Below are 72,089 nucleotides of genomic sequence, written 5' to 3' on the forward strand. Positions count from 1 at the left end.
TACATTGACTAATGAAATAGATACAGAAATCTGAGGGCCAGACTTAAAAAGATTGTAGCACCACTAATATTTAGTAGACCTATATATTTTTAATTTTATAATTCTTAAAAAAAAATAATAGTAACTTATCTAGCTTTATAACTATTATATACCAGCTACAGGCCCATAGAAGCCTCCGATAGTCAACGAAATATTTAAAATGAAGGATAAAAATGTAGATTCTCGATTGAAAAGTCAAGTAGCGAAGGTGTGTATTGAAACTGGCTTCATTTCGGAACTGTATAAAAGATGGCAGATTGCAGACTCGACTATCGGTGTTAAGGGGTAGCTTAGAACTTAATCGAAAATATTTTTAATTTATACGTGTATTTAGATAATTTAGTTAATTTTGGACTGTGGGGTTCAAGTGCATAGGCGCTAAGTAAAGATTTCAAAAAGCGCCTAGTACTGGTGACCCAAGAGCTGTTGCTGTCCTTGCGACGAATGAGTGTAGCAATACAGCGAGGAAATGCTGCAAGTATTACAGGTACCCTGGCACAGGGACAATTTTTTTTTTACTGTGTCTTTGTCTATTAATGCACTTGATTGTTTTCTGTTTTATATACATATATTGGTTAACTATATAATCTGTTTGGCTTTCTGTATTGTCTTAGTGTTTTGTCTTATAATATGTATAAGTATAAGCTGTTAGATTACTTATAATAAAATAAATAAATTTGTACTTAAAAATAAATATAATTTTCTACTTAAAAATGTGATTATTTTCTAATAATTATTACTGTGTAGGTTAAGAATATTGTAAATACTGTGTGTTAGTAATAAATATTAATAAATCTTTTAATATAAATTAATTGGCTCTTACGTTCCCGGACAAGAAGGAGGACGTTCTTCTATAAGGACAGATCGGTATTATGGTCTCGTAAGGCGAATGATAATATGAGTGTGCAAAAATTAAAATGTATGTCAGGATAGCTGCTGTCTTTGGCATTATTTTATTTACTAAGTCCAAAGATACATGTAAACTTCTGACTAAGAATGACTGAGAATGTTGCAATTATATCAAATTAGTCTTGACTTACCTAAGAAACCGGCGTGAAAAATTAATATAAATATAAGATTATTTACTTTATGGGATATTATTAACACATAACACTTTAGTGATAGGCAAATTGTGGTAACAGTATAATTAAGTAAGGCAACATTATGGTTAACAGTAAGCCTTGAATTGCGTAGTATAACGAAAAAAGGGAGGAAAAATACACCTTCCCCTTAATAGAGAAGACGTCCAGGGGGCAGGTAAGGAGGTCAAACGTCATCGATCGCTCGCTCGGACGCTTATCCTTGCAGTGCATCTGACACGAGAGAGGAGTGCAACCTCTTGTCAGATATTCATATTGTCATTGTTGCATTTTCCGGATATTTTTTACGCTTTAAAGCTCGCTTTAACTAAGCCATAAATAAATTTATTAGAGATTTTATTATGCATTTATTTGTATTAGAGAATTACTGTAAAACAAACAGAAATATTTTAACCAAATCGCCAGGCTTGATCCATCATATGTTCATTAATTATAAGTATATACAAACGCGATAAATTGTGTGAAAATGGTCACATTTTATCTAAAGTGGCGAGATATTTTACAATTTTACTTAGTACTTAGGGGCTTAGTACAAATTCAGTATGAAATTTTCAAATATAGAATCTATTTGCAGTATATTCGCACTCTCGGAAACTTGGCGACCATACCTTGTTTAAATCACGTACGTATTCCCTTATCAATTTGCATCATTACCCAAACCTGAGAGCACTCAAAGACTATCAAATTCTCTATCTCACGTGCTTTAAATGCATCTAGAAGACTGAACCAGCTAATATTTCAAGCGCGACCGCGACTGCTATCTACATAATTATGAAACGCGGTTGAAATTCTCCATATATGTCGTATGTGAGTGGAAATAAGGTTGATATTGGTCCGAATAAGGCGAAGGAATAAGTTGGGGGGTCAACGTAAAGATAGCGTTTAGAGCTAGCTGTGGTCGCGGTGGGTGAAATATGCAGAGATGGTATTGAGTGTGACCCTTACAAAGGAGCTACGTAAGACAGTATGGAGACGTTTCGTACTTGTGAGACTGTTTCCATTGGTTTAAAATATTTTGTATTAAGTGGCGAATATAGCTGCATATATCTGCTGTCGTTGATTACACTAAGAAACGTTTCCTCTTATACGAGAAGATACTCACAATTGCTTCATGTACCTCGTACGAACACGAATTACCTGGTTTCATCTACCTATGACACTTATTATGAGGATGTGAGGGAATACTTTGACTTTGTATTACTTTTCTTTGAAATATTAAATTATACTTCGTTTGTTAACTGTTGAATTTCAGTTTTCTTTATTTTTTTGTGTTGTTGTGTATTAATGTACTATGTTATCTGTTTTATATATATTATATTGTTTATCTATGTAATCTGTTTTGGCGTTGTATATTATCTAAGTATTTTCTAAATGTTAGCTGTAACTAGTAATTAACAGATGATAGCCGCTATTTATTACAAACAACTCCAACCACTTGTCTGAACGGAAAAACTATAAATAACTTAATTTTTAGTTTTTAAGAACATCAAAAATTCGTCTTTTTACGAAGCCAACAAATGGACACAAATATGGTATAGGTAAAATAAAATTCATTAAATACATACATTACATATTTGTAAACATAAAGTGACAGTAGGAATTGCTTTAATAATGTGTAAAATTACATTTAAACTTTACTCTTTAGCTTTAATAGATAGAATTCATTGTTAACGATACCAAAAATGTTATCTTCTTTTAAAATAGCTTCGGTGACCCTTTAGAATTACATACTTCTTACTGAAGACTCGAATCACACTAAGACTTTTCAAGCACGAAAAATCAACACAACTTCTTAGTTCATAGAAGTAATATTGCTCTTGTATTTTTTAGCGTAGGTAGCTTCCGACTGTTGCACGATGGAAACGCGCACTCTTCGAAAGGCTCTCCTCAGGGAGCGACGTGTCCTCACAAAGTGACCGCCATTAAACTTGCATTGCTACACACGAGTGTTAACACCTTGCACCAAATGTATCAAACAAATAACTTCAAGCTATATATTGACTTATTTCATATATTTTCCAAAATCCTTTTATAAGTAAATGCTTTGAAGCATTTCGTCAATAACTATAGGTAAATTAATATAAAATTCGCCAATAAGGGTGATATAAACGCGAAAAAAAAATGTCTTTGTTTTACATAGTTAAACCGCACTCAGGCATTGAGATTGTCTATGGCTAGCGGTATCACTTAACACCTGTGAGCCTCCTGCCTGGAGGCCTACGTTCTATAAAAAAAGTGTACCTCTACTCAACATATTGCAGTAAAGCCCAAGAATAATTGCCATGGAATTTTTTTTATCATTCGTTTCGCTTTGCAACATTAAGTAACAATTAACAATATTATAATCTTAACCTTAAAAATCCTTATACTATCTACTGAAATCTAATGATTTGAAGTGCAAATTGACTTACCATTATACTATTAGTATTATGTTTTATTACTATTTAAAGTTTAACTGAGACAGGATTCGTATGTAAAATAATATCATGCTGCCATACATTGTAGTACTATTAATATGCGTTTTTTTCATACAGAACTGGACAAACGTTTATCCACAATCCCACCTTATGTTAAGTAAGATACGATCTATTGGAAGGAACGTCTAGAAGAAAAAAGTAAATTTAACAATCTTTAATAAAAAAATATTGTATGGGACAATGAGTTTCTATCCATCTCGGATTTAACAAGAAACGACGATAAAAATCGTTTAGCACTTGTGGATGACAAGAACACAGTGATGAAACTCCAGTGTGCTTCTAGATGAGGTTTCAAAGGGGATGACGGAATCAAGTCGTGTGTTCCAAGGAGTATTAAGATTAGGAGTTTTATATATCACTGGGCAGACCCGTTTGAGTATGTCAGTCTTGTCTGACATTTACCCTCGTTTTGGCTCGGAGTCTCTTGTTATAACAGAAAGCTAAATCTTTAAAAAAATATCAAGGAAATATACGTAGAAATGTGTCTACGATGACGTGCGATACAAATGTACTTTTTGACACTTGTCTTCAAAATATATTTACAAAAAGTACCCCCGAAGCGTCCTAATTACACCCAACTATCACCGCGTCACAAACCTAGCCGTTTTTATAAATCAAAAGTGCATCCAAACATGCTTCAAAATAAAAGTCTAAAATGAGCTTCATATTTTTTTGTTAAACCAACGCCCAGTCATATTACAGCTCATATGAAAAACTACTAAAATGAAAACACTATTGTTCTTACTGAAGCCACTGGCAACAGTGTTCGTATCACATTGTCTGTCAAAAATAAGGGTGAAATGCTCGCTATATTCACAAAATATAGTTAAACAAATTTTATCATCAAGTTTATTGTTCTTATGACGAGAATTCTTAATGACCAACAGCTTTGACGAAGTTCTACCGCTTTAAACCACTGACCAACCTTGCTACGGCGTACCTTAAGTACTTTCGTGCCTCACAAACATAGGTATATAGTGCTAGTGCGCATCTACGCAGAGATTTAGTAACTTGATTGAGTATACGCTAATAAAAATATACATAAATATAAAAATATATATAAACAATTAGCAAAGTTCTATGTGCCACAGAACAATGGCACGTGTTTGAGTAGCACGGATTACCGATTATAATCGGTAATCCGTGCTACTTGTTCAGTAGAATCAGTCGGAGTATGAGTAGAATGTAAGTATTATATAATATTGAAAGCGTTATTTATGAGGTAAAATAATGACTGCTCGATTATCTCTCTATTCATTGGCCATTCGCACAGAGTTATGTTAGACGTACTGTAAGATAGAAATCAACACAGTCCTCTATTAAACAAATTGCAGAGTAATAACTATATATTACAATCAATGCAACCCAACCCCACGCCAGGTGCCCCACTGCCGAAACTTTATCTTCAAGACCGTACCAATTCTTAAAAGGCCGGCACGCACTCGCGCGCCCTCCGGCATTGAGAGTATACATGGGTGGTATCACTTAATATCAGGTGAGCCTCCTCCCCGTTTGCCTCCCCTTCTTCATAAAAAACTTATTTAAATGATCTAGAAAAGCTTTGGGTTCGATTAAACCTATGGCGATCTTTTTTTTAGCTTCTGGTAACAATTAACTCGTAATGAACGACTTTGAGTAGAGCTTAAGCAATTAATTTTTATTCAAAAGACTGTATGACATTTCAGCCTCTTTGAGCCTATTAAAATCAGAACAATACCGTATTTTAATGAAAACTTTTCGACAGTGAAATGAGTGAGCATGGAAAATGTAACGATCCTCTTGATACATTTACATAAATAGAAGAAAAATTATTTTAATCATTGGTAGAGGCGGACATCACGCGTCGCTGATAATCCACCACTGGGCTCACAATGAGCTGTGTATCACAGTTTCTATCATTATACAGGATGATACTATGTTAATAATTTATATGCGAAGAACTATCTGTGATGAATAATGATAATTTCAAAATTCAGAAATAGGTCTCCTATTCAGTTATATAAAGAAAATATATATGTATTTTTTGTCTATATTTATCTCGACGATACTCGGATCTACTTAGCTGCTATGACGACATTTATCAGTTCATACAAAAAATTACCATTTGTAGACGCTGCTATCTTTCAACATAGATCTTTTTGTGGACAATATAATCAATAAACTAAAAAGTTCTTGCGTAAATCTAACTTACGGAGTATAAATTTACTTAAAATATAAATATACGTGCTATAAATGTTTAAATCAAGTATAGGGAATATATATATTATGTCCAGCTATTTTAGCTGAACCTCCAATTAAAAGTCTGGTTTTCAAAAGTATAACTGTACACGACACATCATTTAACTGTAGGTACAATGAGTTGACCAAACGCGATGCAATTCTATTTTATTTATTTATTTATTTTGTTTTCCAAAAAGTGCATTCAAATATTTGAAATTCGAATTCTCGAACATCCTATACCAATCTCCTTAGTAGCATCTAGACGTCCGCCATGCAAAAATTAAAATAAACAAAGCGAGCATTCGTCCCACACCCCGAGGCTAGTCGTAATAACGCTTTTGTCTTAGATTAGCTTTTAAGAAAGCCATTGCGCCTGTGTCGTGTGCACAGCAGAATTACTTTTTTTTTAAGACTAGATTGAAAGTTGAAACTATTCTCTGTTTTGTGATGTGATTGTGTCTTGATTAAAAGTTTTTTTATGCTTATTGGCAGTAGGTTGAGTTTTAATCATGTACGGATGGAGACTTGTGTACTAAGTTGTACACCTAAGTTATTACGAGCCGGATATTAAATTGCTTATTTCATTGATGTAAAAAAACGGAGTGGTGCAATATGATTTTTTTCTTATAATATACAAGTTAGTTCATCAATCATCTGGGCCTGAAACGCGCCGTAGGCTTTGTGTTTAAAACATGCAGTTTGCAGATTTCCTCACGACGATTTCCTTCAGCATACGAGCGTGCTATATGAAAGACCAATGGTGCAAAGTTGGTTGGTGGAGTTCTTACATTCCACATGCTTTAGCCAAACAGCGCTATTTTTTATAATACCTATGATGTTGAAATATACTACATATTACCTGATTTGCTACACGGTTGTTTAAATTTTTTACAATAGTTTTACAGTAAGCGACGACTGGACTCTACGGGTTAAAAATAAAAAATAAAAAATAAAATACGTTTATTTTGGAAAATAAGATCATCTAGATATCACTTATTCCACGTCAATCAATTCGAACTTGTAGGCATCCCTACTCATCGGCAAAGAAGACAGAGGGTGTAGGCCGAGAGAAAAAGCCGGCGTAAAAAACTCTCGGTACTCTTTTAAAAAAGCAAATCATCAAACAATATTTAAAACAAAGTAACAATCACAAACAACAAATATCAAGTACAATGTGCCCATAATTACAATATTTACTTGCTCTATTAAATAGTGTATGTTAGCTAAGATTTTTCGCATTAAACAATTTACTTGACTATTTAAATACAGGTTTATTAGAAAATACATTTTAGTATAAAAGCTTAATTTTAAAATTGATTGCTAAATCTTTAAATAAACTTAAAGGAAACATATTTTTTAATACAGTTGCTCAAAAAGTGGCATATTGCAGGGAGGTATAGCGTTCGGAAAGTGGGCTATTACACACTCGTGCTTTTTTTTTGCCATTCCCGCACTCGTGCGTTTTCTTTGCCAACTGTCAAAACAATGTGTACTAAAAAGAAAAAACCAACCACGAAGGTTTTATTAAAAAACATTCATAGAAGTTTTTATGATATATGATTTCTAAATATTATAATAATTGGATTCAATAAGTTCGGTTAGGTTTCTTTTCATTTCATATCAATGAAAAAAATATTAAAAAGAATTTTATAATATATGCAAATACGTATTTTTAAAAAGTTTACTAATAATTGGATTCAATAAGTTAGGTTAGGTTTATTATATTTCATATCAAAAGAAAGAAAATATTAAAAAGAAAAAACTAACCATGAAGTTTTTACTAAAAAAATCACAGAAGATTTTATGATTCATGCAAATATTTTAAAAAGAAGCTACTATTTGTTTAAATATCAGATTTAATGATTGGACTCAATGAGTTAGATTTGGTTTTCTTTCAATAAAAATAGTCTACTGAAGAATTGGCTGTATGGGCCAAGTTCCCTTTGCCTACCCAGAATGGCGCCATTTTCCAAAAATGTTCTTTCGAGTTGAGTTATTTGTTGCACAAAATGAGTAATTTTGTCGATATTTTATTTGAATGAATACCACCCGAACGCAGTATAATTGCATAAAATGCTTCGGAGAACAATTTACCGGAAACATATCTACGTGCAATGAATTTATTCCGTAGATAGAAGAGAAAAAAAGTAAATAGTTTAATTAAATTGTTTAATTTTTTCGCAACTGTATTAAAAATAGTCGTTCAGTACACGTGCGGTACCGTCATTGCAACTTGTTCCGACTGTCAACCCTCACCTTCGGCTGCGCCTCGGCTCGGGTAGACATTCGTCGGAACTCGTTGCAATGACAGGCTTTCCGCACTTGTAATGAAATATACTATTTATTGCACCTTAGCAATCGGTTAATGCTACGCTACAAAGCTTGTATTAAACAAAACTAAATTAATAATGTTAAGAAGTAGTTGAATAGACTCAACAAACGGAGACGACAATTTTAAAAATGGAACTAAGGGAAAATCGGTTAAAGAAAATTTCTAAATACGTGGAAAACCTTGACGGTAATCTTAGCCACCCCGCGCCTTTACGACATAAGCCCCAATAGAAATTAGCAAACAAGAGAAAAATACGAAAGACGGATAAGAGTGTTACATTTTCGTCGCGAAGGCTAACGATTCCGAAGCACGCTGTCCCATAAATCTGCCGCTGATTGATACATGGCGGTGGGGTGACGCCCATCTCGTAATTTACTGCCAGCGACGCCCACAGATAGAACACTTTTGTTTTGCATTAATTCCCTTTACTTCCTTAGAACTCGATTTTATCATTTTAGAAATCTCCACTAGCTTGTAACTTTGTGATCGTCACTATCTTCCATCAAAGTTCTTCGGCACAAGAGGTCCTCTGAAATAAAATCAGAGGCAAAATAAACTGTAAGGATAGGTTTAATTTTTGTGGAGATTTCATCTGATTTAGTATGTTATGACGTCATTTTTGTGTCACCGGAAATCAAATTAAGAATCTACATGTTATTTCATGTCAGCCACGCTGGCAAACGGTAGATGATCAGTTTTTTTAGTAATACTACAGTTACAAAAAAGGTTTTGTATAATAAAGTTCATGTCTATTCAATATTGACCACACGAAAAGGAAACAGTACTAAAAATTTGATTTAAAATATAAATTTTATCGCCAGCTCTTATTTCCTCATTCACATCCAAACATCATTCATTCCCATTCACCCTTAAAGCGATTGCTCGCTTTGTCCTTTTGTGAATGGAAAAATACAGACTCGTCAGTTCTGCCAATTTCCTGGCCGTGTCAGCGTTTCGCGCTTGTCAGCTGTCAACTGTCAACGAGACAAGTGTCATGTCCTGTGACGTCATATATAGGCGGTTAATTAGAAAGGGTATGTATTTATTACTATATATATTAGTAAATATATATGATTTTTTAATGTTAAAAATTTGTCCGTTTCTTTCTTATTCGGCAGGCGTTTCAGTATTACCAATTTTCCGGATTAAAACGTATTTAATTCTCACAAATATTTGTTATTTTTAAATGTGTCCTATGTTAAATAAATAATATATGGTATACTAGGTGCATATTAAAGTGAAAAAAAACGAAGTTCTTTTGTTATTTCCGATATAGCAGTTATAGCTGTACCTACTAAGACATTTTTCCATTATTAAAAATTAACTTGAACTCTCTAGCAAAATTTTTTAAAGTTTTAAGGACTCTAGGTTGAATTCTCTCGTCAAGTCTCGAGTAAGCGAATTTTCGTCAAGTCAGCTCTATGTGGCTGATATTTACGTACAGTACAGTCGTGTACACATTAATTTCTATTCAAATATGCTCGATTAGCCGTCTTGAGGTACAGTGACGGAGATAAGAGGTACAGTGGCGCAGATAAGCGGATTTCATTAGTGTTGTGTCGCCGCGGCGATGTATGGCGACAACAAATCTCGCGGGTGAGTTATTTGTTGGCGAGGACTCTTGTAATCTGTTGCTTGGTCACACAGTACTGTGTTCACAATCATGAATAACTACGTATAGTATTTTTGCTGGAGAAACGAACACTAAGATAATCTAATAATAACAATCAGTATATAAGGCTTACTGTAGTTATTTAATTAATATATGTGCAATACAACCTTATTGTTCAAATTTATTTATAATAGTATAGGATTTATTATATGAGTGTAGTAAGCTTGTGTTACGAGAAGAGCAAATTCAGCCGGGATTTAATGATATTTTTTGTATGCACAAAAAATTATGTAAGTATAAATTAACATTTTTTATAGTCTTAGAAAGAATAACAGTTATATTACATATATAGGTAATTGTGACCAACAGGTGTAGGTCGGAGGTTCGATCCTGTCTTGGACTTTCTGTCTCTGTGCGTTTCTTAAATTCGCACGGTGAAGGAAACGTAAGGTCAACGTGATGTCTCAAATCCAAAAACGACAGACAAAAGGTTGATCCTACCTTTTGTAATGAAAATCATCAAATAATTGAATGCAGTCTGAGATCCATATAGTGTGGTAGCGCCACTTAAAAATAAATGTCATGATATATGGCGTTTTCTAACCTAACATTACTTAAGTTACATATGTATTAGTTAATAATTAGAAGCATAAAATATCATCGAACACTTAAAGACAATATGAGCCCTTTATATTTTACCACACTTAAATTGTAATTTTCTCGTTTCCGATAATGTCGAATAACTTACGTGTCAATAAGATTTACGTTCTGTTCAATAAGTAAAGTTCGTTTTTTTGTTATCCAGTACCGCAACCCCCCTCTACCTGCCTCTAATGTTAATAGCATATTATAACTTAATAAGCTTAAGTATTAAACAATTAAAGCCTTTTACCCAGCTTTAAACAAAGTGTTTTATTTGAACATATCCATACAAAAACCGCAACCAATCTTAACCATGGCTAAGATTTTTATACAATTTTTATACAAATTCTAATGCAACCGTGTATGTCACTGAACTCCTCTAAAGCGGGTTAAATCGTTAAATGATTTTTTTATCCTTTTGAGTGGTTTGACTCATATGCCCGGAAGATGGCGCTGCAGTCTGTACCTTCATTCTTTGTGTAATATCCTAATCGCTTGACAACGTCTGTCAGGTTTTGCTAGTATCTTGATTTTATGATTGTTTCAAGCATATTCTTGAATATTATATTCTAGACAATTTGAAATATGTACATAACAAAATTGAATATTCCTGAATAACTTGTGAAACATAACATAAGTACATTATGTCTAAAATGTCCAAGTTAATAATTGCAAAACTCGACGCTTAACGTGGCACTAAGGAAAATTCTAAGCTCAGCATATTGGGAGATGTCCAGGGGTCAAGGAGGGTTAATTAAGGCCCAGTAAATTGGCCGGTTGTGCTGACTCAGCGTTTACGTACTGATGTGCACGGAATAAGAATCGGCACAGTGTGTTTTGAACAGTAGAATGAGCAGTCCTATAGGTTTTTTAAATATATTAAAATTAGTAATGAACGATGTGCGCTACAGAAAAATGATCACCCATGTGTTAGTGGCAGATATCTGAATACGATACGTATAAACTATAGCACCACTGATGTTCTATGATCTGTCTTGTGGTCCTGTCCCTCTTCAGTTGCTGATGGTGGACAGTCTCCGAAATCTCTTCCTGTAAGCACACAATAATGAAGTAATTAACAGATAAATAGTACGATATGTTTATTAAAGGATAAATTTGTTAATTTAAAGGTATCCAAAGACATACAAGTCGTAAAGAATTATACTAAAAAAATGGATTGGTTTTAAGGTGGAGCTGTGATTTGACAAATTAATCAAACACAGAAGTAAACATAGATATTCAAATTATTTAATTAGCTTACATTACATTAACATTACAAATTAAATACATAAATATAAGAAGAAAAGGTTATCAGTAAAATATAATCAACCTAAATATCGGTATATGTAATAGATAATCAAAAAAATATAATTAAATCATCTTTAATTAATTACTAGCACTGACAATAGAAACATAAATTTAAAAATAAATAAATACATTTTTTTAAAGTGATAATGAACAATATATTAAGGTCGCATAGTGGGCGCATCACAACTCCTCCACTCTCCCCTGTCTTCGGCAAGCCTCTACGCCTGGGTAACGCTAAGACCCGTAAGGGTTTTTACGTGATCAGTCCAGTGAGTAGGGGATCAGCCTCGAGGTCTGGTGCCCTCCACCATCTCAGCATGATGAGTGTTTTTATATAGGCTTTCTGGTTCTCTGTGTCTTGTTAGTTAGTACTCGTTTTATGCGATTCGTAATTCTCATCTTAAACTTGCAATAGACGTTACGTTACAAATAAATACACGTTGTATGTATTCGGTTAATAACAATCCAATAATATCAACCAGCTAAGATTTAGATTTATTGTTAAATATTTGAATATCTAAGAATCTATTACTGTTACTGGTGCCCAAAGTTCCCCAACGGATGTGATCTCATATGTTCCACAAACACGTCCAATGATCGACTCTTGTCCGGGTTTTTATTATTATTATTGTACAAACCAAGGTACATTTTACCAATCAGGTTTTCTTAATTATATATATAAGAGCGGCTATTTCCTTAATCATCGGTGTTACACCCCGAGAGTGATGCAAGACGTAGGTAGTTTAGCATAACAAGCACAGCATACATATAGTTTTTTCATTACAAAAAATACTTTTTCACTTTGTTCAACACTGGTTCAACAAAAAAAAAATATTTTTACATTATTTAAAACATACAACCTTTAACATTTTTATATTGTCAAATTATTATCTGTGTAAGAATAACTCTATTTATATTTTGGTTTAATAAAAACGATACTTTTAAAATGCTGCCGTCAATCTTAATATGAGCGTGAATAAAAAATTATGTATTCAGCCAGATGCTGTCAACGGACGATAGTGGCTCGTCAATGCAACAGATTTCGGCTTTTATTTATTTTTGCAAAAAAAATCAACCACTCCTCTAACTGTATCGATAAAGCTATTAAAATGTGACATGTTCCATATTTTTGGAAATGAATTTTTCGATCTGTACAATTTACATTGCGCGTGCTGAATAAGTTTTTTGTGTAACCTTCGGTGCATAAGCGTAATGGAAAAGGGGTGTGCAGGGATGTGTTGTTTTTTAAATGACGGATATTTTTACACCGTTTAGTAATTCTCGATTTTTATATATTACAAAAACATTATTTTCAGGTTCTAATTTAGCTTCTTTTTAAACAGGTTCTTGTTGACCAAAAATGTACAGATCAACTTCAAAACCTTACTAAATCTTAAGTAAGAATAATAATCTTAAAAATTATTGCGTATGCACCGCTTGCCAGTCAAAGGACTATGAAATGCGTCTTTAAATTTAAATGTAATATTTGTCAGGAGTATCTGTATATAGTTATAAAACTATAGATGAATTTCATTAATTAATTTAAAATACAATAATTTATTTAATTTACAGATACAGTAATCGCACCAGTTTATGTGCGGATAGGAATTAAGGATTCAAGTTATTTAAGGATTTTTAAATACACAAATATTATAGTTTGAACAGCTATGTACGAATATGTTACAATATTTGGAGATAAACCTTTCATTTGTTAATAGGTACTTGAGTTACTAACACGCATTTATGTCCGATATATGACTGATAATTGTTTTTTAAAATTCTCCGTAATAAAATTATTACGTTATGGTGTAAGAGGCGGTTTGTGTGCATCGCGTGAATTGTCAGAATTAATCCCAAAAAAAACGAGTGGGTTTAGTCGCAATAAAAGTGCATTCAGTCAGTTATGTTTTAATATGTCAACTTCATGTCTATACAGAGTATTCTTTTATTGTCTGTGCTACTTAGATAAACTTTACTAAACGTTGTTTCTTTGATTTCTTTGTTTGTGTTGTGTAACTGTTAATAATTAGTACAAATAAATAATAACAGGTATTTCAATGATTCTGTGTATTTTTATGTTGTAAGAAAAATACAGATTCTATAATCATAACGATTATCTACTAATCGACAACTTTTCTACCGAAGTGAGTTCATGTTTTTGTTTAAGTTCAAATACGGTGCATTCCTTAAGTATTCCATACAAATATACATTATTACCATTCTGTTACATTAAATATCTATTCTTGCTATGGATTCAGGTAAACCTTTTAAAGCATTAGGTACAGCGATGGTGTGTTTAATGTTAGAAAACTAAATTCCCGTGATTCTGGCGTTTTGAGAGACGTCAATCTTAGAACAACAACGCGCGTAAACTTAGGCTTCATCTCGGCGCTGCAACGACAACGTCTGCAACTTACTTAGTTCGTCATTTAATAATAGTATTTAATTTAACGAAACCGAATAACGTGTATATATACATAATATATAATTTATATACTTAAAATAATAATGCGTATGTACAGTGAGCTGCCGGTGTATCGCGCGTTGTTAAAACGATGCAAATTATTTTCACATTCAAGTAATATTGCATAATAAAATTCATAGGAATTCACAAAAAATAACGTCTAAAACAGCTCTTGTTAAAGCATATGATAATGTACTCCATAATCCATAAGCTTATAAGAATGTTTTCCTCACAGGTATCTGGGTTATGCCCTAGGCGAGGGATAATTATTATTTTACTTTGTGTTCTTCTCTCCTTTGTTCTTTTCTTTGGCTTATAAATTGTAAACGTCATACGTTTGGGACGCGGGTACGGATATAGAGATTAGATTCTGATATAAATGACTTTGTTGTTTTTTTTTGGTGATTCTAAGATTAATTTTAATGTGTCTCTGAGTATCTCGGTTCAATAAATTAAGTATTAAATCACTACATTGTATAAAACAAAGTCGCTTTTATCTGTCCCTATGTCCCTTTGTATGCTTAAATCTTTGTAACTACGCAACGGATTTTGACGCGGTTTTTTTTAAATAGATAGAATGATTCAAGAGGAAGGATTATATGTATAATAACATCCATTAAATAGTGGAGAAGTACTGTTATTTTTGAGGTTTCTAATGTGATGTCGTAAATAATTACATTTTTTCCGCTTACATTGCAAACGCAGGCTGAACCCTACGAGTTTTATCAAAATAATGTACCTACTAAGTATTGTACACATTGAAAAGTCCGTGATGGTATGTCTATCTCTTATGAATAACCCACATTTTTATATACAACGTTCACAGTTTTTCTGTAGTGTATTTAGTATCAGCATTGCACCCGTGCGAAGCCGGGGCGGGTCGCTAGTATAGTTTATAAATGTCGGTTAAAAGGCTAATGTCGTGTTTCTTGAATTTAACGACGAAAATATTACTATTCTAAATTTAAGTAAACGTGAAAATTATTTTACTAAACATGATACTTCTATCGTTTGCATTTTTTTATCGATCAGTACAAAAAACATTTCATTTTTCTCACAAAACGTATACTGAATTTTACTATACAAAACTTACTTATTAAAACTATATTCGTAAACATCTTATTGATTTGATGGTTTAATTAATATTAGAATAAAGACGGGCCAAAAACCTGGTCGTGCGAGGTTTAAGCACAAATGATTGTACTGACATCTCATTAGCTTAGCGAGTACGATACGCCTCAGGCACTACTTGCCTGGTACAAGTTTTAAGTTATTGGCGATAAGCGATCCGCTACACGGACAGTGTAAATATATTTAGTGATGTCTTAAAACATCTGTGCCTCGTGTGGCTTGTAATCAGTTTGAAGAGTCAGTACAGGTATTATTTGTGAACCCTACTTTTCTTTTCCCGAACTCCGGACTTGTCTCACTGTGAACTACAAAACCGAACATTTTATGCAAATTAATAAATATTTGATACAATGATAGATATTATCAAAGCATAGATTAATTGAAATTCTCAGATTGTAAATTTGCGACTGTTTACACGGATGAAGCAAACGTCAAAGTAGATGGATTGATTATTGACACGCACAAACTGCCTTTTTCGAACAGAGGTGGCTTTAATCTGTAATCCGCACTCCCAAAGATGGATTGCTATTTAGGATACCTAACTCAATCCGAAGATAGTTTATTGGCAAGCTTAATCCATAAATCGGATTGTAATACTAATCTTAGATGGAAGAAATTGGATCAGGATTGGTTATTAATTTCGGCCGTTAAAGTGTGGCGAAGACTTTATTGACATCTTGAGATTTACTACTAGGAAATTTAGAATTTTTTGACGTTTATAAGTGTGTATTGTGTTGTTACGTAAATAAAAAAGTGATATTTTATTCAAAAACTTGAAAATTTTTTCGATAAATGCAAAATATTAATGGACTATGCCTCGAATTTTATAAATTACTATAATTTTTATAAATAAAAATTGTGATTGCCAAAGGGCTCGCGAGTACGTTGACGGCCTTTTAAGGATTTGTACGCTCTCTTCTTGACGTTATTCGAATCACAAAATAATACAATTCCTTATATAATTTAAATCCTTATCGTTAACAAGCTTATAACTTATGGCATGCGTCAATTTGAGTAGAGCACATATTTGTATTTTTGCCGATCAAAGGATCGTTGCGTATGACGGCCTTTTGAACTGATAATCAAATTAGCAATGCTTCCTTTTTGCACAAAAATGTGTCTATCACCGCCGTGTAATATTGTTTTGTTTTGATTTAAACACTAGCTTACTCTTTGCGAACATTTTAAAAGAACCTTTGAATTAAATTTATATTAATAAATCATTAGTTTTAAATGGTATTCTGTGAAGATTTTTTTATTAATCACAAGTTATTTTTTTCTTTCTTCGCCTTTGTCACCTAAATACTAGTAAATACTGATAGTATTTGTAAGTATTAGTGCTATGACTAAAGAGGCAATTTTGTAGGGAATTTAAGTATATTAATTCATGTTGTATGATAATAAGTTATTTAAATTATTTATTTATTATTTATATCATGACTTGAGGGTTTAATAAAAAAACAATTGTAAAGCGACATCTGGACTAGAAAAATAGAGTTACTACTCTCATGCTTCGACCTGTCGGCACTAGCCTTGCAATTATCGAAAGAAATTACGTAGGTAAGCTTTAAGAGGTAAAAGCGGAAATTTTTACTTGTTACTAATATATACTGTAGGTGGTTACTAATATATACTTAAAAATTTAAATATATATATATTTAAATTTTTAAGATTAATATATATATATTTCTTGTGTGCGTGTGTATGTGACTGAACTCCTCCTAAACGACTGGACCGATTTAGACGAAATTTTTTGTGTGTGTTCAAGAGGATCTGGGAATGGTTTAGATTCACAATTTTGTCCGCTGGACAATGTTTTTTTAATTAATTTTCAATTTATTAGTTGTTGTTGATTTTGGAATGTTTTACATTGGATCCGACAGACGGCGCTACCATCGCAGTGTCAAATTTTAAATAATATTCGAATTTTAATTTTAGTCTGTCCCGAAATTTAAAAAAAGTTTTGTTATCATTGTGTTATATCGTGTGTGACCATGTGCTGGATCGTTAGATATTGTCATAACATTTGAATAATAATTTTTATCAAAATGGCTTATTAAAATTTGAAATTTTGAAATTAAAGACGTGTAGACAGGACAACGTCTGTCGGATCCGCTAGTAATATATAAATATTTTTTCGTTTTTCTATTAATTTTTTTCTAAAAAGTAACACTAACATACATTTACGGAGACCTATACGTCTATGACATCAATCGATAGAGATCAAATGTGCCTAACATAGTAAAAATAATATAGAAGAAAACGTAGTTTATACATATGTTAATTTGGATAAATCAAAAGCGATAATTTATGAGTATCAACAAATAAACCACGTACAAAGCTAGAGCCGTAGCAATCTCAGCCCTCGCTTAACCCCTAAATTTTGTTACTTTACTGATTTAATGACGTCACAGCCCTATCGAATGTCAACTCATTTGAATAACGAATTTAAACATCCAAAATTAAAACTTGGTTATTGAAAAACAGACTTTAAACCAATGTCATGAAGCACTTAATTCTGTGAGCCGTAATGCAGTTGTGTTGTTTCTGTCTGTACGGGCCTTGCATAGGTTACATATTTGAGTCACGCATACCTTTTATGACTAATTCCATAACTTTGTATGTGAATTCGGGATCAGGTAGTGTTTACTGTCGTATCTCCTCATCTTGGGCCTGAAGGGATTTTCGGTAATGGTACTATTTATGCACGAAAAGAGTTCAATATAATTCTTTATATTATCGTCATATATACGATATATTACACAAAATTATAATAAACGTTGCTAAATTGTGGCATTTTAACATAATACTGAATTATAGCAAAATTAAAGTGGTCTTGTGCTTTCACTTGCAATTTTGAATGGATTACGTTGCATATTTATGGAGTTGTTACAACCATATTATTTAATTGAGCAGTGCTGATCACGCTGATCACGTACTTGCCTATTATATTGATAAAAGATTGTGGAACAGATTCAGAAATATGAGGTCCAGACCTAAAAAGGTTGTAGCGCCAGTTATTTATTTTTATATCTCATTAACTTATCATATTTTTTTATTTTCCTTTATTTGATGAGGTACTCTTAATATTTATTTATTTCTATGTGTAAGATTTGGGAACCCTTTTAAGTAAAAAATACCTGTGTCAGTGTTCCCAGCTCTCCCATAGGAGACACTGTTTATTATAAACTTAATTCTAAATTCCTTAAAATAATTACATCTTTTATTTTATTTTCATATGTTTTAATATATTATTATAAATCACATAAAGTATCAGTTTTATGCAAAATTATTATTATTAATCAAAAATAAAAATTATATTTGTGTATTATCAGCTCTTATAGTTCCGGCAAGTATTAACAAATACATAAGAATGTCGACGCAACCGCAGCTCTACTTACAATCTCCTGTCATTTGCCTCCACTTTTGACCTTTAAGACCTCACAGGAAATTAGCGTAACTGTGCTATCTATATAATTTTAAGATATAATAATATTCTTGTTTGACGCTATTTAGATTTTTATATCATAATACGATTAAATTTTACTTTCAGTTATTTATATGACTATATAACGTCAATAAATAGGATCAATTTGTCGATGGTTTGTTTAGATTCTATCCAATAAAGGAAGAATTAGTTAGGGCTCCATCGTTTGACAACTGTGTGTTTGATGAGGCAGTTTTTGCCGCGCACCACTATGTGGAACCAGCTGCCCACTGAAGTATGTCCCAACAAATTTTACTTAGCGTCCTTTAAGAAAAAAGTCATACAATATCTTAAAGGCCTGCAATGGACTTGGGATCCTTCTGGCGGCGGTAGCACTTAACATTAGATGAGCCCGTTAATAAAGGGCTAAATTCAAGATTATTCATAAAAACAGTTGCAAAATCTTTCGTTCTTTTCGGTCAAATTGTGTTTACGCTACGAGTAAAAGAGACCGATACATTTAGTTAACAAAATAAGGTTGTTGATATTGTATTGGGGTACAATAACACTGTTTGATGATATAACTTTTCGGAACCTTAAACAAAATTACTACAGTAATTCGTATTGGAACTAAAAGGAGGAATTAAAAGTAAATATTTTGATGAAAAACTAGATAAATAACTTATTTATTAGTTTTACGAGTATAGTTATTGGTTTCTCAGCTTTAAAATATACTTTCAATGTAGCGACCTGTTATATAACTGAGGCTTTCGGTAGTGACTTTTTATAATATTCCCTTTTAAAAAAATTAATTGCAATAAACGGTAATTATGACATGTACGAGAAATTATGATGATCATATAAAGCTATTTTGAAAGGAAGTTAGTGCTGACTGACGAGTCCAAAGTAGCTAAGTAAAAATGAATAAATTTAGACATTCTAAATTCATTCTTTTAAAATGAATTCAGAATGTCTGATTTTTCAGACAAATTTTAAGTATTTTGGTCATTAGTCCTATGCCAGCGCATGCACGCATTTAATTGTATTATTACATATGGATGTAAAACTTAAAACCACGCAAATTGTGTAAACAAAATAAGGTTTATTAAAGAACTAATTACATTTTCAACCTGATATTCAACCTTTATGATAAACATTCATAAATAATTTTTTTTTTTAAATTATAAAGTTTGATCTGGTTGGAAAAATGGTTGTAGCCCCGCCGAGTTTATTTACTTTACCTCGAAATTTAAACCAAGGACAAAAAAGCTGTAAATCTCGGGTAACTTACATGTTAGGTATAATTTCGAAAGTGAACATTACCCTCTTTATTGTCTTACCCAACCCCGCATGACTACGTGTTCTAACTGGCGCACTTATGTAACGTTAAAATCACTTTATTGTCACATATGTGGTACAAAGTATATGATGCAAGCGAGTTTAAATAAATTCACTAAACCGTATTATATAATAGTATTTCTTATATTGTCTGTTTGTTGTGGTCTGGTAGGGAAAAGTTAGAGGTGATTTTGTGTTCTAAATAAAATAATGAGAGGAATTTGTAGGATCTTATTTTACTTTCTATCAATACATATTTATTGAATTCAAACATCACATACTAAGATAAAACTAAATCTACAATAGTGATTTTGGCTAGTGCCTGCTTTTAACGAAATAAATGTATAAAGCGGTAATTAATATATATTCAAAACAAAAGTGGAGCGACAAAGTATTGGTGGAAATGGCGGTATTTGGATGAGGATTTTGCCAATAACGGGTACTATTGATGTATTGTGTGACGATCGCTGAATATCCGAATCATTTGATATCTTGATCATCCAGATCGGTCTGATTCTTGCATCTCCATGGGTGGAGATGGAGATGCTTGAGAATACAAAGAGAATACATGTTGAATTGATAGATCTACTTTGGCCGGTCCAAAAATTTCCAACTCAGGTCTTCGGCAGAAAATAAATATTGGGTGCATTATTCTATTTCTCTAATTTAGTGTGCTTAGACCATATTTAGACCTTATTAATGGTAAATGTTTTAAAAAACTAACGTTACATGAGAATATTGTGTAAAACGGGAAATTTGGTATTTTAAATTTTGAAATAAATGTCATTTTTGCATCACACTATAGCCAGTATCATTCTGATACGTAAATGCAACTCCAATAAAACTTGTTCATTGCGTCAATAAACTTAATTTTTTTCGGATAAAAATTTCAAAATTTTCCGTCGCGTGCAACTTAAATTATAAGACACTTCTCGCGTGTGTCTTGTGCCACAATGTTATTATTTGTACTACGCGCTTTGGGTTTTAACGCACAATCATTAACAATGGCCTGCTATTGACACCGTTACCTCTTTGTGACCGATCTGTTTTGGAGCATTCTTATGACATATTTATGTTAATTATCTTTTAACTTCTCTATGACGCCTTCTGCGGCGAAAAAAAACCAACAAAATTTAAGAGATTGTATTTATTCAAATGTCATTCATAATAATTGTATGAGTAATAAATGAAAATGTGTTTATACATTATCAGTAGGAAGATTTGGCAATTTTCAGTAAAAAATACTTGTATTTTTACTTCACAGCTCTTCCATAAACAAAACTTAATAGTTAATTCCATAACGTTTTTATTTAAATTACAATTTGTTTTTTTTTTTGTTTTTTAAACTGTTACAACTTCTTCTGACTGCATGTTAGGTTTCAGGAGCATCTCCAACAAAGTGTTCATAAGCCGGTCCTTTAACCATTTTTTTAAATACATATTTCAGAATAAAATTAATAAAGTATTACGCATGACTATCAAACAAAAGTACTAGGTCATCATGATCATATCAGAGTTATAGCCATTGTACATTCAGACCGCACAATGCTTTCTCAAGATGTAATAAAACGGACTTATAGGTAACTATCGGGATATGCACTGAATAATTTTAAACTCATTGCGAAAGGTGAATAGAACTTATTTATCATTTAATGTGAACGTTTACTTGACCATGAGAGTGTTACTCAAATGTTGAAATAAGTTTTTTATGTAAGTTTAATCATCTTATTTTCAGTTCAAAATTAACATTTTTCATAAAAAGCAAATCAGCTCACCAATTCAAGAATAGCAATCCTCTGTCTCTTTTCGTTTAAGCGAAAATAAAATTTGACTGAAGGGGATGAAAGTGTACTCTAGGTATAACAGTACTTGTAATCCTGCATGTGGTAACTCTTTATGTATGGGAAACTCTTTGGATTCGGTAATGTATATCAAACCTTTGAATAATGCGAACAATTGTGTAACATGATTATTAAATTGTAATAACTGGGTTTGTAAGCGAATCTGTAATACACATAATACACATTACTCAACAACTTTAGTATCATTCGGAGAAAGGGCTTTTAACGCATCGCGCAACCGTTTAGCAGATATTGCTCACCTTTGGTAACACTTAAGAATTAACAGCAACGACAAAAAAATAGTATTTTAACTATTACACATTTTAAAATTAAAATTGGAACACGACTTACGAAATTTGAATTATAAATCTATAACGGATCTTTTTATAAATTTAAAGCTTTTGGAGCTAAACTTTTCTACTAATTAATCGATTTCAAGTTCGATTCTTAATAGTGAGATGTTCCAGTAATATTATCAAGATATAGTGAGACTATACAAATACAAAAGCAATAAATCTATGTTTTTGGCTTAGAAGTCTGATTTTATTGTCTATGAAGATATGCCATCGAGGAATTAGATACAGGAATGTTTGTATTTCGACTTTATTAAAATCGCAATTATATCAAATGGTTGGTTACTTAAGCAACTAGCCAACTAACCTCAGTGATATAATATCCGTATTGGAATAATCGATTTTACAGACGTTCATACGCCCACCAGTTATTTATGTTGTGATTCTATAACGCATCCATTGGTTTCTATTTTAAATTTATATCTATTCGTGATACAAATAGGTTTCATGTCTGAAATTTGTTTTTTTCGAATGTTGGTATTAAACTTCTGTAAGATGAGGTACCAATTGCCAAAAGGCCGGCAACACACTTGTGAGCCTTCAGGCAGTTGCTTCCGTGGGTGGTGGTTTCCGCCTGTATCAGAAACACCTGCTGAAATCTGTTAATGGATCATCATTGCCTGTTGGAGTTACCCAAATTAATTCATTAATAAAGCTAGAATATATACTAACGGTGATACTTAAGCTAGTGTTAGACTAGCAAAGTGTATATGCATATATAGAGCGAGACAATTCTGACAGCTGAGATTTTAATCATTCGCATTTTTAGGTAGAGATTCTATTTTATATTATTAAATCTGTGTAACAAAGATTTTTGACACTTCATATTTGGATACGATTCAAAACGACAATAGATATTTAATATATAAAAATTCATAATAGCACAAGATCGGTGGGAAATTGTATTTTATGGCGTTGCAAACATTTTAGTTAGCACAATCCGTCATGGCTGTCATTACAGGCAGCTCTTGATTGAGATAACATCTGTTACAAAACGCTTATATCACTTATACAAGGCCGTTGCGTATGGTTTAAGTTTTGGCTATTTACCTATGTATTTATACGATCTATTTCCTAATTTTTGTTGTGAAAAACATGTTCCAATACAAATTTCAGATCCCGTGGACATTTAGTGAGTGATTCATGTGAAAAACATTGGCCGCAATTCTGCTATCCAGGAGATTTGTCCGGCCCTTGAAGGAACCCGTGATGAGCTCTTTGGGGAAGATTGCATGATCCCTCCTTAGCTGTCATGTCAGCCATAAAAGGGCTAAACTCCAGCGCTGTTTGAAATAATGTTTGTGGTCGCATAGAAAAGCAATCATACCAGCGCTTTAGCTTTCAATTACTGCCGGAGTCATTAGCATTCGAACATCTAGAAAGTAAAAAGATTTAATTAGATTTGTCTAAATCCTATGAACAGGATTGTATGCCTTTCTAACTAACAATCACCCCTGTAGCATCCGATATTCGATCTGTAGACAGAGGGCAATTCTTAATAGATATTAGCTATGGCTCTGTAATTTGAAACAGTTTTATTTGTTATTTACTCTTTGTCAAGTATAAATTAGTAAAGCTATTCCAACTTTACTCAATTCAAAATTACTTAGTTTATTTAGTTAATTTTTCTAAATTGGTGTCATATGTCTTTAAAAGACGCTTCTGTCAGTTCTACACAATAACTGCTGAACCTGACAGAGAGCGTGTGCCTCTCAAGTCTGAGGGCATGCATTCAAATCACCAATTGATTTGTTGAGTGCACATTTAATACTCGCCACTTGCTAAGACCATACTTTCCTGACTTATTACGAAACGGACATATAAAACATAGGCCAGACCAGTTCTTGTCAACTTTTTTAATATCACAAACAATTCTCTTTTCTATATAGTTTATCGATAATGAAATATAAATAAGTCTCACGACCTTATAACTTAATATAGTATTCGAAAACGTTCACTTTAGTAAATTATAACAATCGCTATTACGAAATTTTAAGCCGCACCTTCAGACTTAAAATACACTTTACATAATGATCGGTGAATGTGCTCTGCGTATGAGTGTATCACTTCGATTGAGTGTTTCCATTATATACCGGTTATGGTAGTGTTTAATATTACATACATTTCATTATAGTTATCATTGTATTCTTTTTTTATAGAACAGGGGGCAAACGGGCAGGAGGCCATCTGATGTTAAATGATATCTAAAATATAAAATTTACCTTATTTTATATTCTTACAGTATTAATATAAAAATCAAACTCAGAAGATAATATATATCACAGCAGTGATGGCCTAGTGGCTTCAGAGTGCGACTCTCATCCCTTAGGTCGTAGGTGCGATCCCCGGCTATGTACTAATGGACAAAATTTAACCTATGAGTAATTGAAAGATACATTATGCATAAACATCTCCCTGATTGTTCGCTATAATAGCCAAATGCAAAAATATCCAGATATTTTCAAGAACTTTCATAAAGGTTAGTCGAAATCACAGGTGACCGAAAAGCTGGCAGCAACCTCGGACAAAGAATTCGCCTTGTTTGAACCTTGCCTAAAGACTGCAGTTGTGTTCTGCTTGTTATAGAACATATATTTTAATGTTTTTATCAATAAGTACAATTTTAATGTTTTCATTTGTTGGTACTGACAACCCTTTAATTCTTCCTATGAATACTAACATTTTTAATGATTGTTTCAAAAGCTTGAATTCGTATAATGGAACTAGCGTCCTTCCCGGTTGAGATGATCTCAGCGTGCGAATGAAAGTTATTAGAGCGATACCGAATACACGCGTCACTCAAACGTAATTACTGAAGATTATACTGAAAAGCAATAACTTCAATAATTATTTCAAAAAATAAAATAGTATTGTCTAATATATTTTTATACGCCGTTAGCTTAGCTTTGCCTCGTCTGTATAATGGATTTGTCCTCATTAAATAATAAACCCCGTTCCATATTAGACTATTGCCTAATTTATTTGTTTTTTTTTTATATAATTCAGTCATATAATTGCCAATATCTATGAAATAAAACAAATAATTTTGAAAGTGAAATTTCTTTAGGCGCATTTATTATTTTTTACGGAACGTCACGAAGATGTGCAGCGTTTCTGTTGTAAAAAGGGAGAAAGCGATTGAGACTGATTGAGAGGGAGTGAGAAAGGGAGATCAAGAAAAATTACACGCTATTGGTTGATGTATTCATTTAGTAGTTACATATTAGAACTTTAGATGGAAATTCTGTCGCAAAAAGTCCAGTGCAGTAAAAGCAGATTTTATATTTATTAATACTATCATTAGCACGTATACAGTGTAAATATAGATATACAAATACCTGGAGTGATAATATACTGGTACATAATCATCTATAGGGGCTCTTACTTTAATAATAACTAGATATGTGTACTTTGTAAGCACGTACTTAATTTTAAATGAATGGGGTTTCATTAAGCTCTCTTAAACCATAAACAGAAATTCATGGAAATATCGCAAACGTTGATACTGAACTTCTAAAACGATCAAATCTACGATAAAACAAACTAAACCGGCCGTGTTATACTGCACGACAGAGCAGCTTAACCAATTGATAAATATATCCTTTCACTGATACATACGTAACCTGGGGTTTTGTAAACAGATTTATAGATAGATCTATGAATATCACAAATATAAATATTGTAGTCTGTAGCCTCTAGTATCTACTTCCTTATATTATGTTTCATCGCTAGTGGTAAAAAATTGAAACATATCAAATAGCGATATTAAGAGGAGAGCGTTATCGATAGACCTGAATAGTTTTAATACTAGTATTAAACTTGTAAAATAATTTCAACTAAAAAAATCTCTTGAATAAGTAATAATAAATTATTGTGTTTATTTAATTGATTTTAGATGCGTGATCGTTGCGTTAAGGTTTACTGGGTCTTACCTAAAAATACCTATATTTAAAACACTTAATACGGCGGCTTCTATGACACCCAAATGCCAATTTTTTTCTTAAAAAAAAATACCTATAAATTTTTGAAAATGCAATTGTCGTGATAACTATTTTTCTTTACTTTACGTTTCCCATCGTTTATACTTTCCTCGAACTTCCACAAATATTTCAAGATAACCAAGTCGGTCCAGTTATTCTCGAATTCACGGAGATAAACAAGCAGCAATTGGTTTTTATATTATATGTAGATATATTGTAATAACACTGCAACAGGACAAAGTAGATGCAGTTTTTCTTTTCCGTCTTTACGAAGCGTTAACTTTAAAGCGTACATGGAAAAAATAATAAAACTAGTGGCTGGGGTTCGAACTCACGACCTGAGGGTTTTTTTTTTATTACTATAATTTATTCATTTTTTAATTAGAAAAATAATTGTATTTCATCTCGGAGAATTGTATAAAACTTCGCAAATTACCGTCATAAATATATTTGAGAATTTATATAGTGATAGTAAAAATTTAATTGCCACTTTTAAGAGGTCATACTTGTAACTATTTAGCAATTTGAAAGTCATGATTAATTTGCATAAAACTTTGACGGATAGTGGAGATGAATCACACTTTTTTCTCACGTTAATATAGCAGTACGAAGAAATAATATAATTTTCAATATAATTTATATAATAATTATGATTCATGGAATGCGATTGATATTAATGCAGCTGTCCTGGTCGTGTTAAAAGTATTCGAGGTGGTTTTATTGCTCCACCGGAATTCTCACTAGTAGAGTTTCTGATGATTCTAAGTTAAAGTCACATCCCCAGTTATCTATTAGTTAGTTATTTTGTTTTGGGGATAGGGAATGTTCACCTCGCAGAGAGAGAAATGATGACGATCGAGAAGAAGAAAGTAATGCGAAAACATTTCTAAGATGTGTACAAGACAATTTGCTTATTAGAATAAATAAGTTAGAAAATACGACTGAATGATCGCATGATTGAGATGATCGTGCCATTGACCTCTGACACAATAGAGCCTCCGGACGCGTGTCGTTTGCCTCTGCGCATAGAGTAATAAGCATTTAGATGCATCCATACTTTTGTTCCAAGTGGTAAAGTACGTAAATTAACATAGTAGTTTCAATTTTTATATACCTACATGAAAAGCGATGTGGTTGGAATGTAATCCGCAAGCAACGCAACGAATTTTATTAAGAACAACCAAGTCTTTACAGTGAATATGTTGTATCAACATATTATATGGTAGCACTGATATTCCCGCCTTCTACATTAAAAAGAAATAAACCATAATTTTTACATATTTTAATATCAATATAGCCGAACAAAAAGAGCGCTTAAGTAAAGTGATCAAAAATAATGTAAAGTGCTGTGGTCAGTATTTCAAGACACAAAAGTAACATATATTTGACGTTAAATAGTATTTGAAATTTCTTAAATAATATAAAGTTGGTTACACTCACACAACTTGTGTCACATGACATTCATTTATTTGCAGTACCTAAAATTAATACAGAAATAACACTTGCCAAATAAAAACAAGTACCCAAAATTATTAAATAGCTACATATATGATATGCCTCCGTTAAACATTACTCTGAGTAACTGGTGACATGACACGAAGTCATGTTAACTACAATGTTATGATCTTAATTTATTTTGCTATAACTGACAGATATAATATTTAAATGTAGAAAATCGTTTATCTTTGCACAACATATCTCTTGTATAAAAACGAATGACCAACAGAACAGACTGAAATTGATCTTCACCTAAGATGTGAAATGTCTGTCAGAAGAACTGGAGTCCTGGCCATGTTAGTACATAGTCTCTTTCAGTCTATAATTAATCCTCAGCGACTGGGAGGGCTTGTAAATCGCTGATTGATACGCTGGTCCGATCAAACGCAGCCTGCGTATTAGAGCATCGGTTTCGAGTTCAGGTATGTATGTGATTTACCTATATAATAAGCCGTTATATATATAACGGCTAATTTACAAATTTTGTCAAAATTAAAAATATATTTGTGACCGGCAATATGCCGGTCACAAATATATTTAATAATATAAGCCTTTCGCTTTTATATCACATATAAAGTAGTACATGAAAAAATTATACAATATTAAACAGTCATAGATAACAATAGTTATAAAAAGACTAGCTATTTCATACAGTATTGGAAATGTTATGAAGCCCACCGAAAATTAAAAACTTTATTAATTATTTTCATACATCCACGTATCCCCTTTCGGGAGGATAGATTCCGCTAAGGACTCGAATAGTAATGGCAGATAATTACCATCAGGTACTGACCTACCTACCCAACCTGAGGCTGGGAGAAAGAATGTATCAAATAGCATCAACTCCCAGCCCCCTAAAGGCAAATTTGTAAACACCTAAGCTACTGTAAATAAAAAATGTGTATTTTTTATTTAGAGCATGAATGAAAGAAAAGAAGGATGATTAGCTTAGTCGTCGCCCCGGTGATAAAGTAGCCGGGGAAGGTAGGCTTATTAGGACCAAAAAAAAAAACCTACCTAACCTACCCACCGCCTGCGGGAGCCCTGCCGGATTGTTTTCCTTCAGTTGTTATTATTTACATTAGAATATAGAACTTTGATCCATTAAAAACAAACAGGGTATTTTCCTTGCAACTTTTTTAGGGTTAATACATTGACAGCCTTCCATTTATTTAAAATCAATATTACAATTGTATAAAAAAAAGATTTTATTACGTTTTAACAAAAGGCTGATAAATGTTATACGGAAGTATAGGCACATAGAGAATATTCACAATATCATAATTAACATTAATATATTTTCAAGGATAAGAAGTCGTGAAGAATTCTAGAGGACCACACCACAGCCTTAATTATATAAAGCCATTTAGAACATAATTAATAGATAATATCCGATTGCAGCATCCGATAGGATGGACAAAGTATGTCAAGGCACTTTGTGTAACTAGATTACTCCAATGCAATTACTCATATGCTTTTTAATTGTAATTAAAAGTTATGTCATAGCGTATTGCGTTTTTCTTTTTTTTCCGAGGTTCAATATAAGTAATTTAGTTGTAAGTGCAGGGTGATTTAATTGAGGATATCTAGATATATATAGATAGACAGTTGTCATTTTGTCGCTCCGTTTTGGGGGCATTCGATGCAACAAAATTGTGAGTCCATAAATTCTTGTAGAACTTAAATCTGTTTTTTTGTTATTGGCAATTTTTGCGTTTCTTGATTTCATATATACTACAGTAATTTTATTTGTTAGTCTTTTGACGGATTACGATGACTTAAAGACAATTGTCTAATATCTACATAGGTCAGTCAAAACGTATTGAATCTGACAACCGGGAGTAATGGTTAGCACTAAGACTACACCTCTATGTATCTGAAGCTTTAAGGAATAGAGTCTATATAATATATAATTGTGTCTGTGGACATATGAGGCTTGTCTCAATTAGAACATAATTATAAAAAAAATACAGCAGTTTTCTACCGTTGTTCTTTGATATTATTTTTAAGGTTGGCCTAATCTAATCAACTACACCAGTACACCAGTACACCAGTTACCTTGAGAATAAATTAAGCGTTCTGTATTTAACTACATAACGCATTTACGGTTGCCTTGATAACCAAACAAACTTTTTTACCTTCGGAAAAACTTTTAATTGCTTTTAATTTGAAATATTGACGCATGAGATGTATAGCAATCATTTATAGAAATCATTTTTACAAACTTTATTTAAACTTAAAGTTTCTATAGTTTTAATACCGCCCACTACATTTATTGTCTACCTACTGTTATTATGTCCTAGTTATTTTATATGTGATCAAAATAAATTGTTTTTATTATGATTTTTAACCCATTTAACGTTGCTAGTAATTATTATTATGAATAAAAATATTAAAGTAGTCTTACTCGTATTTTCTTTGTGTGCATTGGGAGTGTTTAATTTTTATCAAAACAGTATGGCAGACAAGTGCGTAGACGGCTGATCACTTACTTGCCTATTAATAACAAAAAATGATCATGAAACTGATACAGAAATCTGAGTTCCAGATCTAAAACGGTTGTACCGCGTTATTGTTTGTTGCATGCTTATTTTCTATTAGTCTTGTTACGCCTTTAACAAAAAATCTGATTTTAGTTCAAATTTATTTTAAATTGTGATTGCGCCGTGGTAAATTTATCAGTAAGAGTGATTATTTTTTCATACATCAGGTGTTGTTTTTAAAAAAATATCACACTCTTGGTTCTCAGTATGATTTTGAAGGTCCAAAAAATCCAACTTCAAAACACCCCGTTTTATGGACTGGAATACAGGCTAGATTTAATTACACTCAAAATAAAACAAAAATTACACATTACTATATATAAAAACTACTCAGCAATTATGTAAAAATAAACAATTACACCTGTTTATGTAAGATTAAACTTGTGTAGATTTTAACGCAATATGCAAATTTTTTCATGTTTATAGAACCATTAATTATCCTATTAGCTTAACGTCTTTAGACTGAATTTAAATGCACCGTTACAAACGTTAATCAGTTAACTCCAAAGTATAGTAGTCCATAAATACAAGTCCAATCCGAAATTTGAACCCAGGTTATGATATCTGCTGTAGAACATCGAAAGAAATTGACCCTATACAAATCAATTATATTACAAATAAATGGTATGACCCAGTTATCACATTTATAGTTGCTGCAAGTCATTATGGAGAAAAACACAGCCGTTAGCCTTCAGTCCTTTTGCTTATATTTTAATTTTTTGTTCCAAAATATATTCTGTAACGAACTCCAATACAATTATGGACATTTTGGGCAGCAGCACCGAGCAACTAGAGGTTATATATCTAGTATCTAGTGTCTTCTTGTCTCTCAGCTACGTGCTAATCAGGTTTCAAATGAGGCCCTCTCTTTCTGCCAATTTTTATCTGGGGACAGAGTACGAAATGCCTCATAGTTTCTGAACTTTTTTTAAGCACCACAGTTTGTAGAAGCTACCCATCAAAGTATATAATATGTATGTATGTATACAGAGCGTAACACCCCATAAAAGGATAGCAAACTAATGGGCTCTCCATTGAACTACTTTCCTTTTTCTTCTGTCTATCACTGACCATTAGTATTACTTGAGATCAGATCTCGCCCTTTTTTATCTAAGAATTTGACTTAAAATTTCCTTGTTAGTTTTTATGTAGGTGACTGCATGGATACAATCATCACGGGTTCACCCGACCGTGTATTAAAGAAGCAACGCTTGCTCAATATATATCGTATGATCTACAACTAGTTTTGATTTAATATTATATATACATATTAAAGTATATGTGAGACTGCGTAATTGTGTTACTCAAAACTCCTTTCTAGTACAATCGCTGAGAATATACATTTTTAATCTTTTTGGTACACTTTCGCACAAATTGACTTTTGGATCTTATTACACAATTTGATAATTTATTTAATTAATTAATGTATGTGCATTCTTCGTTGAAATAAAGCTATATATGCAATTGGAAGATTTATTGTGATTTCCTAATGTTTAAACACAAAATATAGAATTGACCTTGAATTAATTATAAATTTATTAATTTGTTAAAATAAATAATTTGTTTGAATAATTTAGAATGTAACATACACTATATGTGTTTAAAGGATTAATATTATATACATGAGCTTTATACAACTTAATAAAACTTAATTACTAATAAAACACTGAAACATATGTGTACAACAAAAAATTAAATTTAAAGGAGATTACAATTTTGATTGAGTCACCCAAATCGTAAAAAATAACATCTGTGTGGTCCTTAAAATACCCGTTTACTATTTTATTCGTACACAGAGTTCGTTTTCATCTGCGCGGATGTAAGTAAAAGTTAAGGCAGAATACTTGCTATATAAGCGCTGACCATTCTTGGAGGCATCATACACCTACGAGCAACAGATCCGGTCACATCATGGCTCAGTGGACAATCGTAAGTGGACTGCAGTGTAGTGATAAGTGTCAGTGTTCAGTGTCTGTGTCGTTGTGGAATATCCTAGTATCCTTTAAGGATCGGGGGTTAAGGCCTTCGGAATTTTAGCGTTCGAATTTTAAATTTTAGTTTTCGATTCATTTCAATCAATTCATTTTATAATCAAGTCAAAAATTATTGAATCAGATATATTAAATATTATTTCGCTAAAATCATAAGCAAATGTTATAATTAATCCTTTGTCAACAGGTCGCCTTGGCATTAATCGGCTGTGCCGTTGCCGAACCCCCAGTTGGGTACAGTTACTCCGCCCCAGGGCTCAGCCATGGCAGCTCTGGATCCGTCCTAAGCAGTGGTGGGCACTACAGCTCCGTCCCAGTTGGTCACCAGACCTCAGAAGGCTACCACATTGACCCCCATCTATTGGAGAAGATCCGTCACGTCATCCTCAAGGACGAGATCCACAACCAGGCTTACCAGTCTTCCGCTTCCGGCCATGGAATCTCATCTCACTACGGCGCTCCCGTTTACGGAGTACCCCATGACAGAATCGTTGGTGTGGAATTAGAATCCCTTCAACAAGGTATCCAAGTTGCTCAATATCACCAGGCCGTTGAAGACCATTCCGGTTACTCCAACGGATACTCCGGCGGATACACCGGCGGTTACTCCGGTGGATACTCCGGTGGTTCCTCCGGCGGTTACTCCAGCGGTTACTCCAGCGGCTACCCAAGCGGTTACTCCAGCGGTCACGGTTACTCAACCATCAACGCCCCCTCTGGGTCATACGGCATCCCTTCCCCATCATCATCATACGGCGTGCCCCACTGAACGAATTAGTCAATTGTGATCGAATTGTTTTAAGTTTCTGTAAATAAATTCTATCTATTTTTGTATTAAAGATTTTTACATATGTCCCCATTATAAATAATCAAAATATTCTCAAGATCACATGCTACTTACATGGTATCGAAAACAGTAAGTCAATAATGATCCAATTCACATATCAAATGTGGCATTGCGCATTTCACTTTTGTTTTAAACCTACTTTTACTTTCATACAACCGGTTTATACGTTTTAATCCTTGATTCATCTAATTATTATATCTTAATTTATTCGATACACTTATGTTAATTATGTTAATTACATTTATCTAGACACATACAGCTTCATCGCATTAAATTCGCATCAAAGATTTATAACACTTTCAGCGTTTCGCTCTAATAAAATTCTTATTAATAAAAGTCCATACGATCCGTAAGTACACACAACATTAAAATAGTCAGCTAACGCGAAAAATATAAGGTAATAAAACACTTAATTACTTCTGGTGTAACACACATTGGCACCAACGTGACTAAGCATACATCTTTGGGCCTAAGATATCGCAAAATGAATGTTCTAAGTATCAAATTTTATATGGAATTATCAAAACAGTCTTGCAGCTAATTATATAACTAGAAACATCACATGCGTAAATGCACTTAACATTACCTATATATAAACCAGTTAGGTTTTACGTCATTGATAGGTTACCTAGGTTAACGCACTTTCTCCAGCAAATATAGGGTTATATAACCAGTTATGACCCTGCAAGTTCGAAGAGCTTTCGAAAGTGTAACGAGCCTTCTTGCGTAAAATGGTGCTAAAAAGCCGATATTTGGGGCAATGTAATTTTATGTGCTAACAATTTTTTATTTGTAGTAATTTTTTTAGTAAAAGTTTACAGTGAATATATATTTAAAAGTTACATGTCTAGAACGAAAAGAAAACAAATTATTTTAAAATAAGTACACCACTTGTAAATTTTAATCTCATTTATATTTCTACGCCGATGGATATGGTTCAAAAGTCATATATAATTTCATATATAATTATATTTTATTTATATTTACTAGCCTTATCCAGCGAATAATAAAATAAGTTTTAATACAAAATAAAATTCAAATTGTATAAATAACTTCATAATTCTAAAAATAGTGTATTTATTTGACACGGGAAACGTAACCTTATCGAGTCAATAAGTCAAGGAAAATTGAATGACATTGATAAACTGCATTCCGCCATTAACTCAGCAGTTAAGACCATAACTTAAATATTTGCAGTTTTGGTCGTAAAATAAATCAAGTTACCACGATACCTTGTAATGAAATAAAACAAACATGGTGGTAATTGGCAAAACAATTCAGAATTAAAGCCAAAAATTTTAACTTTTGCCACCGGCGTTGAGCGCCAAGTGATATATTTAATATCGCCACAAATTGTTTAAAATATGGCAACGACGGTTTTTGATATTCTTTATAAGAATTGCATAATCCAGTGTAAGGCAGATTGCTGATCAGTTATTTCTGTAAGTGCCTAAGATACAATAATACCAAATACTGCACTGGGTGAAATTCTACACAAATGAATTCGATCACCTTTTACAGAATCTCCCTATTCTGAATCTTTAGTTTTGCTAAAGATTTGCTTTTGCCGATGAGTAGGGATGCCTACAGGTTCAAATTTAATGACGTGGAATAACTGATACCTTGATGATCTTATGTTCCAAAATATTTTTTATTTTTTTTAAACATCCAGTTGCTGTTTAAATATAAATCTTTATTATGTAGAAGGCCGGCCTTCGACGTCAAAATATAAAGAAATGCTTGTGCCATGGACTAGATTCACAGACTAGCATTAGCATATGACTCCCGTCGTCGGCTTACAGCTATGTGCGTATTAAGTAACGAATGCCATAAAATTACGATTAAAAGAGATTACGACAGAGTATTGAAAACATTCTATTTTGCGATATATATGGGAAAGTAAACTTTGGCATTTACTTTCATAATTATTGCAGTACGATGATGGTCTTGATGAGAATTTTTTTTAAAACGATCTGCATCAAAACTGGTAATATCTAACTGGAGTGCTGTACCTAATAACTCTGTCAAAGTCTATTCTACTGTGTACCTACAATTTTCAGAATTGCGTAATTTCAAATCAAATATTATTATTATTACGAACAGAAAAAAACAGAAGAAAAAATGTTCGTATTGTGTTTTGCAAATTAATTTAAATAGATAAATAATTAATTAGTCTCAGTTATTATTACATGTATACTACGGGAAATTCTTTTTAATAAAAATTATAAGTCTCACTCCGACAAGCAAAACTGCTGAGGCGGTCGCAGAACAGGCGGCAAATATTATCGGCTCAAATATAAGTCAAATATAAGAGTCTTTGCAGGGTTCAAGAGTACTACCACTAAATAAAGATTTAAGTTGGAACCTGGTAGACCGTACCAGTGATCCCAGAGTTGGTGCTTTCCTCGCTCAACAGCCCGCGTTAAAGATACACATGGACCAAAATTTTAAATTTATTTTAATTTCCTTTTTTTTAAAAAATTGTTATAATATGCAGGTTAAGACAATTGTAAATACTGTATATTTGGATATTATGTTTAGGTTTGAATGATATAATAATATATTATAATATTTAGATGTATGTAATATTTATAAAGATTACTTTATTTTTTGTGACTTCCCAACAATTATTACATGAAATACAACGTCAGCAAGCGACCCCTGGATATAATCATCTTAATATATTTAAAATCAGTTGTGATAGACAGGGACGTGAACGAAATATCACTTGCCACTGCTCACAACCGTGTTATTATCATTATACAGAGACAATCGGTAAAGGTGTGCTAAGTGTTAACGCTGGCAACCATATTGCACTAAGGGCAAGAGCAGACAGTTGAACATATTCGCAGATCATTTAATACAACTAATATATAAGTAGCCTAAGTTTGTTACGTTATATTGCACCGTATCGTAAATACGTTTCATAATTCGTTAAATATAGGAACCATGAGTAATAGTGGATTGATCTCAGGTCAATCCATCTCGCCTTTCTATAGATTGTAGTCACACTGGTTTCGTATGAGATATTGTTGCACTGTTACTCTGATTGCTAATTGCGTGTCATAATATTAAAAACGCGTTGGAAATTTATGGAATTATATTATAATAATTATATGAAATACCGTAGATTCCAGATAGGTTATGAGGAAATAAATTTGTGCTGGAACAAAAAAAAAAGTTAAAGTAAAGTTGGTCAATTAGCTAAGCGTGTTTTAATTCTTAACCCTAAAGTCATATGAACAACGACAGTTGTAAAGCAAAGGCTAGGAAACTTGAAATATGATTTTTATAAATAACTTCTCATAATTAAATTTAATATATTTTCTTCCATTCGGGTTGCCTGGAAGAGATCGCAAGTTGGCTAGTTGCAACCTCTTTTTTATTTCTATTTTAAATTGTAAATTGTGCAATAAAGTAAAAATATATTTATTAATTTTTAAATAGTTCTACAGTTTCGGTAGCCAATGTTCGAGTATAAAAAGCATCATTCGTTTGACTTCCACTTCACTGAACTCTTATCGAATGTGTTTACAATAATTTGGAGAATGTTAAAATTGCAAAAAACTTAAGTGATATAACTTTCTCGCATGAGAGTCATTCAATGCAAATTCTTGGGAAGGTTCACATAGATTTCGAATTCTGTCTTACGCTATATTAATGACCACTTGTTCTGTTATTTACATTAAAAATTATATAACTACAATTGTTGATTTAAAAAAGCATACAGTGGCAGAAAAAAAACGTCAGTTTTATTAATAAACTAGAAAGTGACTGCAACTTTTTCCAAAATGGGTAAGATTAACGCCCAAACCTTACCATCTGAGATAGACATATTAATACAAATATTGATAAAAACTAACTATCCATGGTAGGTCGCATTGGTGTATGTGGATAGACCTTTGTATGAAAATGACAGTTCAACTGTATCTTATCTTAAGATTTTAACTTACACCAGTTTTTAAAATAATTAAAAAGCTATTTGATCTATTTTAAACATAGACATATGTATTTTAATATTATTTGTACGGTTTTTTTTCTTCATTTGGTTTATATTGTTTATGAAATATGAGTGTAACGAGCGAAGAGATTGTATTCTATCTGTCGCCAAAAATAAATTGTCTTCTTAGGGTTTGGTTATTGGCATGTGATGATCGGTCGACTGTCACGGTCTGATCTCAGATTGTTTTTGACACAATGAAAACATGGACTGAAAATTGTATCTTAATTACCATAGAAATAAAGTAAATGTTACAAGACATCTGTATGTATTACTTCGTCACTATCAAAAATAAAATTAGACGTTCACAAATATATATATTTGTGAACGTCTTACTATTTACTATGTCTGTTAACCAATTTAAATTTATTACAGTCAATCATATATATCTCTATTCCATCGATCAATCAGTCTAATACATGTGAAAGTATTCCGTGTATTAAGGAACTCTCTGTCCATCCGTGTTTATCAGACGAGCATCTGTCATTAATGTAACGTGTAAAAATTATTATTATTATTAAACCTATTAATTCCATACAATAAAATTTTAAGATATTTTTTTAGTGTAGGGATAAGTTATGTTACTATAAGGTCTAAAATTAAGTTTAGTTTTGTTAGTGTATTTGTATTTTTAGGGTAGAAGCCTCTTCCATATTTTTACTTTTCTCTTTGTTTTAAGCTAATTCCACTTATTCCCCCTATTTCAAAGTATTTTGTTCAAGTAATTTTGGTATAAATATATAGATAACCCTATATCGCATTCCATTTACGAAGAAAGTTTATGAAACTTGCTGCTAAGACTGTCCATCATTTTAAGATTACCTTTGACACTTTGACATATTCTTAGGAAATTGACGTCATTATTCAAGTAACTTTATTCCTATATATTAACCTGTGACCCAGCACTACACCTATCAAAGAACAATTTACTTTCGGCACGCCCCATAATCCTATATTATGATAGACTAATCAGGAAATATCATATTTAAAAGATCTTTAAAAAAATAACCACCTTTCTAAAAATTACATTTACATATAAATAAAATAAATAAAATAAAAAGCCTTTTATTTCCAGTATTTAAAGTTTACACTTCTTTCAATTCATTTTAGTGTTAGTTCATGTAGTTTAACATATGTTAGTATAATTTCTCTGTCATGTCATTGTATGTGTACCTAAATTTCTATGTATTTTCTACTGGAACCCCAAGTTGGGTGTAGGCCTCCTCCAGTGACGCCCATTTATCTCTGTCTTCAGCTACTTTACTCCAATTTTGACCAGCTATCGCTTTAATGTCGTCTTCCCATCGTGTAATAGGTCTACCTTTTGTTCTTTTGCCTAGTGGGCCTTTCCAGAATGTTACTTTTTTAGTCCATCTCTGATCAGTTAGCCGGGCAACATGTCCTGCCCATTTCCATTTCAATTTTTTTGCGTACATTTACATATACAACAGTATAAATGTTTACTTAAATATGTTTGTGGTTTTGTCTGAGCTTTGTTTAATCAATTATTTTGAAAGCCCTTTTAAGATACGTATGCAAAAAGGGGAAAACCCCTGATCAGGCGGCGCATGAGTTTATTTTCGTGGCATTACAGGGTACTCCCAACATTTATTATGGCATACTAATTAATTATACTTTTATTTTATTTCGCGTTTAATACATAAAACAGCCAACTTACGTTTGCTTTGTGTTACCTTAAAGCATGCAATTGATTATTATAATTAATGAATAATACTTGTAATTTTTTTAATAAATTATTTACAACAACATCATACATATTACGAAATCTACTAACTGAGACATCATTGAACATGCTTAAGTTGAGATTAATTAGTCAATTAAGTCTAACCAAATTAACTACGATATATATAAGATATATATAAAAATGTTCAATAACACTACTTAGTCTCTCTCTAACTAACTAACTCTGTTCATGTGTTCCACTTACCACTGTTTAGCACTTAACCTTAACTGACTAATTCGCCTAACACACATAGTAAAAGACAAACACAAATAAATAATTGCTAAAATTAATATGAAATATCGATGGATGTTAAAATGTTTTATAAAGTTAATAATTAATAATGTTTCATGATTTTTTTTTCATATAGGTAATATAAATAATATAATCCTTACCTTACCTTCAAACAATTAACGAGTCTTCAATTACTTTGGCAGCACATACACCTATAATTGTATTCTGATACAACCTATCCTTACTTGTAAAAAAAAATTATATTCTCTTTTAAGAGACAACGTAATTCTTAAGATTAAGTGCTTACCGCGGTCCAATGACACAACAAGAGGTTTCCAAGAGCATTACCGGCCTTTGGTAGTGGTATGCTCATGCAGCCCCCTTCGGTCGTAACAGATATACGTGAAATGACAGCTGGTTTTTTAAACTGGAAATTATAAGAAAAAACATATTTTTCATTATATCTAACTGCCGAAATATGCTGCAGAGAGCGTTATATTACAGAAAACGCAGCCTTACCTATAACTAAAACTCGACATAACTTATGACGAAGGCCATAAACGCTCTCACTTATACTTTGCACCTCCATTAACATACAAAATGTCCAAGTCGCATTATCTTTTTATACAGTTATGATATGTGTAACCATTTGTTTTTATGATTTCACATCAATTTCCTGCTTCATCATTAGTTGGCACTGATGTCTTTATTTGGTTATATCAACTTTCATAGCAGCGAAGTTTCGTTATTTGATAGGTCATAATACAGTTACGTTTCTTTCCATCGTCTTTACATTTAGATTCAAGCTGCGGAGTTTAGTTTCTCCAGCAATAGACAGAGAGATTCCCTAGAATCGATCAATTAATTGCCTAAAGACGAGAGGAGGAAATGTAGGAAGGACGCCATTCTACACTGTTCTGATAGACTACTACTACGCTGGGATTTCATGGGTCTTCTTAATGCGCCCATGGCTGGCTGGAGGCTGATTAGCGTAACTGATGTTGATTGATACACGCCCTTAACTTGAATGCTTTGGCTCTTCACTCGGCACACCTCGAATAGCAGAGGGCTTAGACTGTAGACCCAGCCCCATAGTCTCCACGTTAAGCTGACATCCATGGCGTGGGCTTGCCTACGCGCATTTTGGACTTATTTAAAAAATAAAATGTTACTGGTGTACATTACTCAACTTTAGGGACTCCGGCGATGCGTATTTCTATCTCGGAAGTGCAAAACGGTTTCTTGGCGATGATTTTTGTCTTCCATACGTGTCGAGAGTTTCAATGATTTTCTAACCTAGTTGTTTCTTTATGTAATGAATATCAAGTATGCAGCAGTCTCGTGGCGATTGAGATGGATCAAATTGGTCATTGTTTACGTAATAAAAGCTTGTATCGCGACATCTGCGCATCATCACGTAACACTAGAAAGTGCACCTGATTCACTTGCATTAGTATTCCGCTTTTTTAGAACAAGTAATATTGGCTGATACATCATTTCATCAGAACGAAGTTCACGAACGTTCCCGGCATAAAAAATCCAATGTGGTTTTAAGAATTTTCTTAAAAGCGGCGTAAGTTTCTTTCATCGCGCCCAAGTCTTAAATTAATATCTATGATTATACAATCACCAATACTTCTTGTAGCTGATAATGATAAAAATTCGAGGGAAGAGAATGGTTAGAACTGAGAAGTAGTTGCAGAAAGTTCGGGATTGGAGCGGCATAACATCCACCGGGTAACCGTTAAGCACACTAGTGCAGGATACTCGGTAATTTAAGTTGTAAACAGGTAACCTTTGGTAATAAAGAAGCACTTAAAAAATAAGAATACAATTATTAAATTAGTGTGCAAAATGCAAATGTAATGACCACATACACCTCCCGTTACGTTGTTTGTTTCGAAGATAAGAAAAATATACTCACGATATGAAATGAACTAAGTAGTGCGCTAAATTTTATCAGCGTAGATACACAATTTTAATGCTTCTATGTTCTCTTCAATATAATTACAAACTTCCGTAGTACGAAAATATTATAAAGATTTTCTTCTGTAAAGGAATGCAAACTGGCAGAAAGCTCATCTGATGTTATGTGATACCGCCGCCCATGGACATTCACATGGCACGCAAGTACGACGCTTTTAAGACTTGGTATGCTTGAAGGACCCTAAGTCGAATTGGTTCGGAAATACTTCAGTGAGTGAAACAGTATAATTAATATGAATTTGATAATGTAATAATATATTTTAATAATTTTACGACTGTTAAAATAATTTAAATATATACTATGATGATCTAATCGATAATGTAATTTAATATGTAACTAGAACACAACATTATACATAGTAATGTAAAACAAAATACGTACACGCTATTATGTGTGGCAGAATATGCGAAGCATAACCATCGATCGTACCACTATATAATTTTTATGTACCAAATAAATTATTACTATGTACTTTAAAAATCTCAAATGTTTAATAGACGTGAGATGGGAGACTCATAGCTTGATAATATGTGTATCTTAACCTAAAACAAATGCTTAGAATGTGGACACTAATTAGCCTTAGATTCGTTTAGTGCCTTGCGTGACTATCCCTCCTTTGTCGACTAATTAACATTAGCACAAATTACCAAATCATCCAAAGCATTTTAATAAACTAAAATTAAGAAAAAAATTGATTATTCAAATTATATACAAAGTGGACAAGTCTATTACCCCGGATGTATTAACATAATTTATTTCGGAATTGTGCCGAAATACAAAGGATTGCGTCTCGCATATAAAGACATCTAATATATTATGTAATAAGGAAATAATAGTCGGTCAACCTGGTTATAAAATTACCAAATTTGTTGCAATATGCAATCTTATAAACAATTTAAGTACAAACAATAAGTTGTGTACGCGTTTATCGGTTAACATAAATTGGCGATCATAAATGTGAGTCGTCTGAAAGAGGAAATAATTTTGACAACGGTATTTCCATTACCTCTTATAAACCCTATGAGTCAGAATACAACTAAAGAATAAATAAGAAAAAAAAAGAGTTTGTGTACTTATGTACACACGTTAGAAGTTATACTTCTTTGGCGTATGGAAAAAAACTTAAATGCAGTAGTGATTAACGATAAATATTAAAATTAATCAAAAAGATTTGAGAAAGAAGACTATCACTGTCCTATATGAAATTGATTTAAAAAACACCAACATAATATTTATTTATTCACACTGTTAAATTGAATTGTTACGAAACACGTGTTCTACTTAAATATAAAAATACTAGGATAACTTGAACATAGTTATCGATTTCCATGCCACCTAGACCTAAGTTTACGATGTCGAAATTAGGTGTTGGTGTGCGCGCGCATCGTAAAAATTCACTCTCATCGTTTTTCTCCATCGCGCCAAATGAAGTATAACTTCAATAATACTTTCTTTATAAAATGATCGTGTCCACACGTTTTAGGGACCACTTTTTATATTTTCGTATGAATGTTAATGTTGACATGTATTTGTCCTAATTTTGTGGTCCAAATAAAAAAAAATGACGTTAAATGTAAAAAATATCTGTTATGCAATGAGTTTTCAGTAGGGTGGAAATATCCTTCTATATTTCGTTAAAGAAACTCACACATTGTATGACGTGTCTCTAGCACTATGCGGCTACGGGGAATTACAACACGATGACGAAAATTTTACGGATTTTGCATAGTCCTGCTAATGATGCTAATTTTAAGTACCAAGTTTTCACTAACCGATTGAAGATAGTCCATTAAAAATTAATATAAGTTAGGAACCGAATCCCAAACAATATCATCTGAAGCCAGCTATAACTTCTGTTTATTCATTATTCTAAACATCCTTTCTAGAAGCCCTTTCCACATCCCCGGTTCTTTGGGGAAAGAACCGGGCTAACACTATCATGACCCCGGATACTTCTATTCTGATGTTCTCCATGGCATGGCCATCTAGAAAAAGGAAAGCTATAACTAATAAGTAACAAAATAATCATTTTACCGCATCATTTCTTATGTAAATTAAATTTTTTTAACTTGTGTTCAGTGCAAACAAACAAACAAAGAGAAAAATAGTGCTAACTCGAAACTAAAGGTTATATTATAAAATATGCCATGCATTCGTCTGTAAAGGAAATTTTTCTGATAATCGCGTTTATCAAAAACAAAGTTATTACTATTTTAACCAAATGTATGTGTATATTTTAACTATTATAATATATCTTGCCATACTTTAATCCATATTTCTTATTAAGATATGTCATTAAGATACATATTTTCTGTCCTCTTTAAAGTTAATCTTATGTTTTGAAATAAATCATTAGATTCTGTGAGTTTTATTTACAAAGATTAACATGATTGTGATCAAACCCTTCAATCCATTAAATGTGATTTTATTCATTCATATTCCTTCATATTCCATACTTTGCCTAGTATTCAGTATTCATGCAGTAGTCTACATACAACCATTTATAGGTGGCTTTTTTTGAGTTTTTTGTTGGTGGCCTGTTGCAGTGATCACTAAACCTTTTAACTATAAAGAGGTTAAGGCCTAAAACTATATACAATGGATTATAAATGTCAACTGTCAATCTCTCTATAATCTGTGTTGATAAGTCAACACAAGTGTTTTTTTTTATTAAGATAATGAAAGCGAAAACCTTTCCTTAAGTTCAAATTGTTGAACAAAGACCGGACGATGACGCAACGTTGAAAGTGAGTGGTCACCGTACATTTAGACTTATTTGTATTGTCTTATTTTATAAGCGGGTCAGGAGATACACATAACTAATAAATTACTACAATTTTTTTGAAAGTTGCATTTTACGTATATGGCAATTTATTAGCTGATACTTTGGGCCTCTGGATTTTGGCCAAAGCGTAGGCGAATTTTTATAATACGGACTGTAATTTAAGATAATACCATATCTATTATATTGCTATAAGCCGAATAGTATTTATTCACTACCAAGATTACTATTCATACTTATTAGAAACAGTCACTGGTGTCATTTTAGAAGCATTTATTCAGCCACATTACCTTTAATTCAATTTCAGATTCTACATAGTATATAATATATATATTTATATATATATTTATTTATTTTTATAAATATATATATTTATTTATATATATATATTTAATAATAATAATTAAAGCAAATTTAAAAAGTTTGAACCCTGTGGTCGTGTATCTTTAGTGCTGGCAGCATTTTCTCGCTATATTGCGATACTTATTCGTTGAGCGAGAAATTGCACCAGATGTGGTACTATCTGCCAGGCGCCAAATTTTTTTTTATTAGCGTCTGTGCACTTAACCCCAACGCCCAAGATTCTTTATTCCAAAGGGAACAAATTCAATACAATAAAAACTCTTATATTTCAAATTCTTAGTACTAAATGTAATTATAAAAAAATGAATCATAATATAATCATAATACAAAAAAATCACTAATTAATTTTCGATCTCATGAAATAATTACAAATGTGAGCAAAAACTTACAGATAATTAATTATAATGGTTTTGGGTGAAAAAATATAAAGAATCATAGATTATTATCAAACCTAAAAAACATAAATTAGTTAGTACAGACAATAATTAGTTTGGCATGGAAGTATTGCAGGCAAATCATATATTTAATTTGAGAAATTATGTAGGTATGACACAAAGTAATTTTTTACCAATTTTAGAATTTGTTCGCGCCGAATTTGTATTCTTAAAAACTTCTAACCTCTATAGGGAGTTTCCAATTTAGTTGAAATAAATTCAAATTATATTTAGACGCCTATCTGCATATTTTTACAAAAATAAACACAACATTTCTAATGTTTTGAATTTTTCGAAATAAATATCGAATAGGTAGCTAGATAGCCATAACGTAGCAATAGAATTGTGAAAGTATGTTGAAATGTCATAAATTATATCCTTTAATAAAACCTAAACATAACAATCAAATATTTACAATTTTCTTAACCTTCATAGTAATAATAAAAATAATGAAAAAATAAAACCGATTTAAAATGATTGGTTCCGGTGTATCTTAAACGCTGGCTGCATTTATGTACTGTATTATATTTTATTTAATGTTTCTCGACATTATCGTATTGGCATAGTAAGAATAATGCTATATGCATTATGTAATAAATCATTTTCTTCGCTGTATATTGATACATATTCGTCTAGCAAGGAAAGCTGGTGTTGGGGTCACCGGTACTATCTATTGAAATTAGACCAGTAGTTTTTGAGTTTCTTACAAAAATACAAATCATACCTATTAAAATATTAGTATGGACATCGTCAGTAGTTATTTGTGTATTCATGAACACACAATAAACAGGTTCTAGATAATTTGAATTCTAAATAAACGAAGTCGCATGTTAAAAAATACAAATCCTATTTAATTTGTGTGTAGACATAACTCAAGGTTAATGCAAATGGTAACTTGTTTTAAAGTGTTTGATGAGCAAACAAATTAAAATACCTGCTCATACAAGACGTATAATTTAATTTGTTTTGTATGTACTAGATTTTGTGTTGTTAATGTTTTAATTATTGCGTTAAACTCTAGTAAAAATATTAGAATCTTATTAAATTAACACTTAGGTCAACTGGTAATTACACTACATGCTTGCCGCGTAACGTCGGGTTATGTAATAAGAATAATGAAGATCAGATTATAATAAACGGCTAAAATACGCACTTCATAAACAAGGTAATATACTTCAAGTATGTGAGCATTTTAAAATAATAAAAGATATTGAAGCACACTTAAAAATCTGCTATTTTATTTTTGACACAAAAGAGTTTTGTTATGAATTTCCTTACAAAAATCTTATGACAACTTCAACAGATTCTGGAAATATCCTTGAATATTTAATGAAATGAAATGATTTTGGAAGTAATTAAAATTGTGAACCATTACAGATGACAGGACTGAAAAAACTTACGTTAAAACAACTAGTACCTTAATATTATGTTCCAAAAATGCCTTTGACGATCTGGATGGGACCATACACGGCAGGTCACATTGAACCCACGGCTGAACGGTCAAGATCACCCTGACATTTCACTGACCTTTTGACGTCGTAATGATTAAATAATGGGTTTCTCTTTATGATAATGCTTCCGCGGAAGATCGAGTGATAAAACAGAGGAAGCTTTTGATTACACTATTTATTCGAGGTTTTATTATAATTACACATATCTAAATACCTTATCTCCTGGAACATTTAATTATGTATTTTAACGGTTCGTAATGTATCTATAACTTAAGATTTATAAAATTTCTATGTACTATTTTAATGATAAAATATCACTACAAATAATATAAGAATTGGCTAATTGATATAACTCATCATGAGACAAATTTGCACGACCTAATTTATGTGTGGCAGTATATGTGAACTTTCGATTGTACCGCCATAGCATTGTTGTATCATATTCTTGCAATACATTTTTATTGTTATTAATATGAATTAAAGTATATGTAATTATAAGGTTACATTTTTTCTTTCTCTCTGTAATGATTTTGTGTCGTGATTTATATATATATTAATTTTTATTATAAAATATAGACACTCACAATCTTTGTATAGGATGAAAGGTTTAGCTATTAAAATTCAGAATTAAGAGAAATCATTTAATTAAAATAAAATTAATAACTGTTAGTAATTAAAATTAACTTTGAAAAGATTTTTCTAATTCTATATTTGATGATGGCAGTTAAAAGCCAACTAAATAATAAATTGTCTCGTTTGCAACGCACTAGATTTTTTAAACCGCGAAATTCTAAAAGTATCGATGTATCGGTATTGCAATATCGGTATCGGTATCGGATGCATCTCTTATATTAGTTATTATAGTTAGTTTTTGTAGTTATATTATTATAGTTAGTTAACATTTATTAATTTTAAAAAATAACTATTTAACAGATCTTTTTATAATTCATTTAATTGACACTTTATTAAAATTTCTGCGTCAATCTAATTTATTTCCAAATAATTTAATTACTGTTTTAAGATGTAAAATAAATCTGTATATGTTTGTAGAACTTCTCATCAGCATGAAGCTGCCCATCACATTAATAATGTGTTTTATGGAATACAGTTAATAAAATATGTATATTTTCTAAATTGTGAAGATCTCATAAGACATTAATAAAAAATATATAACATTAGGTAAACTGTTAAAATGAGCACGGCAAATTTTCTTAACGACAATATAAATAATGTAACAGCTATTATAAATTAACGCCGGTAATGCGTACTCAGATGATCTACTGTTTACGTCCTCATAAAATACGGACATTATTATGTTGAAATTATAATATGCCACAGCTCCGGCGAAACGTATCGTTGGCTTATTCGATAATCACCAAATGTGATATGTACTTGAAATTAAAGCATAACTAATAAAAGAATTTGCTTTATATTCCCTATCCACTATATTAACTATATAAATTATGTCCACTGTTCTTATTATTCACTATATCCAGTATAGCCACTATCCATTATCACTACTATATGCACATTATCTATTATCCACAATATCCATTACAGCCACAATCTCCCACTATGTCCACTATCCTCAATGTTCACTATACCCTTTATAGGTACTATGCACTAATATCCACTATATCCACTATCCACTATATTCACTATATCCACTAATATCCACTATCCACTATATTCACTATAGGCACTATATTCACTATAGCCACTATATTCACTATAGCGATTATATTCACTATAGCCACTATATCCACTATTTCTGTATGTCTAACGTATTTTTTAAAAGTACCTACAAAACATTGATTATGAAAACCGCTTCCAAATAAATGTAGAGGAATTTTAATAAATAGCTTTTTTGGTAACCATGGTTACAATGTTGATCACGGGACACGTTAAAAAGCCCGACGTAAGCTTAAAGAATAATTTTAAGAATAAAGACTGATTTTTACAATTATTTATGTAATAAACCTATATTGTAACTGGGCAACACAGTGAATTCGTCGCCCTGAAAATGTTAGAATCCATTTACAGCGGACACTCTTAATGCCAAAGGGCTCGCGAGTGCGTTGCCGCCCTCTTAGAAATTGGTACGCTCTTTTCTTAAAGTCGAATTGATTCGGTAATGCGTCCCCAGTGGTTCTTCATAATGGTGGTACCCGGCTGGTGCCCAAGAAACGCTCAATCGAGGGACGTGGACTTGATTATTCGATTGCAAAAACTATACTGTATTTGATTTACAATTGCTAAAAATCCAATAATAAAATAATTATATGAAAAACGTAAATTTTGCGCATTCATTTAAATCTGAATAATTAAAAGTAGTTGCAAAAGAGTTTCGTCAATGCTGATAATAAATTATTTTCTCGTCCTTTTACTTAAGTGACTACGAAACGTTTTAAACTCCTTGTGAGCGACTTAAATGTCACAATCAGGTTAATTAAATCAGTAGTTCTTACCACACCGAGTAGTTCAACGTGTGTATAATAATTTTTCTTTCGTCTGATGAAAGAGACATCAGAAAGACACTTACTTATAACGACCTAGTGAAAAAAAATTAAGATGGTATAAAAGGGAAAGCGGGGAAGCATAGGCGAGAATGGGAGACGAGTGGAAGAATTTGAAGAAGGCGTTCACTCCTGAGGTCGTCTAATGTTAAATATGGACTTCATGTAACCCTGATGATATTTTTATGTTTTATTATGGTGTAAGAAAAGATTTATGTGAAAGCTGGTCTTACAGTAAAATAAGTCAAATACATGTCATGACCATCACCTTGGCTGGAAATATTCAAATCTAATTGTTCTAATTGTAATAAATCCAATTGTTTAAAAGAAGCAACTCTGGTGTGGTGTCCATGGGCTGCGATACCCTATTTGGGCGTCCCGTAATCTCGTTTGCCTATAAAAAACGCCATTATGTACCAACCATAAAATAGTAGTGAGAAATTAAAAGACGGTAATTTGATAGGTAATATAATTGCTTATTAGACAAATGCTTTATTCGCCAAGTAAAATTTACAAGACAATATTATTAGATGAGAGAAATGAGCAGAGCGAATGCAATAACAATAAATAGCAATAAATAAAAGGATTCACTCGTTGCTTGTATTGTATGATACTAATCCTTGGAGCTGGAGTGGCATGGAGACGTCTATTTGTAAAAAATGTTTTCGTTGATCGTACATTACTTTTTTTCTAACTTTGTGGTACTATTTATTGACTTTGGAATAACAATACTTAGTTACAATGTAAAACTTAACTTTCTTTACAAGGTCTGGCCCAATTCAAAGGTCATTAAATACAATAGGTAAACACAAAACAGGCAGTGTTTAAAAATACAATACAATCAAACATTAAACACAAAAAAACTATTCGATTATAATTAAAATTGACAATGTCAATCAACCAACGACATGAAAATATAAAACAATATAAAAATATTTATACTGCATGATCGTTATGCAGCATTATTCAATAATTATTAAACATAAAATATTTAAAAAAAAATATATCTGAGAAAAAAATTGGAGAATATGTTGTGTAAAGGCCTATTCCTAATTAACAAGTGAACAGCGACTCCACAGCTCTGTTCCCCGCAAAACTAATCCAAGGCAACGCCGACTGTTACGGCGATTACTTTAATTGGCTCAATCTCCATTCAAAACCACCTCGGGACCTCCCGTCCTGGGCTGGCGGGGGCTTAGGGGGGGTCACCAGATTTATAGCGAAAGGGTAAGGCTCTGAGCCCTGTTTATGAAGGAAGATAAGTAAAAATGCTCAACTGCTAACGTGGCCGGATTTTTCAAATTCAATTTAAAGTTTCTCCGGGGTTTAGCTGTTTATTAAGTGTATCTTATATTTACGTGGACGATTAGCTGAGGGCTGAAGAATTATAATCATGCTGGTCTTCATTTGCCTACACGATGCCTTTATTTTAAATTTTCTTTTGGCTGTCTAAAAGCTTAAATGGTTACAGTTGATATCTTTTCAGGTAAACACTTATAACTAGAGAACGACTGGACGGATTTTCATGATGAAAAAGATTGCCATATTGGAAAAAATAAATAAAACGAATCGTTCATGAGTTTCGTAAATGTCAAACATTTATGTTCATCAGTCGATAAGGCAAAATCTTCAAATGGCCAAGATCCATGATGCGGATAATGGCGCAATTTAGATTTTAAAATGTAGAATAATGTCAGAAATGAAAAATTATTGACATTTTTCTTAATATAGCTTATTCGTTTGTTGTAATTAAAAATGTTTTATAATTATAGTATTACATTCATAAAAACATAAATTATGTTCAGGTTAACTGTAACTTGTCAATCATCGACTGTTAGGCGGTAGGAAGTTCGCCGGGTCAGCTAGTATTGTATTGGTATTAAAAATTCTGTATTTACGTTTGATCAGATTTGTGCCTTAACACATACATATGGCACATACAAGAGTTCATTGGTTCGACTTCCTCTCCAGGCTTGTTTAGGCTGATCATTTATTCTTACTGATGACGTCATATCAAAACATACGTATCAATGTGTTTGCCAATCAATCTATAAGAAAAACATCGGGCCTCAACTACAATGAATGAAATTCTACAACAGCAAGGAAGAAGTGAATATTATAAATAATAATAATCCAGCTTTTGTTTGATCATTTTTATTTCATAGAAAATTAGGTTAGCAGACTACTCTTTGACGCAAGACGTGTTCCGCGAGTGTTAAGTCAATTGGTGCACAGCCGGTGATCGAACCCACAACCTCAGGGCTGAGTCGCACGCTGAAGCCACTGCAACATTTTTTAGTGTGTATATTATACTATTTTCAGTAGTCCACTTAAAATACGATAGGTACCAAAGTGAAGGAGATATTATGGAAACCCATAAGACAAAACCCTCTCGTGATGCGCCGACATAAATTATTTGTGATCGAGATTGGCTAGTTATAGCGGGAACGGCTGACTGGATGCTCTACAAAAGATCTTCAAGCATTTAAACAGTAAAGTATAAGTGACCATACAAATACTGACAAATCCTACTTATAGTTTCAAAAATTGTGTTTCACTTCTTTTTGATATGAATTATCACTTCTACTTTCAAATAATATCTGATTATTTGCAACGTTATATAATAATTAAAGGGAAAATATGATAAATTCCTACTATGCATGGTAAATTAAAAACAATTTGATCAGTTTTATAGTACATATTTTTAAATATCTTATATATTTAAGATATTGACAGTTCATGAATACATTACCGCATAGACAATTAAAAATTGCAAGGTTTAGTTTTCACGAATACCCTTTCCCCCCCCCCCCCCTAGATTCTATTGTTACGAAAAGGGGGAGAAACGAGATATGTTTAAATATATTGTTTTAAGAATACAGAAGAAGAAGACGTAAGAAAATTTATGCAAATATAAAACAAACAAAGCAGAGCATCAACAGGATCGTTCATAGGATAAACTCGGATAATTTTGAGGGGCTAAGTTAGCAGACTGAAATATGGCCACGATCACTACCATCATAGCAATATATTGATTACTTACTTGATTTATAATTTCGGCATTTTCCTCTTCCATATAAGTAACATTCCTTTTGTTAGTCTATACTTACCAAGAGGTCAGTAATAAGCGGCATCTTTATTTCACAGGAAGGTGAATCTTCCACTCTCCCCATGGTAGGGAAGCCTCTACGCTTGGGCGATGGTAATACCTGTGAGGGCCTTTACTTAATTGGTTTAGCGTGCCATTCTGCCAGCTACGATAAAATTTTCTAAATTTTCTGGATCTAAGTCTATGTACCAATAACAATTAAACGTAACATTTATTATGCGTCAAGTTCAGCTCACAATTTCTTTAATTGTGTTTAAATCTTACGATATTAGATTCAGCAAGTGGGTTGAAGAACTCTATCACAATTATACAGGCTTTTCAAGCCCACTTCTCTGCGAGGGAAAAAGTTCAAGCAAAGGAAGAGGACCTCATAATAATATATTAATAGTCTATATTTGTGGGTTAAGAAATAAATACTTCGTTTTAAATTGAAAAAAAAAATTAAAATTTGGGTATGTACTTAATCTGTGGCTATTTTAATTTTTACATGAGACTTCTCTTCTTAAAAACTAAAACAAAATCTCATTTAAGTATGTGTACTTGAATGAGATTTGAGGATTAAAGTTGGCGCCTGGTAGATATTGCCGATGACTCCCGACCTGGTGCTTACCTGGCTCAACGAATAAGTATGCCAATACAGCGAGGAAATCCTGCCAGCGTTAAAGGTACACTGCCATGGGTCCACTTTTTAAAATTTGTTTTGATTTTCTTTTTAATAATTTTTACTATTACTTTGTAGGTTAAAAAAATTGTAAATACTGTATATTTCATTGTTATTTCTTGCCCGTTCTTCTCAGAACAAGGCCTCCTGGTAGTTTTTCGAACGGATAGCGTAGTTTTGCTCTTTCGCGAATTTTGTAAACGTTTTTGACATTCTTAAGCATGCCCTAAGACGCATCTAAATTGAATAAATAAATTTTGATTTGATTGATTTTTTGATTTCATTTCAATCAATAAAATTCACACTGTATTTTTGTTATTATATTTTTTGTACTATTTCTTTGTGTGCAAGTAAATAATTTTTAACTATGTGGTATATACACAATCTAATAAATCTACAATTCTCGTGGAGTTTATAATTAAACCTTATAAATACATGAGCCACATTGACACGGGGTCTGAGATGGCACAAAACTCCGTTGTCCGTCCGAACTGTGGCCGATATATCAACATTAGAGCTGTCTCCGACCCCTGACAGAACCAACCAGGAAATATAATTTACTGGATATGCTTGTACGTCTAAAGAAATAGTAATAAGATAGATTTAATAAATGAAAAAGTAATACATACTTAAAAATTTAGTAACGCATTATTAACGTTTCATTTTAATTTTGTATTTCTCTGCAGGTTAAAAAATTGTAAATTCTCTATATTTGATTGTTATGTTTAGGTTTTAATAACTTATATTTATAATATAGATTTACATAATAACATAAAATATATATTTACAAAAAAATATATCCTAAAATTAAAGCTAGCGAGCGTAATAGAGGCAACAATTATAAACACTAATCAATGAATAAAGATACCTATTTAAAATTCAAACAGAACAACTACTAATTGATTAAATTAAAATAAGACAAAGCTAGGGAGACAATTTTAATTTTTTAAGTAGGAGATAGCTTTAATTCAGTTACATAATTAAATCTCGGGCCAAGTCCCATAAAGGGATGTGATGTGTATTTCAACATTGTCGCTTCCAGTACTCTAAACCGTCACTCGCCCGAGGGACGTCAAAAATGAAGATATAGTCCCCAGCCGCGTCATACGTTACAGTGGCTAATGAAAACACGGCGCAGGTGATGAAGCGGTTGGGACCGCCTCCCGTGCCACTTGACCACTTTACTCTGTGCGTTTTATCCTGTAAAGGAGACTGATATTATATGTTCTGGCAAATGAATTCCATCCATTTCACATTGACGTCTATCGTTCTACGACACCGCTTTTTAAGATACTTTTTACCGTTATGACTTACTGGCTACCACGGCTGGCAACGCACTTTGTCGCAGGTGTCATAAAGAGTATTTTTTGCAAAAAAAGTATACTTAATTTTATTATATTAGAAAATAAATAACACATTTTTATTATTTTATCACTCCTAAGTAATATCTATTTCCTAATTACTAAGCAATCCCCTCCGCAGGTGAAGGCCCCTAAATATATCTCTGTCTGTGAGTTGCATCCAGCGTCTATCCCATATTGTTTTTTTAAATATGAACAAATAAATTTCCATGGAGACTACAATACAATCCTTTTGTTTCGTGGGCATAGTTATGCGCTCTACTATTCTTGTCTGGCTGTCATATAGTCAAACTCCGTATAACTTAACATGACCCCATGACTCCTCTTGGGCCTTGATATAATTAACGAAATATTAAGTTAATAATTAGAATAAAAGGATTCTAATTAAAGTAGAGTGAGTGATGAGTCTGATGTAATACTCCCAAGCGGGTGCTTCATCCACTTCCCAAACGTATATTAGACGGTCAGCTTGCTTTGAATAATACAAATACAAAATATACCTATTCTACTTTATCCCAGATTTAGAATTACTTACTTAATTTACTTTAAAAAGAATCGTAATAACTATAGTAATTTAATCTGTCAAATGCATTGAGCTAATGTCCTTTTTATGTATTGTTATGATTCATAAGAATATTTAAAAATAACAAGTTAATATGTACTGGACATATGATGTATTTTCAGTTAGAATATCTTTTGTATTGACGAAATGCATTTAATTTGGATGATAATAAAGTTTAAATTTATTTTTATTTGGTTTACATCGGATATTGTGATAGGATTTATAACCTAACCTAACCTAACCTAACTCTACCGAATAAACAAGTTAGATCGCTGTTAGTACTTAGTATATAAGTAAGAACTTCAGAAAAAAAATGTTATTCATTTTATGTTATTTTAAAGAAAAATGCAATAATAGTTACATATTCAAATTGTTATAGAGGTGAATATCGAAATAAATTAATCAATCAAGTACATTTCAAACATTCAATTACACGTGTTATGATAATAAAATTTATAGCTCAACGTAAGCAAATAATGTCCATTAGATCGTTTCCTGCGCCTGCGCCGGCCAGCGCCATCTATCTATCGACACCAAACATTACTTCTGATGTTTCACCCACCGCGTGATAGATGGCAGTGCGCGCTAAAAGATTTATCACCTGACGATATTTTTATACACGTCCTAATCTTAAGATTTTCGAACTATCAAAATATTTATCCACTTTTAATAATTTAAACTTTTTTTAAACTTATAAGAAAATCTGTAGCCATTGCATGCTGTGATATGCACATTTTTTATTAATTTTAATTAAACGTTTAATAATTGGATTTTAATAAAATGGGTAAAATCGCATATTTCAATAGTATACAAAGCTTTTCATTAAATTTAGTATAACCTCTTAACTGAACCACAGGTACACAGGCATACCTTACGTAAGGAAAAGGAGTCCCTATCCCTAGAGGGAGGAGGGAACGTAAACACGTTGTTATGTGGTCCCCACTGTATTATTAATATTTCTATTTACCTAATTACTATTTATTTACCTTATATAAGTTAACCATTTGTTTACGTAGTAATAAGTCATGATTAATTATTTTCTTCCACTTAATGTATCCCTGACTGTAACTCTTAAACCACAAAACCCAAACCTTTAACTATCAAGTCCCGATCCTTTGAAACACACTTCTATTCCATATTCCCATATTCCTACTTGAATGCTAGTTTTTGTAAACCTTATTTTAAATAAAGTTTTTGTTAGTTTTAAAAACAAGTTTCTGTCACTGCCTCATAACAACGTCGTCCTAACCATAACAATAAACTTGATAAGTATTGAACAATGAACGATAAAAGACATGTCACCATGGAAGTAAAGGAACGAGTATAATAGAAAGTCAATTATCGCTCTAAAACAAACGTACGAGTATGGGAGACTAGATAATTGTAAGGCAAAAGATGGGCAAAGAACCGCCCCGCGACCGCTCCAAATTGTTCTCGCATTAGATTTATCGGCGCGCCACGACGAAACAGCAACAAAGGCAGTGCCTCATCCGTTGACAGCTTTATGATCCTAACAGTTTTTGCTAACGGCCACCCCCACCACCCCCTACTTTATTTATGACTCAAGTTTTATTAATTAGCAGTTTTCGAAAGATGGCGATTTCGTATATCGCTAATGTCGTTATATCTGAGGGCTTTAGAGTATTTGAAATTTCCTCGTTTCCGTTAAGTTTTTGGTATAGTTTATTCTTCAGATTCTCCGAGGAAATACAAAATCAAATGCCTTCGACATTTATTTGAGAACTATAAAGAACAAAATTAACCCTCAATTAAATCAGATTTAAACTCCCGAATTGGAACATTAGCAAATCATACACCTCGAAAATTCAACCCTGACCGCGCTTTGGGGAAAAACGCCCTCGTATCAGGCCCGAGGCGAGTCAATCCGACCCATAAATAATAAATACTAGCACCGTGCGTCTGTAGATAATGGTAATTTACGATTCGCTACCATTGGCGTCAAATCTTTGGCGTCGGCTGCCTGCGGTTAGATCGACATTTGGGACTTTTATGCCCTAATGTCATTTGCCCGGTTAAATTTGTGTGAATACTTTGAATTGGAAATGGATATCGGTGTATGAAATTTGGGATATTTCGGTTGTTTTGATTTTGTTTCCTAAACAATGATTTTGCAGCTTCGCCCCACATAATAATGAACGAAGTGACAAATGATGTATTTATAAAAAAAATGGAATAAACAATACATAATTTAAAAATACATTACTATGCAAACAATGTCATACATTTTTCTTCTAAATAATAGCTGTTCCTATAACAGTATTTAGAATGTAGGGGTCAAAACATGTTCTACATAATCATGCTATCGACAATTAGATATAATTTTCACACATTGTCATCCCCTTATGATATCACATTAAACATTTACTCAATATCGTTCGTGAAACTCAATTATTAGCGTAAAGTTCTATCGTAACTCACACTCACGTCGATCGGAGCTAAAATACGAACAAACGTTGTCGCCTAGCTGGCGGATCGAATAAATTACGAAGATATATTATTATTAAAATTTGGGTAACTTTGAGGCGCTCGGTACTATCGGCCCGGACGAGCGCGGCGGGTTGAACGTTCAGTAAATATTGTTATTATTTATTATGTTTACGTGTCATGTATTTGAAAATATCTAATGATTTATGGGTATAAACGGGGATAAGGAGCTTAATTAGCTTGATGCATTATCGTTATTGTTTCTGTTATAACTTGTAGGTAGTAAACTTTTAGGAATTTTCAAAAACTACTAAAATTGTTAAACGTTATTGGGAATTTAATTATATTGCGATTAATATTTTTCAAACAAACAAACATAAATATCTTTATTCATATACGTAGTAAACAAGTACACTTATGAGCGTCAAAAATAAATTAAATTAATTGTAAATTTACATTTACTACAAGTTCGCAAGGTGTAGAGCGGGTAAGAAGAACTGGCAAGAAACTTTCCGCCATTCTTTTCAATCGCCAAGTTTTTAATACAAATTGTTTTAACTGGAGCAAATCAATCCCAAGGATTAGGATTATTTAACTTGACTAGAATAAAAAAATATTACGCTTCAAAGTTATGAATAGCTTTAAATTAATAGCTTAAATTGCCACTTGCGATACGTATATAAGAATGTATTGTAAATAAATTAAATATTAGAGAAATTCTAATAATTAATAATTATAATTTAATAAACAATTCTAATAATTAATAATTATAATTTAATAAAAATATTTTTTTTATTTGTATATATAGCAAATAAAAAAAGAACTATTAATAAATTTTAGAAAAATATAATTTAATATCCTCACCAGTAATTGATGAATACGGCATTCTTCGTTGATTTACAGCGGACGTGGTTCCGTTGCCGCTATCGCAACATCGTTACGGAAGCCTCCTTTATCGCTATTCGTTAATTTTCATCTTAGGTAATTATTTAAAGTAATTATCGCTATGTTAATTCTAGTAATATTTTTCTTCAGATGCCTAATGAATTACACATATACACACCAACTACAAGACACTGTTACAATTTTATAAAATTCAAAGTAATAATGTAACTGTTTTACTAATAATCATTATATTATCTTCTCGCTATCTCTCCGGCATTGATTTGGGCACTGCTAGTATAGGTCTTGGTTTTATTAACATCGAAGTATACATTGTTACTAATTTAATTCTATAAATTTTAGTTATCGGTATACGTTGGCACCAGATGCGCAGACGTCGTTTTTGGGTCCTTTCTTTCAAAACCAATTGAAATGGACTATGTTCAAAAGAATTTTTTTTCCAACCACTTTAGACAACATTCTAATATATATATAATATATATTCATTATTGAATTTTAATTTTTGAATCAACGCCATCTATTAGATGATGAGGTAACAAATAAGTTGGATAGAGAAAGATATGGCCATAGACCATAACGTAAGTGCTGCCATTTAGCGATCTTGAAGATCGATATAATATAATATGTACGATACATATGATTGAATCGATTGCAGTGTAGTCAAATTTATTCCTAAATGATAAGAAATATAAAACTGTTTGAAAAAACTGGACGAAAAATATTGTGACAGAAGTTGGCCAGTGATCATTTATATTGACATCAACGACATCTAATAACAATATGTTAAACTTTTTAGACCATATTGATCTTACAAAATGTCCTAGAACCCCAAGCTTAATCATATATTTGTAATTATTTGAGAATTATTAAAATATGGATTGAAGTAACAAAAACTAGAATATAAGTTAAAAACGTTTTAATTTTTTATTACCCTTTTTACATAGTTATGTAATTTAAACCAATATAGAGAATATTATCAAATAATATTCAAACAATAAACTACCAAAATACACAAAAATCTATTACGCCGAATGATTTATGTAGATGTCGTACTCCACCGCTAGGTGGCGCTAGGCGGATAAGTGAAGCCATTTTCGTGTACTTAGCAAGTGGCCTGCCGGGTTATTTATCGGGCCATTATCGCGGGAACCTCTAAATCATCACGTGACGCCGTACGGGGACTAATGAATGGGACGTTACTTTTTTTATTTATGAAATTGTTCGCGAAGCACTTAGGAAAATCTATTAGCCTCGCTAAAAATGAAGCGCTCTGTATTTTACATGGCCGTTTGTCAAAACTTACGTTAATACAAAGATATTATCTTAATTCCAAATTAAACAGTGAAAATCGTAACATTGTTGTATCATTAGACATTAATCAAAATAAAACATTGGCGCGACAATCAATTTAGGTCTAGGCTTCAGATTTCTGATTCTGTTTATTTATCATTTGTCGATCTAATAGGCAAGTAGGTGATTAGCCATATTATACTAAATGCGCACATAGATAGAAATCCCATCGGTGCACTACTGGGAGTCGAACCTACGACCTCAGTCGTGAGAGTGAGAATGAGAGTCGCAGACTGAATCCACTAAGCCAACACTCATTAATCAACATTTATTTTTCAGCTGTCTCCAAACCCTTAACCATCGGTAGTTCTTTTTAGAAAATGAACTAGATGAAACCTGGAATATAATTATTTAAAAATGTATCGAAAATGAAATCGTGATACATACGTTTATGTTTCATTAAACACAGTCAAAACATTTCTATATTAAAACTCAGTTTTAATTTTAAAATATAATGAATATAACCTATTCGAAATAGCGGTGATAAATACCTCCTCCTGTCAAAGGGCATTAAATTAAAGTCTGTTGTCTCATATCGATCGGGGGATAGCGACACTCGTACCTGAATAACCCAATAATTGTGTACATAAATCATTTGAACGACTTCTGATAATTCTCCCTTTTAACTAAATGTGTGGTACAAACTTTCAGCTTTCGTAGGAAAGACAGTTTTATAAAGAGTTTGTGTTTACTAGGTAATTTGATGGCTGTACACCTACAAGAGAGTACTAGTTTATGTAAAAACTTCTAATTAACATTATCGTATTACATGTAATATTATCTAGTACAGTCAAAGCCTTAACAATAATAACGACTATGAAACAACACATATTATTTATATTTAGAAGTTACGAGTATCAACTACACAAACTTATTAGGATAACAAGTCGATTAAGGCAGAAGAGAATTGTTTCTCTTAACAGTGTAAAAGTGTGTGCATAGAGATTAATGTGTTATTAAAGAAGAGAATTCCTCATATAACAAGGTAGTCCGACTCGGGAATATCTCAATTAAGTGCATGACCTACTTGAATTCGACACACTTGAAACAGTTCATAAGCATTTTTCGCTAAATGATAGCGATTCGCTCTCAGCTCGTCCCTTAACCGTGCTATCGCGTAATTTTCCCTCACCGTAAGGGTTTGAACAACGATAACATGATACGTGCGATCGCGACTTTTCAACCTTTTGTTAGCAAAGACGATACTGCGCTGCTCTGCGTTTGTCACATTTTATTTTCAAAGGAACGCCTTTATTTAAATCTAATTTATAATCTTTCCATTGCCCCTTTGCTTGTGTCTTTTGTAAAATTGTTTGTTTTGTGTGTCTGATAGAGCCTCCAGCCTTCAAGATATGAATGAATAAATTAAATGTTTACATAAAGGTTTTGATAAGTTAATATGAAATAAGGTTAATATCAGGGCTTTTAATCGCTGATATTATTACGCAAAACGTAATTGCTACATATGTTTTCTTTGAAGAATACGCACTTGACAGCTGAAATAAAAAGTGTAAAGTACGTCATCAGTTATCACATACCAACTCATTCATATTCATACTAAGACAGTGAGAATGTTCTACCTAAACTCACTATAATAATAAAAATTTATTATTGTAATACAAAGTAACATTCGCTCGAACGGTGACGTCAAAAGAAAAGTCAACGTGTGTCAGGTATAGGAAACTGTCAAATGATAAAAGGAAAATCACTTAGTTTAACACATTAGATTGACAAATGATAATAAAAGAGATACAATAATCTGAGAGCCAAACCCAATAAGGTTGTAGGGCCACTGATTTATTAAAGGCAAAGGAAACTGGGCAGCCTCTCTAAAGCAAAAGACAACCTAGACGTAAAAACTATAAACAACATACGATGTAATAAAATTGAAAGCATTGATTAGTGCTTTTAAAAGCAGTGTAATATTAATTTTATAGGCAAGAAATATATGATTAATGAGGATTAGTGTGGTAAAAAACGTAGTATATACACGTTGTTTTACACAATTATTTATACTGCGATGTTTAGACAAGGTTCATATCAAAACCGCAACATGTAGGGGTTTTAGTAATTAAGCGTAGTATCCATCGGTACACGCAGATCGGTCGGCCGATAGCAATATACACTTCTTGATAACGACTCTATTTATTGGACAACTTTAATTCACTACCTTTGTCTATGATTACTGATCGATTTGATTTATTGTTAATTAGAGATTTCTACCTTGTCTGATAAGACCTGGTAATTACAATGAACAGTAAGTAGTTATATTTAGATGTTTTCTTCTCCTTCAGGTTCATCTTACATTCGTTATCATTATATCCAACTGATGCGTTTATTTATTCTGATAGGCAAGAGATCAGTGCCAGTTAACAAACTAAATGGACCGATCTAGTGAAAGACTTTTTGTCCTCAAAACTATACATGAATAAGAGAGGCACTGGACAGAAACCCGTGGAAATAGATTGTCCGCTCCAGAGTCCAGATCTATCCAAGGCAACTTTCTGAAATATTGCTTGCGTATTTTATTTATTTCAACATTAAAATTTTACTCACATCATCACTAAGGTGAACAAGAACGTTGGTTATTTGGGACTGATGTCAACTACTCCTCAGAGTAGAAAGTACAAGAGAGATCCTTGAACTTGCATCTGATGGAACCTAAATACAAATAGACAGTAGGTTCCATTGACCGGAACTTATGTATTCCTGGCTGATGAAATGCTGCCAGTATTAAAAAAATAAACATATTTTTATTATTTTGACTATAGAATCTAACACTATGCAAAAGTGTTAATGCATTATCAGTTAATAAAAATCCATAAACAAATGGGTTGTTCCCTTTGAGTACTCTCTTGAGCCGGTGGCTTTGGGTTCAAGTGCACAGGCGGTAATTAAAGATTGCAGTTGGCGCCATGTACATAGTACCGGTGACCCCAGAGCATGCATTGCAGGTGCATTCCTATACTGATGAAATTCTTCTAGCATTATAGGTACACAACTTTTAGTTTTATCTTCTATTTAATTTCATTATTATTTTAATTACATAGGTAAAGTGACCAAAAAATCCAAATAGCTATTATATGTAATACAATATTTTACTATTAGAGGACCACAAAAAATTATAATTATGAATTTATTAATAACTTTTAAAAAAGCTATTATATCGTAAGTTTATCTATAAAATTAATTCAAGATTGTTCTTTCTTAATAGCAATATACAGACTAAAAACGAGACGAGACCTAAGATTTTTCTCAGCGGTATCACAGACTCTCTTTTGTTTAAAACATCATACTAAGAAAGAATTTGATCAATTCAAATGCAATCTTTGTATTTACAGAATATATAGAGCAATAAATGTTCGAGTCAACATTGATAGCATTTCTCGTATCCAGGCTGAATCTATCACTGTCTGGATTTCTGAAATCCCACAAGTATAACACGATTTTGACATATCATTGATCTATCCAACCGCGATCATTTCAACAGCTAGCTCCCAAGACATCAACAGTTGCCTAGGCACTATTCCTATGTAATATTCTAAATCTTTTACATTGCTGTTTTGGCAGCGTAATAACCAAAATCTCACAAAGAAAACAAGCAATCTGTTATATCCAATTCGGTTGTTACGATCAGGTGTTGTACATGTTTACATAGAGGAACTATTCTAAAAATGCGTAAGTTCCATTACAGATATGAGCAATTTTAGGCTTAGTTGATCTGAATTTAAAGTAGATTTTCCTGTGAGAAAGGGTTCATGTGTATCTTGAGTGCGTAAAGACTAGATAGTGCGAAAGACAGGTTCTATCAAGAGGTGACAACTACATATTGGACGGTTACCTCTGTTTAGAATTGCACCGAAATTGGCTCGTTTCGACAATGTTTTGTATATGTCAAACTTCCGTCGATATATTGTCTGAAATGTTTGGTGAATAAATGGGAATACGAAATTTCTCACATACTGAAAGAAATAACATTATTAATACTGAAATAAAACACTTTACATAAAAATTAAAAAGCCTTTTTATATCTTACAAAGTAAAATAAATCCAATTATATAACTTTAAATTATTAAAGAAATATTTGTTTTTCCTATTTTTTAATATTTTATTTCCTTTTTTTTGCAAGAATTGAAATGAGAAAGGGCCTCATGTGAAGGCCTCCTCCAAGGATCTCTACATATCTCTGTCTTGGGTCGGCTGCATCTAGCTCGAGTCAGCTGTTTTAGTAATGTCATCCGCGCAATCTCGTGAGAGGTCTTCATTTGTTTCGTTGCCCAATAGGGCCTCTTCACCAGGTTGCCCTTAAGGTACATCTATCAGACAGGCTTGCTACATACCCTGCCCATGTCCATATTAGCTTTAGAAAGTAGTTTAGGGCATCAGTAGCTTTGTCTCATTTTATTATTTTTCACTAATGCTGAGTTAACGATTCCTAATTAATCCAAGAAAGTTAGCTACGTTTCTTAATGATTGATTAATTAACCACTAATTGTAAAGGCTTTTTCAAATCCTAATGGATAACGCTTAACTTATTAAAATCTTTACTAAATAACCGACTGTTAGTACCGCAATCGATCCTAACCAACCCAAGAAGCGTTGTGTTATACAAATTTCGGTATAATTCTGATGAACTCTAATATACTAATGGTAATAATATGAAAAGTAATAATGAAATCGACTTCCTTCGTCATAGTAAGATATTAAAGAAATTCGTCAACAACTAGTTAAGAATGCAGTCATATAGAAACATCTTAAAAATCTTCACGTGAAAGATGGCGAACGCTGTGTACGTGATAATAGTTTTGATACTTTCAAAATGTTATGGTTATTGTAATGTATAAACCAAATGCTCAGACAAAGATGCGACTCTATACTACCCTTTTAAATTAAAAAGTAATACATTTTGTATATGTATTTGTATTATTCAAAAGTGATCAATGATCATCGAACACTATGATAAGTGTAATCTTACACTTACCTTATCGGATATATAAAAATCCATAAACCTTAGATAACGCCAGTGACTCGAGACACCAAACTTTTAAATTTGTTTTAATATTCGATGTATCAATTATTAATTATTATTATTACTATTTAGGTTAAGATTATTGTAAATACTATTTGTGTGTTGGAATTAAAAAGGCATCAACTTTTATATCTTCAAAATGACTCTATTTATACCTATTAAACCTATAAAATGATACTACCAGTCTTCTGAATTAAGTGTAAATTTGTAAACATTGTTAACAAGTATCAAAACATGTCGAACCCCACATCTCCCAGTCGGCACTTACAAATCATTCAAGAAACCATTCGTATTGATTTATTCCCTATTATTATTAATTTGAAACGAATCCCGAACGAGTTATTTATTAAAACGTTAAATCCCCGATCAGATAAGTCCATATTTATTGCTAGTTTTTTTTAGAGCGTCATATGTGCGACCTTCGGCTACACCTTGAATAAATTAGTGTATCGCTTGGGTGACGTTTTCATATAAATTTATGTTCCCTGATATCTAAGGGACTGATTTGAATTTTAACCATTTCTATGACATGTATGTCCCTCTTATAGAAACTAAATCAGTCCTATTGGTCCCTTTAAATTTATTATTTTGTCTCTTTCTATCAAACTGTTACTACGCTGCAATTAATAGGAACAGAAAACTTTAAACTGTTTTACGGTGAAATAAGAACGACTTTTTTGTATCGTTAAATTTCTGATTATTTTAATTGTTATAATAGCGATACTGTTCACTTTTACGCCTATGACGCTGAAATGATTATGTTGATAAGTAAAATCCTTAAAAAGATATCTAAACACAGGCAATGAGAGGGAAGAAAAATGTGATTTAAAATTTAATTTAAATAAAAACAACGCAAGCGCACGTGGATGGATATAGCATATACTAGCGGTTTGGTTTGTAGCAATTATTAGCACAGTAGTAGTATAGAATGTAGTATCGTAGATAGAGGAACCTTAAAGGGAAATTTCTACATGTAATTGTATGCATAACATGTATGTAATTAGAGATGTGACGTACAAAACAAAAAGAGGTCAGTCTGACAATCGAATGATCTTTGCATCTGTGACTGAGGTCATAAAGTCGTTGTCATTTGTAATATAGGACTCAAGATGGTAATATAAAATCGTATAAATATACCAGCAGAATACCGTATGCAAATACACATCTGTCGGGACACCTTGCATCGGCCGCGGTATTTGCCTGCAAATATACGACTGTTTTTGGGCAAAGCAATGCGGGCTTCAACTCGGTGTCTATTTGTTCGTTTAGTACTGGGTTTTCTGCCTGGAAAAAATATTCTTTGATAACTGAAGATTGACTAAGATTTGATTTGATTTGATCAAAGATTGATCAAAACTGGCTAACGCTTTAACATGTTGCAGCAAAAAGCGATTTGTTTTTAACACAAATACAAATATTAATATTAATAAAAGAGACACATTTATATGTCCCTATGCGCTATTAAGGGCTTCCAAAGAACATAAGATAAGTGGTATCTGTCGAAAATTAACTGATCAGTTCAAACTTATTTAAGTACCTTAACGTTACTTTTTTAATGATAATTAATAATGAAATGATAATTACTAGAAAACCAATTAATGATTGGGTTTCCTCATGTATTTTAAATATTTCGTAATTATCCATAAATAAGCTTGAGCCTATTCCATAAAAATGCTAGCGGCGAAGTGCAGACTAAAACACAATTAAATCAGCTGTGATCTAAGATCGAGATACCATCAGATGCGCCCGCGCACTAATGATAATACCGAACCGACAATTAAACTCCATTCGTACTGGGCCGTACCACGTCACTATTGATTTGTGATTGATCCTATATAGCCCCCATAACAAGCTAATTTAGCCTTTTTCTTTATAAGAATAAAATCGAAAATTCAATGAAAACCAACAGCCAATATAAGGGCATTCAAGTCCTTTACCTTTATAGCAAGCAAAGCAACTTATTTTATATTACAACTGTTTATAAATCCTCTGAAATTTCGACTTTATTGTCTTGGATATAAGGACTATTCTTGCCTTGAATATATAGGTTTGTAAGTTTAAACATTTTCAACTTTATGACTTTATAGATAGTGTTATAGGATTCTTGACGTTGACTGATTAGATTTTTTGTGAGCTACAGTTTTCCAAAGGTATTATTATGTATGGAAATGTATGATATACAGTGGAGGCGGGGCATGGGCGGATATAAATAACGGCTATTTAGAAGGTTTAATTCGCTTTTTGGTATTATGTAAGAATTTACATCTTACATGTTACTATCAGTACCTAAGTTTTAAATGTCCATATCCAAAGACCTCTTAGTAACAGCGTCATGTTTCATATTTGTCACATCCTAAGTCATTAATTAATAAAAAATAAAAGTAATAAAATACAAAAATAGAGTATTTGATGTAGGATCAGTTTTATAGAGAAATAATATATCATCACACACACATCACAGTAAGGCCAGTACACAATACAAAAGCAGATCACGACATAAATATTAATTATAACAGTGAAAAACGATATAAGGACTAAGAAAGGTACCTATATCAAGTGTTTTAATTTAAAAGACATGTTATGTACGAAATATGGAAGATTATAACTTATGATAACGCGTTTAACTAATAAATAATCAAAGAAAAAGGAATTTGTCATATATGACGGATAGATAATGCGAAGTATAGTAGCGAAACATAGCTTATATTTAATTGTTTATTAATTGCTAATTAAATATCTTCAAACAAAGATTAAACAACAAAATAGACAACGTACAACATTTGAAACTATAAAAACATACCTACTGCAATCACTAAGACTTGCTAACGTTTTCTACAATAATTAAAGTTAAAAACATGTGTGTATGTTTGAAATAAATAAAATTTTAAGGAAATTTAAATTTAAATAACAGTTATATGTTTATGTATTTAAGCACTTTAGTATAATCTATTCTCTTTGTAATAGTGTAAAATTCAAAAACAACGAAGCACAGTTCCGTCAGACGAAGGATTGAAAGTTAGTAATTAAGACGACAATAAATTACTAAAAGGCGGGGTCCGGTAAAGCTGCGTTTACACAGCACGCCTGTATTTTAATTTGAAAAAATACAGTTTTAAATATGGATTTAATACGCTAACGTTTAACAATTGAATTTTTCATTATCAAGAAACTAGCAAGTTAGAATGGATGTGCAAATAAACATATCGAAAATGTCAAATTTCAATTATTTAATATACTTCACGAAAAGAAGATTCTAAATGGAATACTGAAGCGGTAAGACCGTACCAATTCTTAAAAGGCCGGCAACGCAATCGCGCGCCCTCTGGCATTGATAGTGTACATGGGCGGCAGTATCACTTTACATCAGTTGAGCCTCCTGCCCGTTTGGCCCCTGTTCTATAAAAAAAAAGAAGTTTACAAATAATTGTTCTACTCAATCAATAATAAAACTTATTGCATACATGATATAGCCGCCATTGATTTTAAGTCTTAAACGTTCTGGTTTCCCAAAGATTTCCATGATCACACGAGCAAGGATAATCCATTGGTCCTTAGGCAGGCCTCAAAGTCGCGACATCCATTGTTAAGTTTTCACTTAGTAAATACTTTAGCTATGCAATGAGGTGCCTATTGACAGATCTATAAAGCGGTGGTGGTGGACAATGGAAAATGGTGGGCTATACGCTCCGGAGGTTCCAAGTCACATTGTAAAGTAAGCTATTCGACTGGAATCCTCAAGGCAAAAGAAAACATGGCTGCTGACAATAGACCAGGCAATGAAGCATGATTGAGGTGAAGGCAGCTTGTAAGACGTGGAGTGGAATTAAGAGCCCAGGACCTATCAGTCTGGACTTCTACACTAGGTGCCCTCTTGGATATAAGTCATGTAAGCACTCTTGTATTGTAGTGTAAATTACTCCTTATGTAAAATCATGTCTTAACGGAGTGACATCTACTGTTAATTGCTATAAACATAGGAATTTCGGCGAAACCCACGAGATTTATGTAGTTTTGTTTAAGAGTAAGGTACGGTATTATTAATCTATAAAATTCTATAAATAAGGTTCCCAATTAGAATTTGATATTTGGTAATAGTTTTTAGCCGAAATAATTTGTAATGTCGGAGCAATGACGTTACTGTCGGCTACCATCATGATATGTCACAAAGCTCGATAATACCAACATCAACGTCTAAAAAACCTTTTAGTTACAAAGTTTTAGTTACTACGTCGACGGCCAGATCTTTTTTGTCACAAACAGATTTTACTCATTAATAGCCCGGTACTCAAATATTTTACTAATACCAAGCGCTTGGAGAGTTTTAAAAATTGCATTTGGCTCCAACCTACTTTGTGTAATGCAATCACAGCATTCGGTTGTCCTTATCACCCCACTCCACTTTATCACAATATATTGTACAATATATTGGCGCGAAAATAAGAAAACTAAAATCATATAAAAATGACAGATTCCAAATTCAAACGTAATATTTTTAATTGTAACAGTATTTATGGCCAGATTAAGTATAGTCTGTGATAATAAACGAAATGTAAGAAAGAAGTATATAAGAGGAGTAGCTGGAGGGCTATACCAGGCCAAAACCCTAGGAGCCTTGAGTGTGAATGATAGGTTAAATTTATTACCATTTCGTAAAAACCTAAACTATATATATTTAAAATTTTATAATTAAGGAAGGTTCTTGGCCTCAGATTGCATATGTTTCTATGATATTCTTCTAATTCATAGACAAGTAGATCAGCCTTAGTGACATGTGACTAACTATGTTTTCTTTCAGAGTGTTAGATGCGGACATATTTTAATCAAATTTAAATTCAATTCAAATTCAAAATTTATTTATTCATGTAGGTAACAATGTACACTTATGAACGTCAAAAAAAGAAATATTAAATGAATTTAATTTTACATTTACTGCCAGTTCTCAAATCAAGGGCGTAGAACGGAAGAGAAGAACTGGCAATAAACTCTCCGCCACTCTTTTTAATCGCCAAGTTTTTTTTTTACACAATGCTTGTAAGGAGCTGCAACCACTACACCATGTTCCATATGACATATTGAGTAATAAAGAATAAAAAAAAATAAAAAAAAAAAAAATTAAAAACAAAGATTTGTCCTCTATCAGCAGGAGGCATGGTGAAATAGGAGCACGCACTTACGTACTCGTGAGAACAACACGCAAAGACGTAGTATAAACAACTAATATCACCAATAATGGTGTTTCAAGTAAATATATTCTAGTGCTTTTATAAAAGCTACGAAAAATTAATCCCTGGAATTGAATATCCAAATGTTATTACCGAAACCGCTACGTGTATTTGTATTAAACGTTTTAAAAGCCATTTTTGTTCCGCCAATAATTGACAATCGATGAGTTGATTTCAAATATTTTCTCAAGCTGTAAACTTTTACGAGTTTTAAATTGACAATCATCAGATTCCCGTCTTTCCACCTATTGACACCTTTGAGATCGACAAGTGGTGCGCATCTCCATTTTACTACGAACTTTCCTTTTCACAGCTACCGAAAAAATGTTTTGCTTAACTTCTTGATTAACCTACAAAGTATAAATCATAATTAAAAAAAAAGATTGGTCCCTATTATGGTTTCGGCAGTCACCCTTTAATACTGTCAGCATCTCTTTTTGTTTTGCGATACTTATGCGTTAAGCGAGGAAAGATCTGGGGTTTTAAATAAATTTAAAGAATGTAAGTGAAAAAAGAAGAATGTTCTAGATAAAATAATGTTATAAAATTACGAAATGATCACGAAACAGAGAGACAGCTGATGGCAAGACGTAATAACGTCCGCATGTTTGGAAATTTCTATCTGAAATCATCCATTTTCATGGATATATTGTATCTGCTTATATTTGGATGTATTTTCCGTTACAATACATTTATACATTCCCGTGTGATAATGGAGCCGTGTCCCGTCGAACAGTGGTGATATGATTGCGACACATCAACGTTACGATTATCTGTATCGATGTGAAAGGTGTCGTCGCATAATTTTTTAATAGGCGCCTGAGGTCACCCTGAATCCGTTATGCGCCGGGGACGATTCACATACAATGTGCTTACTGAAAAGCATTCTTTATACTAAAGCTGATTTAAACAAATACAACATTCGTGCTATTAATTTATGGTTTAAATTTTAGTACTAACATTAAATGAATTATACTGGATCTATTACCATTAATTTATTTATTAATACCATTTTTGTATGGCAACATTTAGACGAAATTAAGTTTAAACTAAAAAAAAAGTAATGGCGTTTCAACCTTTTTAGGACTGGCCCGTCTGGGCCTACAATATGTGTTACGTGATCATTTGTAAATCTAATCAGTTGGTGATAATCCTTCTGAGCCTACCCACGCCGAAGAGTTTTTTTTCCTTCACCGTTGGAGTGAATGTTAAATGCGCATATAGGAAAAAGAGCATTGGTGTTTCGTCGAGGATCGAACCTATGACCTCAGGGATAAGAGTCGCACGGTGAAGTCACAACTATCGCAAATAATACTGATGCTTCTGTAATGGGGAAATTCATTACTTCCTCTAGTAAAACTATCACATGCCTATCAACCCAAAGTTTGTTAACAAACTTAACCATTAAGAATTTAAGAATCACAGGTATTCATTACTTCCAGTCAATATGAACTTACCGCAAGCGTTTGCTTTGGTTAATATTTAAAATTCGGTAACGACTACTCAGTTTATTTAGCTGTTTTTAATGTGCAATTGTCGATATCATTATTGTTTCGAAATTTAATTTAATTTTACATACACAATAAATACCTTATTATAGATATATTTGCACCGTTTAATTGATAATAATTAAACAGGTAAAAAAATAATTTTTATAAGAATACATAATTACGAGATATAATTTTTTCCTTATGATTTTTTTGTAAATATTTTTATCTTAACTTTTTCTTGTGGTATTATTACTGTGCAATATATTCTATGCGAAAGTTACACATATAATTAGTAAATTCTTTAGTTTTTCGTCGTTTATAATGCTGCAGTTTATATTCTTTATCAAGTGACAAACAAACATTAAACAAATTAAGCATTTTATCTAAGTTGTAAATACTATTGTTGAATTGGAATAAATACATCAAATGTATCATTATTCCCAACTACATATTAAAATAATTTTAAAACCGGTCTTTTGATTTCCAAGATCCTATAAGCGTTATACAACGTTAGGGACTAAGTATTGTAATATTTTCAAAGATAATATAAAAAAAAAACTTTTTTGTTCAAAACTTTGTTTAAATACGACTTTACATTAACAATAATATGTAAGATGACTAGCATTATTTTCAGTAGACTAACTAGCCTTATGGGTTTGATCTCATATATTTGTGTTTATAAAGGCATACTGACATGAAGCTAGCCCGATGCTAGTGATTATGCCCATGTATACACTCAATGTCAAAAAGGATCGCTTGTGTATTGCCGGCATTTTAAGACTTGGTGCGTTCTTTTCTAGGTGGGTTTCAGTGGGTTCAAACATTTATCATTAGTACATAAGACCCGCTTTTAATGTCTTATACAAGCCGATCTTTCAATAGTCTAAATAAAATGTATATCAATTGAGGCGCAGAAGAGCCTATCGCACGGTATTATAAAAATCGCTTTAAACAACGCTACTTAGCTACTTTTTTTAACATTCCTTACATGTAAACATCATGAATTTTTATTACCATCTCATCGCAGTAGCCAATGGTCTCTGCCTATTATTATAATAAAAAATATCCTCATATAAGGAAGGAAGTTGAACGATAAAATACGAATTGCAGATAATGAGTAACTAAAGTAGTGTTTGTAAATTGTAATATCGACATCAACTGCACTAAATAAGCCGTTTCATAAACAATATAAATATTATTATAAGCAACTAGGAAGCGGTGCATTTTGAACTCTTATCAGACATTTTAATTATTCTGAATACTACGAAGATGATTATTGATGCATTGAGCAGCTTCAGCGAGCGACT

General features: G+C 32.2%; 1 protein-coding gene across 1 annotated transcript; it reads left to right on the top strand.

The window, feature by feature from the left end:
• Positions 1 to 32,097: 32,097 nt before the first annotated feature.
• On the top strand, positions 32,098 to 33,129 carry LOC110997402 (prisilkin-39). Its single transcript, XM_022265548.2, has 2 exons — positions 32,098 to 32,233; positions 32,483 to 33,129. The coding sequence occupies exons 1-2, from the start codon at positions 32,216 to 32,218 to the stop codon at positions 33,062 to 33,064; spliced, it is 600 nt and encodes a 199-aa protein (XP_022121240.2). The 5' UTR covers positions 32,098 to 32,215; the 3' UTR covers positions 33,065 to 33,129.
• Positions 33,130 to 72,089: the final 38,960 nt, after the last annotated feature.

Source organism: Pieris rapae, chromosome 11 (genome assembly GCF_905147795.1).
Source record: "Pieris rapae chromosome 11, ilPieRapa1.1, whole genome shotgun sequence".
Lineage (NCBI taxonomy): Eukaryota > Metazoa > Arthropoda > Insecta > Lepidoptera > Pieridae > Pieris > Pieris rapae.